At 42.9% G+C, this 72,089-nt stretch overlaps 2 long non-coding RNA genes across 2 annotated transcripts; both read right to left on the minus strand.

The window, feature by feature from the left end:
• Positions 1 to 4,184: 4,184 nt before the first annotated feature.
• On the minus strand, positions 4,185 to 4,917 carry LOC141125723 (uncharacterized). Its single transcript, XR_012241385.1, has 2 exons — positions 4,661 to 4,917; positions 4,185 to 4,222 (listed from the first exon to the last, which is right to left on the minus strand). It is a non-coding gene; the product is annotated as an uncharacterized lncRNA (long non-coding RNA).
• Positions 4,918 to 37,551: 32,634 nt separating this feature from the next.
• On the minus strand, positions 37,552 to 57,419 carry LOC141125778 (uncharacterized). The gene is made up of 3 exons (XR_012241391.1): positions 57,401 to 57,419; positions 39,056 to 39,186; positions 37,552 to 37,890 (listed from the first exon to the last, which is right to left on the minus strand). It is a non-coding gene; the product is annotated as an uncharacterized lncRNA (long non-coding RNA).
• Between the last annotated feature and the right edge of the window lie 14,670 nt (positions 57,420 to 72,089).

The following is a 72,089-nucleotide window of genomic DNA, read 5'->3' on the forward strand; positions in this document are numbered from 1 at the left end:
CTTGTGGCTGGTTGAAATTGGTCTTGCCTTTGCTGTTTGTTTTAAAATTTCTTTTTTACTTGTATTATATAGCACAGTCCACGATGGTTGGATGTAGATACTTGTGACACCTTTATTACATTTATTTATTTCTTTTGGCATAGACTCCCTTATTTCACCATGCTCTTTAGAGAGACAGTATTGGTCCTTTTACCCACATCAAATCTGACACATTGCTTCTATTAATTTCTCCCCAGGCAGACTATACTGGCACTCCTCTTTGATATCTTATCCATGTCGGTTCTGGGGGTCCCGTGCTGTTTCTCCGGGGGGGACTCTGTGTATCTGGCTCGCCAGCGCGCATGCCGCTGCACCTCAACTCCCGGGAGAGATGCCTGTTGGTTTTGGCTCTGTACTTGTCATGTCCCACCGCATTACTCACTATGTAAGTGTTTTAGGGTGAATCAACCCCTCTTTCGCTGTGAGTATGAGCTACCAGCTAAACTCACTTTTTGTTGCATTACTTTTGTAGAAATCCCTGACCATCTGGCCCCTGATGAGTGTATTCCACACGAAACGCGTCGGACATTTGGGACACCAACATATGTTTACATTGCAACATCTCAGGAACAATCAACATGGTTTTTACATATTTGTTTTTCTTGTTGTGCTGTGGTATTGTTATTTGTATATTTTATGCAATCTTTGTACATGTATTAAATCGCTCAATGAGATCACCATGTGGCGCCAAGTTGATTGTATCCTTGATGCCGATCGCTTATGCACAAATACATGTGCTGTGATTCTGGAATGATATTTATCACAATGTCTTTCTTTACATGATGTGGTCCTGTTTTGAATTGTTTTTATGCATGTTTCTTGACCAATAAAATTGCATTGTTACCCCTGGTACCTGCATTTCTTCCATGACCTCATTTAAAGTCCCAACTCCAATTAATTTTTGCATACAGGGATGGAGGCACCCCCGGTGCCTCATTTAAAGTCACACTTCCCCCTTACCCCTTCTTTCTTGACTCCAATTAGGGATGGAGGTCTTTGGATAGGTTCCAGGAGTGTTCCCCTGCCGCCCACATGTTAGGTATCCTTGCACCTGAATGGTTAATTTCCATATTTAGGTTCTGCTGATCCTTGACACCCTTAGGTGTCCATGAGATCAGGCAGCACAGCCGTTTGACATGTCATCCCTTTCAGGGATGAGACGTGACTATATTACATCCATTACTGACTCTGTATCCAACACTCGGGAGCTGCGATGCGCCCTGTGTGTCCCCCTGCCCCCCCTCCCCCCGCTCCATTTCGTGTGCGGGAGGGAGTGCACTCCGTTGCCTCTAGGGGGATTGGGCGGGCACCCACGGCGCATCGGCGTCAACCCCCCCGCCCCACGTCGGATGCCATACTGGCGTCCCGGCGTGGTGCTTGAGTTCCTCCAGGTAGCCAGTCAGATGGGGAATGCGGACGCTGTTCACTGACGCAGTTTGTTGTCAGGACCAGAGCCCCTCCCCTTTTTCTGCTGTGCTCGGGTGACGCTGGTGTACGTGGCCAGCGTGCACGTGGTGTTCGGCGGGTATATCTGGTCTCCCCCGACACAGCGTGGGCGCCTCTGCTCCGAGATGGTTCATCATTATTACTTCCCATTCACAGTGCCTTCCCTCCTGCCTGGGATACATGTAAGCCCATATATTGTCACTTTTTACCATCCTTGTGGCTGGTTGAAATTGGTCTTGCCTTTGCTGTTTGTTTTAAAATTTCTTTTTTACTTGTATTATATAGCACAGTCCACGATGGTTGGATGTAGATACTTGTGACACCTTTATTACATTTATTTATTTCTTTTGGCATAGACTCCCTTATTTCACCATGCTCTTTAGAGAGACAGTATTGGTCCTTTTACCCACATCAAATCTGACACATTGCTTCTATTAATTTCTCCCCAGGCAGACTATACTGGCACTCCTTTTTGATATCTTATCCATGTCGGTTCTGGGGGTCCCGCGCTGTTTCTCCGGGGGGGGACTCTGTGTATCTGGCTCGCCAGCGCGCATGCCGCTGCACCTCAGCTCCCGGGAGAGATGCCTGTTGGTTTTGGCTCTGTACTTGTCATGTCCCACCGCATTACTCACTATGTAAGTGTTTTAGGGTGAATCAATCCCTCTTTCGCTGTGAGTATGAGCTACCAGCTAAACTCACTTTTTGTTGCATTACTTTTGTAGAAATCCCTGACCATCTGGCCCCTGATGAGTGTATTCCACACGAAACGCGTCGGGCATTTGGGACACCAACATATGTTTACATTGCAACATCTCAGGAACAATCAACATGGTTTTTACATATTTGTTTTTCTTGTTGTGCTGTGGTATTGTTATTTGTATATTTTATGCAATCTTTGTACATGTATTAAATCGCTCAATGAGATCACCATGTGGCGCCAAGTTGATTGTATCCTTGATGCCGATCGCTTATGCACAAATACATGTGCTGTGATTCTGGAATGATATTTATCACAATGTCTTTCTTTACATGATGTGGTCCTGTTTTGAATTGTTTTTATGCATGTTACTTGACCAATAAAATTGCATTGTTACCCCTGGTACCTGCATTTCTTCCATGACCTCATTTAAAGTCCCAACTCCTATTAATTTTCGCATACAGGGATGGAGGCACCCCCGGTGCCTCATTTAAAGTCCCACTTCCCCCTTCCCCCTTCTTTCTTGATTTATAATTTCTTTAGACCCACTAAAACAGGTTTTGGAACAATCAGAGTTGTTAAGATGACACATAGAAACACTAGAACATACCCTACAGAATAACCTCGTATCTGCAATAATTGACAAAGGAAGACTAGTGCATCTTTCCTCACAGATACAACAGGATACTGCACCACATTGGTGGGATATATTTAGTGGAATGTCTTCTACAGCAACCAATACCTTTCACTGGTTGTTAAGTCCAATGGTTATTATTATTTTAATATTAATTTCACTTACAATCACAAATATATGTGTATACAGGAAAATAAATAGGAAAATTAGGAGAATAGACAGGGCATACTGATAAATGTCTATTGACATCACCCTACTCCTACAAAACTCCTCTTCTTGAATTTAAGATGTTGGTAATACCTAGGGGGATGGGTTTTACCCCTCTGACAACTCGCGGTCAGGGAAAGGACTCTGGGGAAAAACTGACTAGAACTTATTCATGAGGACCCAGGGGGAGGGAGAGGATGATGTCAAAGGGGGAAATTGATAGGGTCAGGGATTTGATTTAGAGTTCTCACTTAATCTGAATGTCTACGTGTAAATCTGTTATAAAATATAATGCCTATGTTGCAGTCTCTTATGAAATTAACCTTTGTCTGCTGACACATTATTCTCGATGAAACTGCTTTTATTGTAACCTTTGACTGCTGATACGAAAATTATCTGTCGAAACTGCTTTTATTAGCTGATATCTAAATTGTACTTTGATATTTGCGTCATGTAACCAATCTTATAAACATATTCAATAAACCAAGACAGTTCAGATGAAAACGGGACACCAGGGCTCGTAGATTGATATACAGATACTCTGTTTCTGTGTCTATTTCTTTAATAAGAGCTTAAATTTGACAAAGCAATATAAACTTAAAGCAACTTATTTAAAAGTTGAACCTAACAGAAGGAAGGGGGCGATAGTGTCCAGTATTGAAGTGGTTAATAACTTTTAATCAGCACTGGACTAAAGTAAACTGGATTGAACTTTGTTTTTCAGTTTGCCCTGAGTAGCAGTTGCAAAGTTTTCTTCATAAATCTAGCACACCACTAAGTGACTCTATTCACTGTCTGGGGTTGTTTTTCAGCTCAGACACTCTATATAACAAATATAAGAGAGGAAGTAAGTTTTTGTACAGCCGTATATCACTGTGTGATTGGATACTTTCTGTATTGCATACAGTAATAATCTCCCGCATCCTCCTCTTTTGCTCCATTGATTGTTAGATGATAATTTGTTCCAGATCCCGATCCAACAAACCTCTCTGGGACCCCAGTATATCGTTCTGTTGCTTTCTGGACAAGAAGACTTATAGGTTGTCCTGGCTTTTGTTGATACCAGTATAATGTAATAAATTTAGCATCAGGGTGATAAAGATCCTCACTGGATGTACATGAAATTGTAATTGTGTCTCCCGGTGATTTCACAATGTATTCTTGAGTCTGAGTCATCGTAATCTGACCACAGGAATCTGAACAAACACAATGGAAGCAATTAACATTCCTAATCTGAATGAATCTGACTGTTCAAATGAAGATAAAAAGGGTGTAAATGGCACAAGTAAATTAAAATAGGGTTATCTAATTATATTTGTTTTCAAAAACAGGTATTCCAGTGATATAGTCAGTCATTCATGATTACTGACTCCACTTACTGAATATGCCAAACAGAGGCATTAGATATACTTCCATTCTTCTTTATTTAGCAGAAAAATATATTAGGCAAACATCATTGTAACTCACTTGTCTTAAATAAAACCTGTGCTAAATGTTACCAGTCTTTTAAAACAGATTTAATGCTTTTTAATCTGCCACTAAATCCCGGGGATATTAATGACACCCTAAATTATCACTCCTAAATTATAAATAAGCTGTAAAAATAAATGAAAAGGTATAATAATATACTATACCTTGTATATAAAGGAAAAAGACACAGAGTAGATATGTCACCGGAATCATCTTGAAGTCTCTGGATTGTCACATACACAGATCAATGGTCTGCAACTCTTTATATCACATGAAATCTCGGGGGAAATAACTTCAGAGATTCTCTATGTAAAACATCAGACATGCAAATATAACAGTCATGGGTTTTTTTAGTTAACCACTGTGCTGTATAATAACTGACTGTAGCCAAACACACACAGGATAAGCTGAATGCAATGTACTAAGTAAATGACCCAATTTTTCCAATTTGCACATATTTTAGGAGATGAAGGTCAATGTTTGTGTTTTATTACAGCCAAAATGTTGGTTTAATAAAACAAGCTAACGATTACTCCTATGCTTTTTGGAGGACCTATGAATGCCTACCATGTTAACTGTTACACTGCTAAATTTGTGTGGAGCACCAAAGTATTATATTGGGTCAAGTGTGGATACAGCCATTTTGTATACACCGATCAACCATAACTTTATAACCACCCACCTAATATTGGGTAGGTCCCCCCCTTTTGCCACCAAAACAGCCTTGACATGTCAAGGCATGGACGCCACTAGACCTCTGAAGGTATGCTGTTGTATCTGGCACCAAGCCGTCAATAGCAGATCCTTTAAGTCCTGTAAGTTGTGAGATGGGGCCTCCATAAATCGGACTTGTTTTTCCAGCACACCCCACAGATGCTCTATTGGAGAATTTGGAGGCCAAGTCAACATCTTAAACTCATTGTTGTGATCCTCAAACCATTCTTGAACCATTTTTGCAGTGTGGCAGGGTGCATTATCCTGCTGAAAGAGGCCACTGCCTTCAGGAGATGACGTTTCCATGAAGGGGTGTACTTGGTCAGCAACAATGTTTAGGTAGATGGTACGTGTCAAGTAGCATGAATAAGTAATAAGTGGCCGGCTCAGCGGAGAGGGCCGCATCCATGTCTATCTGGCCGGGGTCCCCAGTCCCCACCGCCCACTCCCAAGGCATCTGGGCTGCTCCGTGGGTCGGGGCAGATCACCCTGCCTCACCACAGCCAGCTCCGTGGCCGTCTGACTATTCAGCTCAGGGGCCGGAAATGAAGGGGTCAGGTGACCATGAAGGGGGAGGAGCTGCCTGGAGGAATCCGCTTCTTGCCTGATGTTGGAAAGGTGTATCTGCAGCTACAGATACCAGGGCCTGGAAAAGACTGCTAAAAAGTAAGTGATGCCAGCCTGCCTCTTTGCAAAAAAATTTGTTTTACAACTGCATATACACACAGCATGATGAGAGCACTCAGGTAGTTCAGCATCACTCTTTACTGTGTAAAAGAGACCACTGACCAGACCAAATCATGCTCTCATCATGCTGTGTGTAAATGCAGGTGTAAAACATTGTGTGAGAGAGGGACCGTTCTTGGGCCCAAAAGGTGTCCTGCATTTAAAGAGTATATATGATTTTTTTTTTCTTTTATCTTTGTAATTGTGGTACATTTAGTACTAGCTGGCTGGGTAAGTTCAGTGTTAGCAAAAAAAATCATACATACACTTTAAATTCAGGACACCTTTTGGATTATATTATATATAATTTGGGGTAATATATTTTTAATGTGCCCTAAAATTCACTGTTATCTCTAGCCTGGGTTCACACTAGATGTGGTGTGAATTCACAGCAAATTTGTTGCGGTTTCAGCACTGCATATAAAATCGCAACCTGTCCATGTGAACCAATTGCAGAGTGTATGTTAAGTTAACGACACCCGGCCATTGGTTTGCAAAATGCAGCGCAGTTCGCCAAATGGGGTCGCATGGGAGTGAACACCCATGAAATCTGATTCTGGTGTGGACAATAAAGGGTTCTGCACCAGTTTGGTGTGAATGCAGTGCGATTTGAGCCATACAAATCCATGGCTCAAATCGCACCCCAGAGACACCACATGTAATTCACACAGGAACGTGCTGTGATTCCTGTGCGAAATGTGGTGTCTCACACCGCAGTAGTGTGAACCTGGACTGAAGCCTTAAAGCCAGCTGCAGCATTCCCCTTGGCAGGGGTGAGTTTAGGTGTGTTTGAATCCTAATCTGAACCAGTGGCGGCTGGTGCTCAAAATTTTTGGGGGGCGCAAACAAACTGAAAAAAAACCCCATCAAATCAACGCAGCTACTGTGCCCATCAATTGCCACCACTGTGCCATCAAACGCAGCCACTGTGCCCATCAAATGCCACCACTGTGCCCATCAATTGCCACCACTGTGCCCATCAATTGCCACCACTGTGCCCATCAATTGCTGCCAGTGTGCCCATCAATTGCTGCCAGTGTGCCCATCAATTGCCGCCAGTGTAACCATCAACTGCTGCCAGTGTGCCCATCAACTGCCCCTTCTGTGCCCATCAACTGCCGCCAGTGTGCCCATCAACTGCCGCTACTGTGCCCACCAATTTCTGCCAGTGTGCATCCCCCGACCTCCACTTACCTGTCTTGGTGGGGCAGTGGGCGGCGATGTCCTCCACGCTCGATGTTTTCTCCCGTCTACTGCTATGATTGGATGCCTTATAGGCGCCGTCCAATCACAACGCCTGTCGTGTCAGCCAATCAGATGACAGACAGGTAACAGACCCAAGCACCTGATTGGCTGAGAGGCGGTTCAGTGTTAGGAAAGCGAATGACACAATGCTGAATGAACAGCAAATGCACAGCATGGCGCCCCGCTATTCATCTTTTTTGGACGCCTATGGCTCTAATCAGGCGCTTTCAAAAAACACCCCCACCACTGTAATTCAGGTGCCAGGTGCCCGAAAAAGGGTTAGGCACCTGTATAGGGGGTGGCAGCGGCGACCATAGATAGATTCATTGTTGGTTAAATAACAAACATGTCATGCTTCCCTGATTTGTATTTAAAAAAAAAAAATGGGCTGCTCAGCCTAAAATGCCCGGGCCTATTTTTTGTCCCAGTCCGGGCCTGATTACAACACTGAAGAAATGACACTTTGCTACAATGTAAAGTAGTGAGTGTACAGCTTGTATAACAGTGTAAATTTGCTGTGGCCACCATTATTTTCCAGTACTGCCTTAACCCTCTTGGGCATGGAGTTCACCAGAGCTTCACAGGTTGCCACTGGAGTCCTTTTCCACTCCTCCATGATGACATCATAGATCTGATGTTAGAGACCTTGTGCTCCTCCACCTTCTGTTGGAGGATGCCCCACAGATGCTCAATAGGGTTTAAAGTCTGGAGACATGCTTGGCTAGTCCATCACCTTTACCGTCAGCTTCTGTAGCAAGGCAGTGGTCATCTTGGAGGTGTGTTTGGGGTCTTTATCATGTTGGAATACTGCCCTGTGGCCCAGTCTCTGAAGGGAGGGGATTATGCTCTGCTTCAGTAAGTCACAGTACATTTTGGCATTCATGGTCCCCTCAATGAACGGTAGTTACCCAGTGCCAGTAGCACTCATGCAGCCCCAGACCATGACACTTCCACCACCATGCTTGACTGTAGGCAAGACACACTTTGTACTTCTCACCTGATTGCCACCCCACACACTTGAAACCATCTGAATCAAATAAGTTTATCTTGGTCACATCTGACCACGGGACATGGTTCCAGTAATCCATGTCCTTGGTCTGCTTGTCTTCAGCAAACTGTTTGCAGGCTTTCTTGTGCATCATCTTTAGAAGAAGCTTCCTTCTGGAACAACAGCCATGCAGACCAATTTGATGCAGTGTGCAGCGTATGGTCTGAGCACTGACAGGCTGACCCCTCACCCCTTCAACCTCTGCAGCAATGCTGACAGCACTCATACATCTATTTCCCAAAGACAACCTCTAGATATGACACTGAGCACGTGCACTCAACTTCTTTGGTCGACCATGGTGAGGCCTGTTCTGAGTGGAACCTGTCTAGTAAACCGCTGTATGGTCTTCGCCACCGTGCTGCAGCTCAGTTTCAGGTTCTTGACAATCTTCTTATAGCCTAGGCCAGTGGTTCTCAACTCCAGTCCTCAGGACCCACCAACAGGCCAGGTTTGCAAGATAGCTGAAATACATCACAGGTGATATCATTTGCTGCTCAGTGATTGCAGTATTCTAGTCTGCAACTCCCCAAGTTAATACTTAAAATCTGGCCTGTTGGTGGGTCCCGAGGACTGGAGTTGAGAACCACTGGCCTAGGCCATCTTTATGTAGAGCAACAATTCTTTTTTTTCAGATCCTTAGAGAGTTCTTTGCCATGAGGTGGCATGTTGAACTTCATGTGACCAGTATGGGAGAGCGTTAACACCAAATTTAACACATCTGCTCGCCATTCACACCTGAGACCTTGTAACACTAATGAGTCACATGATACGGGGGGGAAATGGCTAATTTTGACCAATTTGGACATTTTCATTTAGGGGTGTACTCACTTTTGTTGCCAGCGGTTTAGACATTAACGGCTGTGTGTTGAGTTATTTTGAAGGTACAGCAAATTTACACTGTTATACAAACTGTACACTCACTACTTTACATTGTAGCAAAGTGTCATTTCTTCAGTGTTGTCACATGAAAAGATAGAATAAAATATTTTCAAAAATGTGAGGGGTGTACTCATTTTTGCGAGATACTGTATATATATAATGACAAGTCATCAAAACCTGGTCCGTTAATCCTTTGTATTCTAACAATAAGGCGCATGTCCAATAATTAAACATTTCATCTTAAAAAAAACTGACCTGACCAAGACAGACAGGCTGGCAAGGACACCAATAATCAGAGAAGCAGCCAACAGGCCCATGGTAACTCTGGAGGAGCTGCAGAGATCCACATTTCGGGTGGGAGAATCTTTCCACAGGACAACTATTAGTCGTGTACTCCACAAATCTGGCCTTTATGGAAGAGTGGCAAAAAGAAAGCAATTGCTGAAAGAAAGCCATAAGAAGTCCCCTTTGCAGATTGTGAAAAGCTATTATTATACAGGATTTATATAGTGTTAACAGTTTGCGCAGCGCTTTACAACATGACGGCAGACAGTACAGTTACAATACAATTCAATACAGGAGGAATCAGAAGGCCCTGCTCGATAAAGCTTACAATCCAGGAGGGAGGGTCAAGTGATACAGAAGGTAATAACTGAGGGGAATGATCTGATGGAGAAAATAAAAGTACAGTTGTTAGGTGGAGGCAGGATAGGCTTCTCTGAAGAGGAGGGTTTTCTTTTTTTTTTTTTTTTTTTTTTATCAAAAGGTGTTTATTGAACAAGTTTTGACATTTACCAGCAATGCAGTAGCAAAAGGTTACATTTACATTACGTATTCATCTTAATGGTCTTTACATTTCTGCAGTCTTCACGGCTTTCAGGTCCACCATATACTGAGGTACATATATACATACGTTTCAACTGGTGTTGAGCAGTTGAGCACTTCAAACTTATTGAGGTCCCCCCTGAGGTCCCCCTGCAGAGCCTTGTAAAATTCTAGACATCACCAGTTCCCTGGGGCTTAGTCCAATGGTGTCCAGCCAAGACGCCCATATTCGTTCGAATCTACCTGGGCTTCCCCTGTGTTGGTAAATATATCTCTCCATGATCAAGGTGTTCCCCATATGTGTTATCCATGAGGCGACTGTGGGTGGTGAGATTGATTTCCATCACATCAGAACGAGTTTACGGGCTTGGAACAATGCTCTGGAGCACGGGTCTCAAACTAGCGGCCCTCCAGCTGTTGCGAAACTACAAGTCCCATCATGCCTCTGCCTGTGGGAGTCATGCTTGTAACTGTCAGGCTTGCAATGCCTCATGGGACTTGTAGTTTCGTAACAGCTGGAGGGCTGCGAGTTTGAGACCCCTGCTCTAGAGAATGCTATTCTCACCACTTCCCCTGGGATAACCTCCTCCAGAATTCCTAAGATACAGTAAATTGGGTCCAAGGGGACAGTTGTCTGAAACACTTGATTAAGCATCCCAAGTACCGCCTTCCAATACCGGTGGAGCTTTTGGCATCTCCATAGTAGGTGAATTAGATCTCCCTGGTGTTTCCCACACTTGTCACACAGGGGGTCTGGCCTCCTACCCATCTTATGTACTCTGAGCGGGGTGTAATGCACACGAGCGCTATGTATAATTGGGAGACTTTTTGGCCTACATTAAGAGAGCATGAGGTGATTGATTGCAGGGCTTCCTCCCATTGGTTTCCCATAAGTGGGCCTATGTCTTTTTCCCATAGGGATGGTGCCTTAATGGTGTGATCCCTTAAATGGTGTGTCAATAACATTTGGTAGTAATTTGAAATGATCCCCTTGGTTTCAGTGCTTGTTTGTAGAAGGTGAAAGGTGGGGGTATTGGACATAGTCCAATGGGTAGCATTTCCTTGCATGCCTACAGCGTGCCTGAGCTGGAGATAGGAGTAGTACATGTTAGAGGGTAAATTAAATCTGTTTTGTAGCTCAGGGAAGGAAAACAGCTTGCCGTCTTGGAATACTTGTGACAGCAAAGTTACACCAAAGGATCGCCACTTGAATCCCTGCTGCAACTTCGCCAGTTCGACATAAGAAAGGTTCCCCCATATCGGGCTATATTCAGTGAAGCCCAGCACCTCTTGCATCTGTCTACCCTTATTCCAGATTTTCTGGATTAGAGTAAGGGTGGGTGTCAGTTTAGTAGATTTACGAAACATCTGTGCCTCCAGGCCCAACGGAACGGTTTCCGCTCCAGATCTGATCAGCATCAATCTCGCTGATGAACCCTTCGGGTCATGGGACATAGACCCTATCAGATGCTGCATTTGGGCTGCGATGTAGTACAGCCAAGGGTTGGGCACTGCTAATCCTCTGCCTTCCTTATGGCGCTGCAGTTGTTCTAACTTGATTCTGGGGGACCCGTATTCCACAGCAGGCATCTAAAGAGGGTTTTCACCACCCTAAATATTTTCAAGTGTATCACAACCGGGGAGTTATGAAGACGGTATAATAACTGCGGCATCAGTATCATTTTTTATTAAGTTGGCTCTGCCTGCCAGTGATAGTTTAAGGTTATTTCAGGTGTTGATCTTGTCCTGAAATCGGGACAAAAGAGGATATATATTTAGTTGGCAATAATCTGCAAGTCTAGGTGATATTTGTATTCCTAGGTATTTAAATGAGGTCACAACTGGGATCGGGCACGAGTCAGGAAGATCCACCTCCCATTCACCGTCTAGCAGCATCAGGGCTGATTTAGACCAGTTAATGGTTAGACCTGAGTAGTAACCAAATCTGGAGATCACGGTCGTCACTTCGGCTAAGGAGGCTGCGGTGACTTTGTTGAAGATGTAAATCCAGAGGAGGAGGGTGGTTAGCGACCGCCTCTTTGGTCTGGGACATCATATCTGCTTGTAGAATTAGGAAGTTCTTGGCAGGCAAAATGGTGTCAGGTTCAGAAGGTGGAGCTGATTCGGGGAACATGCGTGAGAGCGCATCAGGTTTACCGTTCTTGGATCTGGGGCGAAAGGTTAAATAGAATACAAAACGTTAAAAGGGCAGTGCCCATCTGTCCTGTGGGGGTCCTGTCGTCTAGCATTATTTAAGTATTCCAAGTTCTTATGGTCTGCGAAAATAAGAATAGGGTGAGCAGCCCTTTCCAACAGATAGCGCCATTCCTCCAGGGCAGCCTTAATAGGTAGCAGTTCTCAATCTTTTTTTGGAATTTTGGAAGAACTTAGTTTACTGGAGCAAAAAGCAATAGGATGGAGTAAGGACTTAGCCCCTTGTCCTTGAGATAGTATAGCCCCAACTGCACTTTCAAAAGTGTCTACTTTGAGCACATAGGCCAGAACAGGGTCAGAATGTTTTAGAATAGGGGCAGAGGTGAACAGTCTTTAGTCTTTAGTTGTTCAAAAGCGATTTGAGCCTCTGGAGTCCATTTGAATGGGACATGTTGCTTGGTCAACTGAGTAACTGGTGCTATGATACCGGAAAAGTCTTTATAAATTTTCCATAAAAGTTGGCAAACCCCACAAAGCATTGTATGACTTTCTTGTCCTCCAGAGTAGGCCATTCTAGTACAGCAGCAACCTTTTGTGGATCCATAGAAATGCCTTCTACAAAAGTCCCAGGAATTGGATAGTCAGCCTTTTGAATTCACATTTTTCAGCTTTTGCATAGAGATAGTGCTGCCGAAGTCTATCCAGTACCTTCTTTACACGACCCCTGTGAAGGTCAGGTAAACTGGAGAACACGAGGATGTCATCCAGATAGACAATGATGAATAAATCAAGATAGTCCAGAAATATGTCATTGACAAGATGTTGAAACGTGGCGGGGGCATTACAGAGACCGAATGGCATAACTAGAAATTCGTAATGTCCAAAGTGTGTTTGGAATGCTGTCTTCCATTCGTCTCCTTCATGAATTCTGACTAGGTTGTATGCACCTCTCAAATCAAGTTTAGAGAATACTTGCACCCCTCACAACCCCTGGAATAGTTCAGGAACCAGAGGAAGTGAGTAGCGATTTTTGACCGTTATCTTGTTAAGGTCTCGGTAGTCTACACAGGGCCTGAGAGTATGATCTTTTTTCTCGACTAAGAAGATGCCGGCTCCTGCAGGGGATGTGGAAGGTCGAATGAATCCTTTCTCGAAGCTTTCATTGATGTAATGATGGAGGGTTTCTAGTTCAAGTTCAGAAAGAGGGTAAATACAGCCAAAAGGTATTTCAGCCACGGGCAGCAACTCAATGGGACAATCATAGGCCCAATGAGGAGGAAGGGCATCTGCATTCTTTTTATTGAAGACGTCAAAGATATTAGTGGTAAACTGCAGGGACTCATTTTGACACTTCAGGATCATGCTGGATAGCCAGGAGAGGGGTAGCAGTGTGTAATTCCTGTGGAACACAATGTACCTGGCAGTATGGAGAAGGGAAGGAGACCTGCCCCGTAAGCCAATTGAAAGACATGCTGGTAGGTTAATTAGATCCTGTCTAAATTGTCCCTAGTATGTATGAATGTGAGTTAGGGACCTTAGATTGTAAGCTCCTTGAGGGTAGGGACTGATGTGAATGTACAATGTATATGTAAAGCGCTGCGTAAATTGACGGCGCTATATAAGTACCTGAAATAAATAAATAAATAAATGATGTTGTTATGTGCCCTCAGCCAGGGCATACCCAGAATGATGGGGAACATGGCTGACGTGATAACATCTAGGCGTAGAAATTCTTGGTGGCCGGAAGAAGAAAGGCAAAGGATTGGAGCCATCTCTTGTGTTACTGGACCAGACTTAATACCGGAACCATCAGCAAGATGAACCACAAACCCTTGTTTCTTGGTACAGAGGGGAAGATTTGCTGGGCTGCGAAATTAGAGTCCAAAAAGCAGCTACAGGCACCAGAGTCTATAATTGCAGGAACAGAGATAGTCCTTTCAGGTGACAAAGGAGGGTGAGGTATACTCGATCAGTCCCAGGTGGATGCATCATGTGTATCCAATTAGTAGGGAACTTGCATGGCCTTACTGGACAGGTTTGTAGATAGTGACCGGCATAGGGACATGACGTCCAGTGGCGAAACGCGTAAGCAGTATTTGGTACACGTCGATGTCAAACGTCATTTCCGGCAGCTTCTGGTTTCTCTGTTTTGGTCTGTGGAACGCACGCTGTCCAGACCCAGGAACTGGTTAACTGTGGCCATCTTTTGTGAGTGGGGCAGACTTTTTTTAGCCCTGTTTTTACCTAATGTAAAGTCCTTTTAATTCGTCATAAAGAAATAAATATATTTTTTACCAGATTTACGCTATGGATGCCCATTTTTGATTACTTTATACATATTCCGTTCCAGAGTACCTACCGTTTCCTGGGAATATGCTGACTGGAGACACAGTTCTCTACACACTTTTTACCCCTGCAGGGGTGGGGGGTTCTGGTGAGTGCACATACGTGAGGGGGAGCACAAGAAGTCACCTTATTTCAATGCACTTGGTCACTTTATATATGTTTTTTGCACAAGAAGTCACTTTATTTTGATACACAGAAGAGGACATTAAGTCGCAATATTTGGAAATCAGCACAAGTCACTTTCATGAAAGTATGAATATGGGACACTGAACATTTTCTTACTCATTGTTTTATGGACTTTTTTAATCGATACACAGTGATACTTATATAATATTTCTTTAGTCTGAATTATTTATAATTTTTCTATTGTCACTTTATCTTGCAATTTAAGATTCACTTTATAATATCAAATATTGGTCATTGCATACCCTATGCAGATGTATCACAAATTGCGGTAAGAGAGTGTTTGCAACTTGTCACCATCAGGTTTTCTTTATAGTGTTTAACATTTGCACTTTTCCATCAGATACTTACTTATCAGAGTTTTATTGTTTTATAATGGTTGCAATTTGCTGAGCATCAGTTCGGTAGTCTGACAATGGAAGGGGTCAGTGTATAGCTGAGACATGGCAGAGAAAAAAGAGTCCATAGCTGCCAGGGCTGGGTCATGTTGCTCACGAAGGTGATAAGCCCAGGATTGGGGCTCATCCAGAAGAAGAGAGATAATGAATCCCACCTTAACATCTTCTGTAGAGAAATTTTGTGGCAGGAGGGAGAAGTATAGTTCAAAAGAATTGCGGAAAGTCCGAAATTTCCTGCGATCTCCAGAGAAGTGTCCAGGGATAGGCACTCTGGGTTCAGGAGGGAGAAAGGTCCCACTGGATGCAATTAAGTTTTCCTTGCAGACTTTGAATGATGTAAGAGATTGATCGACAAATGTCCTCCAGTAGAGAGGCCTCCCTTTCAGACTCAATCATTGGCTGACTGATACTGTCATGTAGCTGATAGAAGACTGAGTTGATGAGGTCAGCCTCTCTTATATTTCCTGTCTTGGCACAACTGATACAGGATACAGAACACAGCTGAAGATCAGTCAGCAAAGGATAGGAGGCTAGACTCCCTTTAAATAGGTCATCTGACGCCAAGAGGAATTATGCCCGCTGACTCTCGAGTGCATGTGTGCGCCTGTTAGCCATTCTATGGGAAATTCCCTGACAAAAATGATCCAGCTGATGTTATTGATCGCATAGACCTGTCACAGCTATTATAACTAGTGGAGGAACAAAGTCGATCTACTAAAATAAATCTAAATAAATCTACACTGAAGAAAAGATCAGATCTTTGCCTAGCCCCCAGCACTAACCTGAATGCAGCCGCATTTCTTAAACTAGTAAAAAAGATCTAGAGGAATTAAAAATATGTACAAAATGTCTCACAAGCCTAAATGATAAAGAAGCCTTAGCGCTGAAACAACTCTCTGACAACAATCTAATCACTATCAAACCTGCAGATAAAGGCGGCAACATTGCCTTTTTAGACAATGAAAAATATATCAACATGTGCAATAAAATTCTTAAAAATCAAGATTGGTACCACCATAATCCGGCAAACATTGTGGAGAAATATAATAAGGAATTCTATGTACTAGTAGATACTGCCTATCTGAACAATACAATAACAAAAAAATATATGGGACTTCATTAGGAACAACTTCCCCCGAGTCCCTACCTTCTATGCACTCCCTAAAAATCACAAAGACGCAATAAAGCCTCCCGGAAAGATCTATTATTTTGGGCATGGGCGCTCTTAGTGAAAATGCCAGCAAGCTGACAGATGATTTTTGAGACCGTATGTTATATCCCTACCTTCTTACGTAAAAGATATGGTGCATTTTTTACAAACTTATGCATTCCTGACTATGCATTGCTAGTCATGATAGACGTTGAAACATTATATAGTTCAGTTCCCCATGAAAAAAGGCTTGGCAGCTATAAAACACATTATACATCAGAGAGGCAACACAGATCAAGCTTATAATCAATTCATTCTCTCTCTGTTAGAATTTATTCTTGGACATAAGGTTTTCACTTTGAATGGCTCCCACTACCTCCAGGTGCAGGGGGTTGCGATGGGGACCTGTTGTGCCCATCGTATGCCAACCTGTATCTGGGAGAGTGGGAGAAAATGTTTCTGGCAGATGAATCGGTATCGATGTATACGGATCACATCCTGGGTTGGTACCAATACATCAATGATGTTTTCATTATCTGGGATGGATCACCAGATATACTTCAGCAGTGTCTATCCAGAATGAACAAAAACGAGTTCAGCCTTGGATTCACAATGTCCTATGATAGGGAATGTATTACATTTTTGGATGTGGAAATATATAGAGGAGAGGGAGGCACCCTTTGTAGCAAACTATATAGAAAACCTACAGCCGGCAACAGGATACTGCATGCCTCAAGCTTCCACCTTAAGGCTCTGATAGACTCAATACCATACAGCCAGTATCTAAGGATAAGACGTAACTGCTCAGATGACAATGTCTATAAAATAGAGGCGGCAAAACTATGAGATAGACTTTTGTTAAGAGGCTACTACCATGCTTCCTTAAAAAGATTGTATAAACAAGCATCTATATAATCCAGAAAAAAACTGCTCTACTCACAAAAACCCAAAAATAATGCTAACCCTTTAAGAATTATTACAAAATACACTAATCAACAAGAAAAAATTAAAACAATTGTAGAGAGATACTGGCATATGCTATCACTTGATCCGTTATTGGGACAATTTGTCACTGCGACACTTCTCTTTATTCTTAAAAGAGCCACATCTGTTAGAGATAAAGTTGTCAACAGCGACATTAAAGGAGAAGCAAATACAAATAGTTGTAAATATAAAGGAACTCACATGTGTGGGACTTGTAACTGCTATAAATATATGTTCACTCCCTACCCTTCCAAATGGTCAAAAAATTTTCACCCAAACCTTTTGCAAACTGCAAAACCATTGGCGTGATATATATGTTGCAATGCGATTGCAGTTGCTTCTACATTGAAAAAACAAAACTCAAATTTTGGAGCAGGGAATACAGGTATATAAAAAGTATGCAGGTATGCAACCCAGATCTCCCTCTTAGTCGACATGCCAATTGCATGGCGGTAAATTTCCAAATATCAAATTCTTGATATTGGATCGCATACATCCCAGCTCCAAGGGAGGGGACTGGAACAAAGACCTCCTCCAAATGGAGCTGCATCCACAACTTAAAAGCCACACAGCCACCAGGGTTAAATGAGGCTATTTGTTTTAAACCACTTCTCAAAGGGTTTTCATCTGGAGGAATGGAAAAATAAACTATACATTGGTGACCTGGATTTTATGCTCATAATCTGTGATTCTTGTGATAACATCTGTGTTCAGATACAGCCTATAGCTGTTCTCTTTTCCTCCCTCTCTATTTGATACCCTGAAATATAATAAGATATAAGATCTCTCTGCTGTAAAAGTTCCAATGCTGTCTAAATAATTGTGTGCCTCTGCTTTTTGCCCAGATCTCTTTAATACTGCTTATTGTAACATAAATTGATAGTTATTCTAATGTACAATTTGATTTTATATATATATGTTATATTTGTCTCTAATATTTAATATTTAATTTGCAATTGCGTTTCCCCTTTGTAGTCCTTCTCTGTCCCACACAAAGGCCAGCGAACCGCCATGCACACAAAGCCGCCCGGGCTAGGTAATCCACGGCGGGTTCTTTGAGGCTACAGACATATTACATCCTCATCTGGCCTCCATCTTGCTACTCGGTGGGTGGTGCGTGCGTGGCATCGTTTCCAACTTGCCGGCATTTCATGCATGCGTTCCGGGGACAGGACGGCGCATGCGTGGCTCAGGAGGCCAACACAGAGAGACCTGTTTCCTCCTCCCCGCTCTCTCTAGGGACGTCACAATTATCGGTGCCAGCTGACTGGAGGAGGAGGAGTATTTAAGACACAACCCGAAGCACGTCCTGTATCCATCACATTTGGTTGCTGGATGTCAGGATGTGCTGTGTCTATTCTAAGAACTTGTTTAAAGGTAAATATGCCAATCTACACCTCTGTTCTCTGTCCCACAGAAAGGCCAGCGGACTGCCCGGCACACAAAGCCGCCCGGGCTAGGTAACCCATGGCGGGTTCTTTGAGGCTACAGATGTATTACATCCTCATCTGGCCTCCATCTTGCTACTCCGGCGGACATGCGCAGTCCGCCAGTGAGGCTAGCTGTGTCAGTGGGTGTCTATTCTAACAACTTGTTTAAAGGTAAATATGCCAATCTACACCTATTTAACTAAATCTCACTGGGATTGCATACACTGGGACTATCACCTCTTTGCAATCAGGCCTAAATTACTTTGATATTTTAGTATCTGTTAGCCTGTATAAAATTAATATAAATGCCAGCATAAGTATAATTTACCTGGCTCTTTTTAAATAATAATATTAAAGTAATACATACTGCTTACAACACATTTATAACTATACGGCTTAGTAAAATAATTTTAAAAAACCATACTGCCTGTCTACGATATATTATCTTTATTATATATCTATTTTACCTTAAAAATTACCCTATAGCCAACTAATTACTTCCTAATTATTATGTTTTTTTTTTCAGTTGAGATTAGCTCTCCTATAACGGAGCCCCTCTCCTGCTTTGGTTCCTTTTTACCTGAAACATTCAGGTATATATAAAAAAGCTGATACGACTTCCGGTTCCGGCGCCACATGAGGAGGAGGTGAAAAGCTTCAGCTCCCGCACCACTCCTCATATACCCGGCATACAAACCTGCTACTGCTTTGGGGGGACCCCCTCTATCCCTGCTCCATTGTAGGCACAGATGGATCGCTTTGTGGAGCGATCCTATGCACGGGAGGTGTCCTCCACGATACCCCCAGCGGGAGATACAACGGCCGACACGGCCAAGATGGCGGCCGCCCCAGGCACAGCAGAACTGCTCCAGATGCAGCCACAGTCTCCCCCTGCTTCTGAGCTGACAGGGACGCATCCTACATCCCCCGCTGGCATTGCGCAGGCTGTGGTAACGCTGCTGGGACCCTCACTGACAGCCACTGTGGATGCAGCTGTACACAGAGGGCTGGAGCAGCTTCACATAGAAATCCAGGCTCAGGCACAGCGCATCACCCACGTGGAGGAGAGGACATCATTGCTTGAAGATGAATGCACAGCTTCATCTGTGGCACTTGCACGCATCACTGCCACAAACAGGGACATATGGGACAAGCTCGATGATCTGGAAAATCGCTCAAGAAGAAACAACTTGCGCATAATCAGCTTACCAGAATTGATCCCAGCTTCCCAGCTCACGAATATATGCGCAAAAACCATCCCAGAGCAACTGGGCCTCCGCATACCCTGCACTATTGAACGTGCGCACCGCATAGGTCAGTACTCAGAAGCCCGCGCAAAACCTCGCCATGTCATAGTGAAATACCTGAATTATGCTAACAAGAATGCTATAATGCAAAAATTTTGTCGCTCACGTTCCCTAGTTGTGGATGGCGCAAAATTGCTGCTCTTTGCGGATTACTCCATGGAGGTGATGAAACAACGTAAAGCGTTTTTGTCGATCTGCTCCACTCTTCATCACAACCAAATTCGGTTCTCCTTAGCATATCCAGCTGTCCTCCGCATCCAAACTCATGAAGGGGAATACCTCACCTTCAACACACCTGATGAGGTGGAAAATTACTTAACCACTAGAAGCACCAAAATGGAACATAGCACCGCTGCAGAGGGCTCACCATCAACATCTCCATCCTACTCAACTGCACCTCCTAAACATCCCCGAAGCCCGACCAAACCCCCATACAAATGCAGCCGCTTCACCAACCAAGAGGACCGTTCTGGGAATCGCTGAAGGACTCCAAACTACCACCCTCATCACCTGTGCTTCCACAGACGGGTAGTATCACCCCCTCTTGTCTCTCTTTTCACCTTTGTGTTATAGGTACTTTTAATGTTCCTCCAAACCGTCATGACTGAACTTTATGACAAAATACTTATATCAGCCTGTTGCTTAAAGTTCTATATTTTATGCTTTATGGTCTTCCACCCCAGTAGCCATGGTGGCCACCTACTATCTGGTTGAAGATCCACTCCAGGGTCACAAGTAATAATCGCAGACACAGCACCTGTGTAGTTTAGACACTGGAGATGGGCCTTCATTATCTTAAGCCTAAAATAATGTTTAAATGTTTAAACTTGAATTGCTCTCTCCCTGAAACTCCCCCCTCTGACTACCCTTCCTTGTTATCCTCTACCCATCTCCCACCCTTCCCCCCCCCTTTTTTTTTCCTTTACCCCTCATCCCCTCCCTCCCCCCACCCCCCGTAGCTCAAATCTCGCCCTTGCATGAGGAGCTAGTGTCCGGCGGGAGCTATGTTAGGTAGATGACCCTCACATGGAAAAAAGAGAAGTCCGTTTTGTTCGTTCTGCTTTTCCTTAACCGATACTCTGCTTTACTAATATTTATATTCTATTGCTGCTTAGAAAAGTTAAAATTCATGTTTGCCAACCTTGTACCTATGTCTTCAGGAGTTTTATGGCGCTTTGATGACTCCCAAATGGTAGATACTATACTTACAGAGGGGTTACCGTGCAAACCCCTAAACCAAAAAACTGTTTATTCCCAGTCATGTCACAATCTGCTGATGGACGTCACCTAAAGTTTGTTTCCTGGAATGTTAAGGGGTTTCATTCCCCAAACAAACGCATGTCCATCCTTAGGTACCTGAGGCGTCTCCGGGCTGATGTGGCTCTGCTCCAGGAGACACACCTGTCCGCAGACGATTTAAGATGCCTTCGCAAAATATGGATGGGTTCTGTCTATGGCAGTAGGCCGAAAAGCGGGTGTTGCTATCCTTTTACACAAAAATTTACGACACACTGTCAGAGATGTTAAGGTGGACACGGTGGGCCGGAAAATAACCCTACATTTGACCTTAGGTGACAAAGCTGTTGCACTCACCAATATTTATGCTCCTAACTCACCTGACGCCTCCTTCTTTCAGGATTTGGTGAAATGGGTGCTAACTACCCCTGAGATGCTACACCTAGTGGGTGGGGATTTTAATTCGGTTATGTCCACGCTGTCAGATCGCACGTGCCCCTCATCGCATAGATCGTGTACACATACCCCCCCTCTATCTAACTCTACTCTCCTGGCACAATCCATCGCCTCCATGCAATTCGTCCATGTTTGGCGACTAATGCACCCGACGGATCAGGAATACACTTTTTTTCGCCCCCACATAACACTTTTTCTCGCATAGACTACTTTTTTGCCTCCCCTGCTCTAATCTCCTCAATAAGTGCCCCAGACATACAAGATGCCAGAATATCGGATCACAGCCCTATTGCTGTACACATAACTCAAGCTACCCGTTCATCCCCCTCCCCTACCTGGTGCTTCCCCTCTTACCTGGCAGATAGTGAAGACTTCCGACATACACTATATGGTGCCTGGGAGGATTACATCTCCACCAACGGAGCTCACATCACTGACCGAAACCTTTTTTGGGAAGCCGGTAAAGCTTTTTTGCGGGGTAAAATAATCTCCTATACCGCCCAATTTAAAAAACAGACCAGACAACAATACAGTCAGCCAAGCGAAGCTCTACGCTTGGCTCATGAGCGGCTAACGCTAAACCGTACCTTAGAGAACATACAAGAATGGAGACAGGCTAAACGTACTTTTGACCTTTGGGCAGAACAACATGAAGCAGCCAAAACGTCATACTCTAAGCTACATTTTCACAGATTCGGTAACAAGGCGGGCAGGCTGCTGGCCAAACTATGCTCAGGACCTAAACATCCTACCCACATCTCTACCCTCAGAGATGCGGCAGGCTCTCTGGTTACCTCGCCTGCCGAGATTAGTAAATTACTTGCAGAGTATTACACTAATTTATATAAAGATGACCCGACTGACCAGCCTACTGCTGACGCTCTGCTGGCCAAAATACGTCTGCCCAAACCCCACAATGCACAATTAGAGGCACTCAATGCCCCTATTACTGTAGAGGACATCCGACTCACGATTAAATCCATGGCCTCGGCCAAAGCCCCAGGACCCGACGGATACACGGCAGAATTTTTCAAACTGACCAGCGACTTTATTCCCGATACCCTAAAACATGTATACGCAGCCATGTGGGACGGAGGGCCTTATCTTCCCACAGGGACGCAGGCCCACATCAAACTAATCTCCAAGAAAGGAAAAGATCCCCTATTACCAGGATCTTACTGACCGATTTCTTTGATTAACGTCGATGTAAAAATCCTGTCTAAAATAATTGCATCGCGCCTAGCTCTCCTACTTCCATCTCTATTCCACCCGGCCCAATCTGGCTTTGTTTCAGGGCGATCAGCTACCCTAAACATCCGCAAGGTTTTAATGGCTTTAGAATATGCTAAAACCCACCCTGACCAAGACGTTGCCATTATGTCCCTCGACGCGGAAAAAGCCTTTGACAACATCAGTTTCTCCTGGCTTTTTAGGGTGATGGAATAATTTGGATTTTCGGGTCAAATTATGCGATTTTTTGATGCAAATGTATGCCTCCCCAACCGCGCGTCTTGTCACCCCTGACTTTGTCTCCGACATGATCCCCCTAGCAAAGGGAACAAGACAGGGGTGCCCCCTATCCCCGTTGTTGTTTAATATAGCGATCGAACCCCTTTCTAGAATAATAAACTCGGATAATGGGATCAGTGGCATCACTTTAGGGGACCACACTCTCCGCTCAGCACTGTTTGCGGATGACATACTCCTATTCTCTACCAATCCCATATCAGACTTTGACAGACTCAAACAACTTTTTACAGACTTTCGACTCTGCTCGGGATTCCGCATTAATTTTGACAAAAGTGAGGTCTTAGCACTACACCCACACCTTTCCACTAAATGGAGACATCTATCTCCGCTAGCCATTGCCACTCAACATATTACGTACTTGGGTATTCAAATAGGACGTGAACCATCTTCTTTATATTTACTTAACTACCCCCCATTAATAACCAAAATTGTAAAGGAGCTGGAGGCTTGGGGGGCCCTTCCTCTCTCGCTTTTTGGGAGATGTCACTTTTTCAAAATGGTGTCTTTTGCACGCCTGCTTTATCCAATGCAGAGCATACCTCTCCTACTGAGACACTCTGATATTCAAAAAGTCCAGAAAGCCCTTACTGCTTTCATATGGTCCTGCAAGAAATCACGCATAGCGCTGCAAAAATTATGTCTCCCGAAGAGCGAGGGCGGGGCGGGACTACCCAATTTGCGTTTTTATAACCTAGCATGTTTACTTAGACAGGGCCTGGATTGGTTAACTGGTGGATCTAAATATTCCAACTACACCCTGGAGGACGCTATGGCGTACCCTTATGACCTTTCAGCCATTCTTCATTCCAATCCCAATGCTTTGCCCCCCCCACCTCAAAACTAGTGTACTTATCAAGGAAACGGTCATTGCCTGGAGAGAAGTAAGAAAGCTACTCAGACTGCCATCCAACATCTCCCGCCACCTGAAAATCCAAGGCAACCCTATGTTCCTCCCATCTACTTTGCATAAAGCTTTTGGCCAATGGAAACTCAGGGGCCTTACCAATGTCACATCCATTTATCATAACAAGCCTGGCGAATTTAAACCCTTTCAAACCTTGATGCAGGAATTCTCGTTACCACCAACTCACGTTTTTTTCTATCATCAACTCATCGATTATCTTAAGTCTTGTTACGGTCCTAAGTCTGATCCTCTTGAAACATCTTGTATTGACACTCTTCTTAAAAGCAATAATTATTCTATCTCCAATATCTATTCATGTCTCATACAACATCAAGCACGGAAGTATTGTCTCAAACCTTTTCAAAAATGGTCTCACTTACTGGGAGACAACGACCTGCCAGAAAAGATGCTTGAGGGCTACAGACTTGTCCGCAATCTTATCACATCCAAAACATGGAGGGAGATGCAATTCAAAATTATTCACAGGGCATATTTCCCATTTCGCTTCAACAAAGCGGACCCAACTCAAGCGCAATGTCCCTGGTGTGCCTTACCTCACCCCACCTTGCTCCACCGTCTCTGGGACTGCAATAAGATCGCTACTTACTGGAATGATGTGATAGCCTACATCAACAAAATTCACAAAACACAGTTGACTAAGGACTGTCTCTTCTGCCTGTTCAGTGTACCTCCATCACCCCCATTGTCAACGATGGACTCACAAAATATTCCACAATGGGCTCATCTGTGCCTCCTAGTTGCTCGCAGAACTATTATGTCTCATTGGATTTCAGCAACACCACCTACTCGATCAGCGTTTAAAAAAGCCTTGGCATCACTCTTCTATCTGGAGAGACTAGATACCATCACCCTTAATTTTCGTTCTATCTCACGCTTTTTTAAGAGATGGAAAAGATACATGGAAGCTACATTCACTCAACAAATAATGATAGATATAATGCACCCATTCCGGTTCACAGATTGGTACCTAAGGAGAAATCTTACCAATACCGTTGGCAACCTCAAAATACCTCCCACCTCGAACCCCTCCACCTTCAAGCCGCCATAGGATACCCACAAGCCCATATTGCTCTTTAACATCCACTATTTCCCTTTAATTATTTTTCGGTATGACCACTCAGTTTAGCTGTTTTACCCAGACCAATGTATCTCATCTCTAGCCAGGTATACCTAGACGCTGCCTCCACTCCTGAAGGTGCTAAGGTGTTAAGTTTCATTATCTCAAGCAATGTTTTGCTCAATAACGTTGATAAGATGGTAAATGTGAATTTTTGACTCCCCCCCTCTACCTTCCCCCCCTACCTGTATCTCAGTATAAGAATTTCTTGCTGTTTGGAGATCTTAATTGTAATTGATTAATAACCGTCTTATACTCTGTTGTATATTACTGTATGCTATAAAGCTCAATAAACATTTTTAAAAAAAAAAAAGCTGATAATATTGATATATATATATATATATATATATATATATATATATATATATATATATATATATATATATATATATATATATATATATATATATATATATATATAAACTCTACAATATTCAGCCAAATATTTAAATTACATTTACTTTATCCTAGAACTACACATGCCTTCTTTTGCAGGATTTTTCCACATTGACTCCAGCGAGTCCCTCTGGCCATCCTCCTTCTGTGGGCTTAGAGAAGGTTGAGAATAGGCTATTTGGGATGGACACACTATGCAGTTCTAAGACTCCATTTGACAGTGAGATATTGAAGCAGAAAGTCAGGAAGCACAGTCCTTTTTATGGTTTCTTTTTAATTGTAAAATGATGGAATGTTAATCTAGCACATCACCAGAATATATGTAAGTGTATCTTCCAATTTTTTGTATAACTGTCATCCATATTATATATGTATATTTTCTTGTTGTTATATACTTACTTTCTTTCAAATTATATTATAGATATATTTTCCTCTTCAATATACATCCCTGAAGAAGGAGATATCTGTACTCCGAAATGCATTGGGTGCAAGAGGATCATATATCATAATATAATATATCATAATATATACTATTAGATGGTGACAATGTCATAGATGCATAATACATTCCTGCTTCATAAGTCTGTTTTACTCAATATGTTTAATAAATAATAATTTCTTACTGAAATACTCTGATACTTTTACTTTAATTAGGTGTGCCTTAAAAGTCCATCCTAGGGGTTTACTCATTTTGAGATTAGAATGTGGCGCATACACAGTGCGCACTTACGTCTGCGTCATCACGCAGGCCGGGTGGTAGGCTTTGAATGGTGGACATTCCAGCATACATGCTGCCGGAGACATGCAGGGATGCCGTTAAACCAAAGGAGACAGGGTAGGTTGCCTTTTGAAGCAATTTAGAGTGGAACTTGTGAATGTTGGTTAGTTAGCATTTATTTAAATGCTCGTTACTTGGGCATTATTTCACAAAAAGACTTTGGGTAACAATTCCTTCTCTTTTTTCCTATTCATTGAACTCAGTGATATTGGCGGTTTGTCCTGTGGACTTTTTGCCACAGGTGTCACTCTAGTATACAGCTGAACCCCTGTAAGTTGTATCTTTCATGTGGAGTGCTGAGTTTGCACTATACATATATGATCTTTAATGGTTCTGTTTATATTCTCTAAAGCCCCATACACACTATTAGATTTTCTGCAGATTTTTATCTTCAGATTTACCAAAACCATATAATATGAGGTCAAACCTTGGGAGTTTTAATTTGTATGCAATCAGGCAGGCCCTTGCACTGCATTGTTTTGGTAAATCTGAAGACAAAAATCTGCAGAAAATCTAATAGTGTGTATGGGGCCTTAGAGTCTGGTCCTTATCTTCCTCCTGTGGCCACCTGTAGTTTTGCGGTGGATTTGACTTTATTTGCTTATTAAACATACCGATGACCATATTCTTTAGCGCGTTTGTGGAAATTTGGGGTAAGCATGAGGAATGGCATGCATCATCACACACGTGTATAATTGTTAAAAAAATATTTTGGAACAATGTTTAAATGTAACATTTGTATAGATGTAATATGATACTAATGTATGCTTTTTTACATATCTTTACCCATTAGAAAGAGGAAGCTCTACAGCGGATAGTAACCCCTGAGGAAGCCCAATTATAGGGCAAAACATGTCAGTATCTCCATCTATACCACTATATGTAGACTAAGGACCATCATTTATGGGTTACAAGCATGCTTTTTAATGATGACATTTTTAAGTGATGTTAATAAATATTTATATTTTAACTTTAATTTCTGGTTTGAACTCTATAATTGCACCGAGATAGTCCCACTCAATCACGCTATTCTCTAATACAAAAATATTGGGATGAGGTGCTGTAATTAAAAGTGATATATCCACATGAGATTATGTTCCATAGTAAATAGTAAAAAAAAAAAGTTTTTTAAAGTTAGCCATATTTTTCTTACTAAGGGACGGTTCACACTGCTACAATTTGTCAGGCGACATTAGTCGGCAATGGAACCATTCTAATTGGTGCAACTTAAGTTGGTCTGACTTAGAAAAAGTTTCCAGCACTACTTGGAGAGGACTTCAGCATGACTTGCATTGAACTTCTGTTAAAGAAGTTGTATGCAGGCTGCGATGAAGTCGCACTGTGTGTCCGTGTGAACTGGCCCTAACACCATAACTTACCACTAAAGAACAACTCAAAACATATTCTCCTACTGCTGACGATCGTAGCGTTACCACATACAGTATGTTATTTGTTTAGTAGGCACCAACGACAATGGTGGGCATTCTGCTTTTTTTATCCTACCTAAAACACACTGACACTAACTGCCACTGATACTAATTTAAAAAAAAAATGCTTTTTTTAATCCAACTTAAATTATTATTATTATTATTAAACAAGATCTATATAGCGCCAACAGTTTACGCAGAGCTTTACAACATGAGGGCAGACAGTACAGTTATAATACAATTTAATACAGGAGGAATCAGAGGTCCCTGCTCATTAGAGCTTACAATCTAAGAGGGAGGGTCACCAAAGGTAATAACTGTGAGGGATAAGCTAATGGAGAATATAAAAGTACAGTTCATTGGTGGGGATAGAGTAGGTCTCTCTAAAAAGAAGAATTTTTTAGGGATCATCTAAATGTAGACTGAGTAAGATATAGTCGGGCCAAGCTGCATATTTGACATCTGTAGAACAGTGGCGGCTGGTGTTTTTTTTTTGGGGGGGTGGGAAACAACAACCACCCCCTGGTTGGTTGGTCAGTCGGTCGGTCAGCGGCACCCCCCCCTCGGGACTTACCCTATTTAGGTTGCGGGCGGTGGGCAGCAGGCGGGTTGCGGGCTGCTATGGGCGGAGGGCAGTGGCTCCTGTGTCCTCTTCCCTTCTTCTGCATTACGGCGGATCCTCCCTCCTCGGCATCCAATAGGATTGCCTGCCCTTTCAGTCATTCAGGTGACCTGCTTCCTGATTGGCCGGGAGGAGGATTAGTGTGGTGAGAGCGAATATTCATTCGCTTATGTCACGCAACTAGGTGGGATCGGGGAGCAGTGCTCTCCCCCCTGAGCCCACCCTTGTTTGAAGCCTATTATAGCCTCTGGCTCTAATCACGTACTTAAAAAAAAAACACACTCTGCCATTGGAATAATGGACAGGTTGCAGCTGCTGTAGAAGCTGTAAATCACAAGAGTAGCCCAAGCTTCTAGAGTGATGGCTCCAATCTTCCAGGTGCCCTTCTGCATTGTAATCACAGTGGGACACTTGCTCGGCACTGCCAAATGGGGCGCTTGCTCAGCTCTGCCATCATTCAGAGACTGCTTTGCATTCTGCTCAATGAATGCAAAGCGTTCTCTGATTGGATGGGGTGGAGACTCTGATGTCTTCCCACTTGCTCCAGTCAGAGAACTCTTTGCATTCACTGAGAAAAATGACAGGCGTTCTCCGATCGGATCACTCCAGCCACCATTTTTGCATGGCACCTAGAAGAACGCAGCCATCACTGTAGCAGTGTCACGAGGGCCACTTACCTGATGTGAGACCAAAGAAGTGGGGAGGCCTCCCTTGCACCTCGGGTCCTTGAAGCCTCTGGCGATGGAGACAGAGATTTGGTGGACACCGAGTGGCAGGGGTGGCAGGGGTGCCAGGGGTGCGGAGCACCGCGCAAGCCTTTGTCCGAGATCCGAGCCGAGGTCTAGTCCAGTTGGGCAATGAAGCATAAAAGGGTTAATCCGAAAGAAGAATGGTCGAGATCCAAGCCGGGGTTGGTTCCAATCCGGCAGCTGAGTACAAAAGGGGCAAAGAAGTAGAATGCTTAACCACTTAAGCCCCGGACCATTTCGCTGGCCAAAGACCAGAGCACTTTTTTGCGATTCGGCACTGCGTCGCTTTAACTGACAATTGCGCGGTCCTGCGACGTGGCTCCCAAACAGAATTTTTTTTATTAGTAATGGTACGATCTGCAATTTTTATCATGACTGCGACATTATGGCGGACACATCGGACAATTTTGACACATTTTTGGGACCATTGTCATTTTTACAGCGATCAGTGCTGTAAAATTGCACGGATTATTGTAAAAATGACACTGGCAGTGAAGGGGTTAACCACTAGGGGGCTAGGGAGGGGTTAAGTGTGTCCTAGGGAGTGATTCTAACTGTGGGGGGAGGGGCTGTGTGTGACACATCACTGATCATAGCTCCCGATCACAGGGAGCTATGATCAGTGACAGTGTCACTAGGCAAGGTTAAGGTACAAATCCAGGGTCAATGGCAAGCAGCAATCAAGAGTAGTCAAATAGGTTTCCAGGTCACAACAGGTTCAGACAGATCACACACTGGCACAGGAACAAGGGGGGACTGAAGATAATCCAGCAATTTGGCAGTGTCTGGGCTGGGCTTATATAGGGAAGGTCACTTATTTGAGGTCACTTCCTGTGCGCCTCCTGGGAATTTTCCCGCCTTTTTCCACCAGGTTGATGTAATTTTCTGTGCGCCTCCTGGGTATTTTCCTGCCTTTTTTTCCATCAAGTTGAGGTCACTTCCTGTGCACGTTCTGGGCATTTTCCTGCCCTTTTCCATCAAGTCTTCTGCCCAAGTGCGGGATGGAGTCCTGGGGGTCTTTGGCGCATGCTCAGTTGTCACGGATTTCCTCTTGCGGAAACGCGCCATTGGTGCATGCGTAGTAAGCCCTGGACTCTTACAAGTAGCTTGGACTACTACAGTGATTTACCGCTTCCACATAGACCAATCAGGTACCACATATGCATGCTTACATTGTGCCAAGCTGTCCATATGCATAGCTCACAACTGTCCCTGATTTCGATTGACTGTCCATGATTTGGATCAAAGTCCCTTTATCCCCCTTTTGTCCTCATTTGTTCCTCATTTTGGTCTTACCTATATAGTTGTATATAAAATGCACTTTTTTTCTTTCAAAATGTGCTTACCAGAGCTAAACCTTTCATCCAATTTCTAAAGTGTTGCATTTGTAAATTTCCAAAGTCCTTATAAAGGAATAGTAGTGGTTAAAAAAATGGGTGTTAACCAATATTTATTTCTATAATTCTCTTAAGGGGGTGTGTCCTACATACTTTTGCTAATAGGAGTCCCTCATTCCCATCTCAAAAAGTTGGGAGATATACAAATGTAACTATACAAAATATTTAATTGTTGAAGTTCAGTAAACAGCCCTTTCAGCAATTAAAGAGAGGAATGAAGTTATTGTACAGTTGTGTATCACTGTGTGTATGGAGACGCTGTATATTGAAAACAGAAATAATTTCCTTCATCTTCTTCTTTCATTTCCTTAATTGTAAGATGATAATTTGTTCCAGATCCCGAACCACTGAACCTCTCTGAAACTGCAGAATTTCTTTCAGTTGCTTTTACAATAAGAGGTTTTGGTGTCTGTCCTGGTCTTTGTTGGTACCAGTCTAAAGGGTTATATTTTGCTCCAGAGTGGTAAAGATCTTGACTGGACGTACATGAAATGGTGAGAGTGTCTCCCGGTGATTTCACAATGTATTATGGTGTCTGAGCCAATACAATTTTACAACAGGTATCTGATAAAATAAAATGTATACATGTTACACAAATGTGAATGGGGAAGATTGCATGTTCATATCTCTATGCAATTTGCAAACTCAAATCAGAAATCTGAGTTTACAAATGTAGGTGTAAATCATTATGTCAATTATATATAACTATTGGTTGTTTAAACCTACATTGCTCCATAGTGTGACAACACCAAAATGTTATCAGTCAGTTGACATTTTCTAAGATTTTCTTTAATCCCTAATGAGATCCTGTATTTTGTATAAATGATATGTCATCTGTAAAATTAAATAAGAGCTAGAATACAATTCAATACCTTGTATATAAAAAAAGAAGCCACACAGCAGGTAGGTCACCAGAATCATCTTGATGTCTCTGGACCATCACATACACAGATCAATAGTCTCCAGCTGTTTATATCACATTAAATCTCCGGGGAAATTACCTCTATGTAAAATAGCAGAAATGCAAATTTCACTCTCATGGGTCTCCTAATTATACACAGTTATAACTGGCTGCAGTCATATAAAGGATCAACACATCACACAATTTAAAGCCAAACTCTGGAACAACTGAAAGTTCTCCCTCTCAGTTTGTCTGCACTCATACTGTATGGATTAACTACTATTCTTGGGGAAAGAGAATGGAGAGAAAAGCTTTTAGGGGAGAGAAAAACGTTTAATTACCTGATTCTCTGCTTCTCTGGTAGACAGCATTCCCCCATGCCCCAGTGATGAACTGTGCCTTGGAATCATCAAGTCCAGTGCAGGGGTATAGAGCCTGCTTTGGTCTTGATGACATCAGGACCTTAGACTGCTGGAGGTGGGGGAGAAGATGGTGTGGGGACCAGTCTCACAGCGCAGAGGATCAAGTAAGCAAATCTTTTCTATGCCCACAGGACCTAAATGAGCAGTTAATTTTCAATACAGCATGTTTGTTCAGCAACAATTGGGTGGAAACTGGTGGCAAGGAGGCGCCTCACGCTTATCAATCACCTCTGAAAAGTGATCTAAACGTGGATAACTTCTCAGAGGAGTGGCGGGTTTGGATGCACATCTAACCTTAGCCTTATTGCAAGAACCTGAACCACCTCACATTATATCACTCACATGCTCTGCATTTCCCATAGATAATTTAAAAGTTAGGCATACACTAGTTAGGCCTGTTATACAGTATATGATTAAAACTTTCCAGTGGCTAACCAGTTTTACACTGCTGTATCCTAACAGTGCCTTGCAGCATCTTAACTCTTGTAGTGAATCCCCAGTCTGTGCTCTTTGTCTCTAATAATGGCGTCTGGTGCTCAATTTTTTTTTGGGGGGGGCGCCCCGAGTCCACCCTTTATGAAGCCGGCTCTAATCACGTGCTTCACAAAAAAACCCCCAAAGAACTCTATGTGTCCGGCACCTGCATGGAGATTAGGAGAGCAGCGCCCCTTATGGACGGGCAGTCGCTGGTCTCTAGTAAATTTGTAAATTTGTGCCCGACCTTGCAATTTAAAGCTGAACTCCAGGGATTCAGTTCTTTTGAATAAACTGCAGGCATACCATGTGTTAAGTCCAACAAGGTTCATGCCACCTCATGGACTTATCCCTTTAATTTACATCTGAGAGGAAAATTGTGCTCCAGGAAGATAACTTCTGTAGCTCCAATGCTGGAAGCTCCGGTTTCAGTTCCTTCAAGAGCAGAGTCGATGGAACTGCTATGCCCATCAATTGCAGAGATACCACATATGTGTGTTATTTGCTTAGCAGGGACCAAAAACAATGGTGTGCATTTTGTTTTGTTTATCTTACCTAAAACACACTGACACTAACTGATACTGATACTTGAATAATGAGTTTTTATTGAGAATAGTACAAAAAAAGAAAAGGAAACAAAGGACAAAAAACAAAACCAAAAAGAAAAAAGAGGGAGGAGAGTGTGGCACTCTCACAGTAATAAAAACATTAACATTTACATGGCACAAATAAGTAATTTGTCTATATACTTTATAACAAACCCTTTTACCCTACAATAACTAAAGAACATAAAACAGAGCCGTTGGATGCTTGTAAAATGTTTACCTCTGAGTCCAGTTTTACCCATGATGGTAAAAGAACCAAGGAAAGAGAAACAAAAAAGAAGGGGAAAAAAAAGAGAAAAGAAGAAAAATTTGAGATTGGAGTGGCGTCCTCTAGGGCGTGTCTACCATGTATGACATTCCAAAAGGCACAAAGAAGTCAAAATCTGTTGTCCCAAGTTGTCTCGTTTTATCTTTCCCAAAGAGATGACCTAACATGGCTTTTTAAGATGGAGATGAAAGTCTATTCAAGGGGTCCACACTTCCCTAAACTTAGTGTGCTTTTCATTTGCTATGGCTATCATCTCTTCCATACACATTATATTATTCATTTCCACTACCCATCCTCGTATTGATGGTGTTGCAGGGAACTGACACTAATTACATTTCTTTTTTAATTCAACTTAAATTATTATTATTATACAGGATTTATATAACGCAACAGTTTGCACAGTGCTTTAGAACATAAGGGTAGACAGTACAATTACAATACAATTTAATACAGGAGGAATCAGAAGGCCCTGCTCATTAGAGCTTACAATCTAAGAGGGAGGGTCAAGGCATACAAAAAGTAGTAATGGTGGGGGGTGAGCTGATAAGCAGAACGTAGAAAATAAAAGGACAGTTGTTAGGTGGGGGCAGGGTAGGCCTCTCTGAAAAGAAAAGTGTAATAAGTAGTGTGACACGATTTATTAAAATAAAAACGTCAGTAAATACACTCACATTGTGCAGTGTGTAAATAGACATGTATCGCCTGGGGTTCCTTCTCCAAATCGCCTCTGTAAGATCTGGCTGGGAGTTGTAGGGTTCCAATGTGCCGCTAGGCAGTTGAAAGACCACAGAGCTGTGATGTCCCAGATCCACTGCCCATGCGCCCGGTCAAGCCAGCACTGCATGCAGTTACACACGGCACAAGGAAAGTCAAAGGATAGAGGATAGAGGCAATGACAGGGTTGCTATGATGATGCATTAAGGAGATGTGGCCTCCTTTATCAAGTCACACCCACTAGCAGACAATGCTGCATTATATAGAGACTGTGAGCGCCTCCCATCTCCCAGTTCTTAAAAGGACCATATCAGGGTAGGCTTTCCCACATTATTAATAGATTACGGGGCAAAAAGCAACCATAATATCAACTCTTAAAAAAAAAAAAAAAAAAAACATATTTGTATGCAACAAATATACCTAGTGATTGTATAAAACAAAAGAAAAAAAACACATTAGCTAAAAAATTCCTCACTCTGCTCCAAACAACAATAAGGCATTACCTTCATGCAAGACAGTGTAGTGCTATGGGCATGAACAACAGCCTTACACTGTACCACAGTTTATTACTGTTACACCCCCATATATGCGTGCAAACTCAAAATGTAATAAACAATTGTATGGGTGTCCTTAGTATAGTGAATGACCCTGGCTGATGGGTCATATCGCTATAAGACATCCATGTCAACTTAAAAGGTTAATCTCCCATTAAATTGAAGTGCTGATCTCCAACCCTTTATTTAACCCATCAGGAAACATAGTATTCAGGTTGAAAATCCAAAAAGTCTCCCTCGGGAGAACCTCTCACCCTCAGGGTGTGTCAAAGGTATAGCCTCAATACCAAACAATTCTAAACCATCCGTACTACCACCATGTGCTTGAACATAGTGGTGAGGGATGCTGTGTTTATCCCGTTTGTGCTCTATGGACCGACGGTGCTCCCCAAATCTAGTGCACTGTCCTGCCTGCATAATAAAACCCACATGGGCACCTCAATCCATACACCACAAACTGGGTACTGCAACAGATGAATTGTTTAATTTCAAAAACTCGTCTATCTTTTCAGGTAAAGGATTTTTTTTTGTGACATAAACCAACAAGCTTTGCACTTCGTCAATTTACATTTTTAGGGTCCAGTCATATTCAGAAACATAGGGATATCTGTAATCCTACTCTTGTTCTTAATCTGGCTAGGGGCAGTTTTACTTTTTAAGTTATTGGCCCACCTGAAGACTAGTTTGGGCCTCTCAGGGAGCACCCTACTAAGGGCATGGTTCTGCCCTAGTTTGGGCCAATGTTTTTTTCACTGTTGGAAATTGAATCTAGTTATGAGTAAAATATCTTTAGGCTCGACTCCTAATGACACTGGCCTACTCATCTCCTGGCCATCTTTAAAGTGATCAACAGCTTTCCGAACGTGGTCTTTATGGTATCCCTTTTCTATAAATATTTTAGTCAGTACCTTAGCTTGTAATAGGCAATCAGCAGTTTTGGTGCAATTCCTTCGTAGCCGAAAAAAACTGGCTATAAGGTATATTTTATATATTGTATATATTAAGCCTATCTGACCCCGACCTGACAACTGTACATTTATTTACTCCATCAGCACATCCCCCACAGTTATTAACTCTTGTATCTCTTGACCTTCCCTCTTAGATTGTAAGCTCTAAGGAGCAGGGCTCTCTAATTCCTACTGTATTAAAGTGTATTGTATTTGTACTGTCTATCCTCAAGTTGTAAAGTGCTGCATAAACTGTTGGTGCTATATAAATCCTGTATAATAATAATAATCATAATCATAATAATAATAATATTTTCTTTCCACTTTGGGTAGTGGCAACTATTTTTTTGCAAACAGGAATTGCCTGCCGTTTCTTTACAATGGGTCCTGGAAATAATCCTACCCTCCTGATCCCAAGACAGCTCCAAGTCCAAGAATACCAGGGAGTGGGTATCCACAACATGGGTAAATGTATTCCCATAGGTGTTAGAATTACAATGGGATACAAAACTGTCTCTAATGGACTATGCCAGATAATGAGCATGTCATCAATATAACGCCCGTAGTATACTTCTTATATACTTCTCCCAGAAGCCCATGAACAGATCGGGATAGCAGGGTGCAAAATGTGCACCTATGGCCGTGCAAGATATTTGTCTGTAAAAGGATCCATTAATTAAAAAATAATTCCGCTCAAGGGTAAACTGGGTACACTGACAGATGAATTCGGACTGGGAGGGGTTCATATAGTCAGCTTCTGATAAAAAATGCTCCACAGCCCAAAGACCACCCTCATGGGGGATAGAAGTGTACAAGAAGCACACGTCTAAGGACAACCACAAGTAACTGGATTCCTACCTGTAATGTTGTAGGTTGTCTAATACATGGGAGGAGTCCCTGATGAAGGTCAGCAAGGACGTGACCAAGGGTTGAAGGAAGATATCCACATACTGTGACAATCTACTAGTAACCCTAGATTATTACAGTATGTGTATATCTTCCTTCAACCCTTGGTCACATACTTTGTACAAGCACATGGTGGTAGTATGGATGGTTTAGAATTTTTTGGTATTGAGGCTATACATATCACTCTGAGGGTGAGAGGTTCTCCCAATCGTGTATGAGGGAGACTTTTTGGACTTTCACCCTGAATACTATGTCTCCCGATGGGTTAGACGAAGAGTTGGAGAACAGCACTTTAATTTAATGGGAGATTAACCTTTTAGGTTGACATGGATGTCTTATAGCGATATGACCCATCAGCCAGGGTCATTCACTATACTAAGGACACCCATACAATTGGCAATTACATTTTGAGTTTGCACGCATATATGGGGTGTAAAAGTAATAAAATGTGGTACATGGTAAGGCTGTTGGTTCATGCCCATAGCACTACACTGTCTTGCATGAAGGTAATGTTGTTTGGAAGCAGGGTGAGGAATTTTTTTAGCTAATGTGTTTTTTTTTTTCTTTTGTTTTATACAATCACTAGTTATACTGTATATTTGTTGCATACAAATATGTTTTTTATATACAGCCTTCCAGGTGCCCTCCTGCATTTTAATCAAAGAGGAGCGCTTGCTCAGCACTGCCACAGGTGGTGCTTGCTTGGCTCTGCCATCATTCAGAGACCGCTTTGCATTCTTCTCAATGAATGCAAAGTGTTCTCTGATTGGATGGGGTGGAGACTGATGTAACCACCCCTTCCCTCCACTTTTTCCAATCGGGGAACCCTTTGCATTTACTGAGAAAAATGCAAGACACTCTCTGATCGGGTCACTCCAGCCACCATTTTTGCATGGCACCTGGAAGATCGCGGCCATCACTGTACTGTAGTAGCTTGGGCTTCTACAGTGATTTACAGCTTCCACAAGGGCCAATCGGGTATAACATATGCATGCTTACATTGTTGGTTATGACTAAGCACAAGATGTGTGAAACATGTTAACCTTCCCTTCATTCCTGTGACTGCATCTGTCTGCATTACAATAAATAAGTATTTATTGGTATCTCATTGTGGTGTGCGGCTGCCTTTTCCAAGTTTCCATGCTTAAAAGCTGGCCATATGTATCTATGCAAAATATATCATTGTTGGAGTACAGCTTCAAACAGCCCTTCCAGTAATTAAGGAGAAGGAATGAAGTTATTGTACAGCTGTGTATCACTGTGTGTATGGTTCTGCTGTATGTTGCATACAGAAAAAATTTCCTTCATCTTCTTCTTTCATTTCCTTAATTGTAAGAAAATAATTTGTTCCAGATCCCGATCCACTGAACCTCTCTGGGACTCCAGAATATCTTTCAGTTGCTTTAATAATAAGAGGTTTTGGTGTCTGTCCTGGTCTTTGTTGGAACCACATTAAAGGGGTCACCTTTACTCCAGAATGGTAAAGATCTTGTCTGGACGTACATGAAATGGTGAGAGTGTCTCCCGGTGATTTCACAATGTATTGTGGTGTCTGAGTCAATACAACTTCACAACAGGTATCTGATAAAATAAAATTTATACACGTTACACAAATGTGGATGGTGAAGATTGCATGTTCATATCTCTATACACTTAGCAAATGCAAGTCAGAGATTTTAGTTTACAAATGCAGGTGTAAAATAATGATGTAAATTGTATATAACTCACGGTTGTTTAACCCCTTTCGTGCCTAAGGGTAAAACAAATATTAATGCCTAAGCCTAATTTTGCAACTTTGATATGTGTTAGTAAAACTATACATATCATCACAACTACTTTGTGTATCCAGGTGGATTATACCTCATTTTGTTCATATTGGGCTTTTATTTGGTGGTAAATGGTAATTGATATCTCCAGATTTATTTTTTTTTATTATTATTTAAGAAAAACTGGCCCAAAATAGTTAAAAAAAAACCTACCACCAAAGAACAACCCAAAATAAATTTTCCTTCTCCTAACAGTATGTGTATGTTGTTGTTTGTACCCGTAGTACAACCCAGAAATAATATTGCACATTTTGCTTTTTTTTATCCTACCTAAAACACACCGACACTGACACTGATACTAATTTTTTTAAAAATCCTGTCCAAAAAACACAGACCCTGACTTTTGACCTTGACCTTTGACCCTGACATTGACCCAAACACTAACCCTGGGACTGTTCTAGATCAAACCTTGATCTAGGCTTTTTTTCCCTTTTAATTATTATTATTTATTTTTTTCTACACATACTTTTTTTTCTATCTCTGCAAGGACAGAGAAAGATACAATGTATCTGTCTCATCCATTCACAGAGACAGAAAGAACAGGGGTAGGCTTCACTGTGGCTGATCACTGTGATAGCCAATCAGAGAATATCACAGCAATCAGGTGACCCGACATCGGGCGTTCCGGGTCCTGATCGTTAGAACAGGGCCAGGGGCTCTCAGTGAGACCCCAATCTCTGTGCTGGGAGCACGCTGTGTGGTGTGCTCCCAGCACAAAGGGAGATATGCAAATATGCTGCCCCATGGAAAAGAAGCCCAGCCAGTGGGGCAGCATATTTGCTATAGTGTGACAACACCAAAATGTTATCAGTCAGTTTACATTTTCAAAGTTTTTCTTTAATCCCTAATGAGATCCTGTATTTTGTATACATGATATGTCACCTGTAAAATGAAATAAGAGCTATAATACAATTCCATACCTTGTATATAAATAAAAAATCCACAGAGCAGGTAGGTCACCAGAATCATCTTGATGTCTCTGGATCGTCACATACACAGATCAATTGTCTCTAGCTGTTTATATCACATGAAATCTCCAGGGAAATAACCTCTATGTAAAATAACAGAAATGCAAATGTTACTGTCATGGTCTCCTATATCTGCCCAGTTATAACCGACTGCTGTCACCCATATACAGAAATAACACATCACACAATTTAAAGCCAAACTCTGCAAAAACTCAAAATTCTCCCTCTCAGTTGGTCTGCACTCATACTGCAAGGATTAACTACTCATTTTTTCTTGGGGAAAGAGAAAGGAGAGAAAAGCTTTTAGGGGAGAGAAAAACTTTTGTTTATCTGATTCTCAGCTACTCTGGTAGACAGTATTCCCCCATGCACCAGTGCTGGACTGTCCCTTGGCATCATCAAGTCCAGTGCAGGGGTATAGAGCCTGCTTTGGTCTTGATGAAATCCAGATCTTAGACTGCTGGAGGTTTGGGGGAAGATGCTGTGGGGACCGGTCTCACAGTGCAGAAGAGCAGAGGATCAAGTAAGCACATTTTTTCTTTGCCCCCTAGACCTAAATGAGCAGTTAACTTTCAATACAGCATGTTTGTTCAGCAACAATTGGGTGAAAACAGGTGGCAAGGAGACGTCTCAATGACTTTTTGAAAAGTAATCTGAACGTGGATTGCTTCTCAGAGGAGTGGTGGGTATAGATGCACAGCCTTATTTTAAGAACCTGAACCACCTCACATTATATCACTCACATTCTCTGCAATCCCCTATCCCCATAGATAAATTAAAAGTTAGGCATACACTAGTTAGGCCTATTATATATAATTAAAATTGGCCAGTGACCGATCAGTTTTATGCCACTTTACCCTAACAGTCCTCTGTAGTACCTTAATGCTTGTAGTGAATCCCCAGTGTGTGCTCTCTGTCTCTAGGAAATTTGTGCCTGACCTTGCAATTTAAAGCTGAACTCCAGGAATTCTGTTATTTTGTAGAAACTGCAGGCATACCATGAGTTAAATCCAACGAGGCGCAAGCCACCTCATGGACTTATCTCTTTAATTTACATCTGAGAGGAATATTGTGCTCCAGGAAGATAACTTCTGGAGCTCCAATGCTGGATGCTCTGGTTTCAGTTTCTTCAAGAGCAGAGTCAATGGAACTACTATGCCCAGCGATACCACATATGTGTGTGTTATTTGTTTAGTAGGGACCGAAGTCAGTGGTGTGCATTCTGCTTTTTTTATTCTACCTAAAACACACTGACACCAACTGACACTGATGCTAATTAAAACATTTTTTTTAAAATTCAACTTAAATTATTATAATTATACAGAATTTATATAGTGCCAACATTTTATTCAGCGCATTACAACATAAGGGAAGACAGTACAATTACAATACAATTTAATACAGGAGGAATCAGAAGTCCCTGCTCATTAGAGCTTACAATCTAAGAAAGAGGGTCAAGGGATACAAAAGGTAATAACTGTAGGTGGTGAGCTGATGTAGAAAATAAAAGTACAGTTGTTAGGTGGGGGCAGAGTAAGCCTCTCTGAAGTGAAGAGTTTTTAGGGATCGTCTAAATGTTGACAGAGTAGGAGATAGTCGGGCCAACATTGTTCCAAGCTGCATATTTAATACCTCTGTAGACCTCTGTAGAAGCTGTAAATAACAGGAGTAGTCGAAGCTACTAGAGAGATGGCTACAATCTTCCAGGTGCCCTTCTGCATTTTAATCAAAGAGAGGCGCTTGCTCAGCACTGCCACAGGGCGTGAATGCAAAGCATTCTCTGATTGGATGAGGTGGAGACTGTGATGTAACTACCCCTTCTCTTCACTTGGTCCAATCAGAGAACCCTTTGCATTCACTCAGAAAAATGCAAGGAGATCACTCCAGCCACCAGCTTGGGCTACTGTAGTAATTTACAGCTTCCGCAGGCCAATCAGGCATGACATACAGTATGCATGCTTACGTTGTGCCAAGCTGGCCATATGTAACTGTTAGTGATGGACCGAACACCCCCCTGGTCCAGTTTGCACCAGAACTCCCGAACAGGAAAAAGGTTTGGCCCTGAGCTACGAACTCTATTAAAGCCTGTGAGACCCAAACATGAATAATCAAAAGTCCCCATTTTGAAGGTTTATATGCAAGTTATTGGCCATAAAAAGGGTATGGGGCCTGGGTACTGCCCTGGGAGACATGTATGAATGCAAAAATATTTTTTAAATCAATCTTTTTTAAAGGAGCATTGATTTTAATGATTCTTAAAGTGAAACAACAAAAGTAAAAAATGCCTCTAAATATAGTGTCTGGGGGGTCCCCTTAGTCTGCCTGTGAAGTGGCACATCTGTACCATGTATAGAACCTGCTGCAGCAAAATTAAATTTAAATTGACTTGCGGTTGCAAGCCATTGCCGGCAATACAAATGAAAGATTAAAAAGACAGCGTGGGGTCCACCCCATGCATACCAGCCCCAAAGGGGGCTGGTATGGATTTTAAGGGGAACCCCACGCCCAAATTTTAAGAAAAAATGGCATAGGTCCCTCCCCTAAAAATCCATACCAGACCTTTAGCTCTGGTATGGATTTTGAAGGGAACCCACATGCCAACATTTCCTAAATGTACATAATATAACTGGGTACTAACATTTATAGGTAAAGTTGATCCAGGGAAAATCCGATTGCCTCTCGGGGGATCAGGAAGGAATTTTTTCCCCTGCTGTAGCAAATTGGATTATGCTTTGCTGAGGTTTTTCGCCTTCCTCTGGAACAACTGTGGGTGAATTATTGTGTATATGGGATTTTTTTATTTTTTTTTGTGGTTGAACTGGATGAACTTGAGTCTTTTTTCAACCTGACTATCTACGTGTAACTATGTAACATTTAAAAAAAATGGCATGGGATCCCCCAAAATCCATACCAGACCCTTATCTGATCATGCGGCCTGGTATGGTTCCCCCTCCTGAACCATACCAGGCCTTATGCCCTCAACATAGGGGGGTGCTTTGGGGCAGGGGGCTCTGCCTGACAACCCTGGGCAGTGGTTGTGGGGCTCTGCGGGCAGGGGCTTATCAGAATCTGGAAGCCACCTTTAACAAGGGAGCCCCCAGATTCTGCCCCCCCATGTGAATGAGTATGGGGTACATTATACCCCTACTTTTCATCAAAAAAGTGTCAAAAATAAATAAAGGTATTAGATATTTTTTGACAATTCCTTTATTTAAAAAAAATAAAAAACAATGTCCCCAGATGTAGATCCATCACCAATCACGACTCCTGCCGCACAGCTGGACCTGAAAAAAAGAGAAAAAATGCTCCGCCCATTGGAAAGACTGACTGCCGAATACCTGCTCCTCCATCTGACAGTTTTTAAATAGGTAAAGGGCGGGGCCCCCTGGTAAAATCACCTGTTGCCCCCCCTCGTGACATCACCGACCAGTGCATGCTGGGTCGGTGAAAATCAATTTAAATGTATTTTTTTTTCTTTATGTCAGTGTTGCTGCAGCAGGTCCTATACACTTTACGGCGGCGGGTGGCGTGATTGACGATGGATCTACATCGGAGAACATTGTTTTTTTATTTTAAATTTTTTTTAATAAAGGAATTTCAAAAAACTGTCTCAGTCTGTATTTATTTTTGAAACTTTTCCTTTTACCTTATACTCATTTACATGGGGGGGGGGCGGGAGCTAAGGGCCCCCTTGTTAAAGAGGGCGGGCCCCCTTGTTAAAGAGGGCTTCCAGATTCTAATAAGCACCCTGCCCTCAGACCCCCACAACCACCGCCAAGGGTTGTCAGGAAGAGGCCTGGAATGCATTGTGAGGGACCCGACACTGTTTTTTCCCCAAAATCTTTCAGCAGGCAATTCTTTTTTACATTCAGCAGTCAGCGGGGAAGACCGCTAACAGTTGATGACTCATGCGTTGTCAACGACGCGGTCGCCAGCTTCCAGGCCCTGCTCTTTAACAGCCTATTGACTGTGCTCTCGGCCGCGCACAAAAAATTTGGTTGTTTGGCGAAGTTATGCTCGGCCCGAACCCCTTGCCCATCCCTAGTAAAAAAGTGTAAAGCTGTAAAAATGGACGTTTTTCACTGTCGGTTATCAGCTGTCAGTTTCCAGTTTTTTAGTAGGAATGGGCGAGCAGTTCGGGCCAAGCATAAGTTCGCCAAACACCCACATTTTTTGTGTGCTCGGCCGGATGTTCACCCGCTGAGCGCACAAAAAATGTGGATGTTTGGTGAACTTATGCTCAGCCCAAACCGCTCGCCCATCCCTAGTAAAAAACTGTAAAGCTGTAAAATAGATGTTTTTCACTGTTGGTTATCAGCAGTCGGTTTCCATATTTTTACTAGGAATGGGTGAGCGGTTCAGGCCAAGCATAAGTTTGCCAAACACCCAAATTTTCTGCGCACTCTGCGTTTTTATAATAATAACCACAGGAGACCCTCCCAAATGCCCACAATGCAGGAAAAACAAGTAAATTATTAACTATTTCTCAGACATTCTGTCAGAGAAGAGAGCGCAGTGTGCTTTAACTATGGATTCTCTCTCTGATTCTGTCTGTCTGTGTCTTTCTCTCTCTCTCTTTCTCTCTCTGTCTCTCTCTGCCTGTCTGTCTCTTTCTGTCTCCCTCTCTCTCTCTCTGTCTCTCTCTCTCTCTCTGTCTGTTTCTTTCTGTCTGTGTCTACTTCTCTCTCTGTATGCCTGTCTGTCTCTCTCTCTCTCTCTGTCTGTCTGTCTGTCTCTCTCTCTCTCTATCTGTGTCTCTCCCTCTCTCTGTCTGTGTCTGTCTCTCTCTGTCTGTGTCTGACTCTCTCTCTGTATATGTGTGTGTCTCTCTCTGTCTCTATCTCTGTCTGTGTCTGTCTCTCTCTCTGTCTGTCCTCTCTCTCTCTCTGTCTGTGTCTCTGTCTGTGTGTGTGTCCCTCTGTCTGTGCCTGTCTCTCTCTCTGTCTGCCTCTCTCTCTGTCTGTCTGCCTGTCTCTCTCTCTCTGCTGGTGTGTCTCTCTCTCTCTCTCTCTGCTGGTGTCTGTCTCTCTCTGTCTCTCTCTGGCTGTTTCTGTCTGTCTGTCTCTGTGTCTGCCTCTCCTTGTCTGTATCTCCCTCTCTCTCTGTGTCTGACTCTCTCTCACTCTCTGTCTCTCTTTCTGTCTGTGTCTGTTTCTCTCTCTCTGTCTGTGTCTGTCTCTCTCTCTGTATGCCTGTCTGTCTCTCTCTCTCTCTGTCTGTGTCTCTCTCTCTGTCTTTGTCTGTCTCTCTCTGTGTCTGTCTCTGTCTCTCTCTATGTCTGTCTCTCTCTGTGTATGTGTGTGTGTGTCTCTCTCTCTCTCTGTCTGTCTGTGTGTCTCTCTCTCTGCCTGTCTCTCTCTGTCTGTGTCTGCCTCTCTGTCTGTCTGTCTCTCTCTGTTGGTATCTGTCTCTCTCTCTCTCTGCTTGTGTCTGTCTGTCTCTGTCTGCCTCTTTCTGTCTGTCTCTCTGTTTATCCGTGTCTGTCTGTCTCTCTCTCTCAAATTCAAATTCAAATAAGCTTTATTGGCAGGACCAAATACATGTTAGCATTGCCAAAGTAGTTGAGTTTCTATAAGAAACTCTCTGTCTCTCTCTCTGTGTCTGTCTCTCTTTCTTAATTTGTCTCTACCTGTCTATATTTCTCTGTCTGTGTCTGTCTCTCTCTCTCTCTATGTCTCTCTCTGCCTGTCTATCTCTCTGTGTGTCTCTCTCTCTCTCTGTCTGTCTCTCTCTATCTGTCTCTCTCTGTCTCTCTCTGTCCATGTCTGTCTCTCTCTGTACGTGTCTATCTCTCTCTCTCTGTCTGTCTGTGTCTGTCTCTCTCTATCTGTGTCTGTCTCTCTCTCTCTCTGTCTATGTCTGTCTATGTGTGTGTGTGTGTCGCTCTCTCTCTGTCTGTCTCTCTCTCTGACTGTGTCTGCCTCTCGGTCTGTCTGTCTGTCTCTGTCTGTCTGTGTATATCTGTCTGTCTGTCTCTGTGTCTGCCTCTTTCTGTCTGTGTCTGTCTGTCTCTGTCTGTCTCTCTCTCTGTCCGTGTCTCCCTCTCCCTCTGTCTGTGTCTGTCTCTCTCTCTGTCTGTGTCTGTCTGTGTGTGTCTCTCTCTCTCAAATTCAAATAAGCTTTATTGGCAGGACCAAATACATGTTAGCATTGCCAAAGCAGTTGAGTTTCCAACTGTTTCCAACTGCTCCTAAACGTCCGTTTTTCAGCAGCAGTGTACTTGAAGGCTTAAAGTGGAGTTCCACCCATTTAAAAGTCAGCAGCTACAAAAAGTGTAGCTGCTGACTTTTAATAATCAGACACTCACCTGTCCCATGGTCCAGTGATGCGGGTGAAAGAAGCCTCGCTCCTCTCCCCCTCCTCTCTGCAGTGCTGGCATTCTTACTGTGAGCACCCGGCTGTGGCTTCACAGCCGGGTGCGCACTGCGCATGTGCAATCTGTGCTGCCTGCTGTGAATTGCTAGGCAATCTTCTGGGACATGTGATGTGTTCCAGAAGATTGCAGGGAGGGAGGGGGGAGAGGTGATCTTCCTTCCAGCGCAGTGGAGCCAGGGGAGGAAGTGGGAGCTGGGTGCCTCTAAAAACAGGGTACCCACTCCCCTCCAAAAAAATTACTGAAGGATTCTGTTCAGGATAGAGCAGATCTGCCTCAGGCTCTTTGCTTTGCTATAGATGACCTTATAGACTCCATGCAGCAGATCTCCCACATGGCTTTTTTGTCTGTGCACATGCACAGTATTTTATGGCAAAAATGCTGGTCAGCAGAGCTCCCTTGTAAGAGGATGCTAGCTGGTTTTTCTTTTCATGGAGAACATTTGTTTGGGGATGATCTTGATAAGTACATCCAAAAGATATCTGGAGGAAAGAGTTCCCTCTTTCCTGGGAAAAAGGTAGAAACACGGCCTCTTTTAAGGTGACATGTGCTAATTACTCAGTTTTTCAGGCCTTAGGCAGTTCCGACGGCACCAGGGATCTGCTGCCAAAGGTAAACAGCAGGGCCAGGGCCAAAAGAGGCCGTGGGTCCAAAAGTCTGCTAATACTGGCACCATACCTTCCTTGTGAAGAGACACCACCACTCCTGCGGGTGGGGGAAAGGTTGCTGCAGTTTGCGGGATTGTGGGGAATGCTAATTTAGGACAGGTGGGTCATCTCCACAGTGTCTCAGGGGTACAGGCTGGAATTACACTCTTACCCTCCTCAAAGATTTGTCAGGTCCAGCGTTCCCACAGACCTTTCAAGAAAGGGCTTATTACTCCAAGCACTAGACCATTTAAGGTGGCAGGGGGTGATCATGGAGGTCCCAGTTCCCGAAAGGGGAACAGGGTTTTATTCAAATCTATTTACGGTTCCAAAGTCAAATGGCAACATAAGACCAATTCTGGATCTAAGAGCACTGAACCATTATCTCTCAGTGCGGCCCTTTCAGATGGAATCAGTATGTTCTGTCGTGACCTCTCTCCAAGAAGGAGATTTTCTGGCATCCATAGATATTAGGGATGCATACATGCATGTGCCAATTTTTTTTTGTGCTTTGTCATAAAGGAACAACATTTCCAGTTTGTTGCTCTGCCCTTTGGGCTCGCAACCACACCCCAGGTCTTCACAAAGATCCTAGCGGCTGTACTGGGTGTTCTAAGATCTCGAGGGATCTTGATTGCAGGCTACTTAGATGATCTCCTACTCAGGGATCAATCGCTGCAGGTTTTGATAAGGAACGTTACCTTTATGGTCCAATTCCTGGAACATCTCAGATGGATCATAAATTCTGAGAAATTGGCCCTAAAACCAGTTGAAAGTCTGGAATAGTTAGGCCTTGTTACGGACACAGTCCAGGCAAGATTGTTCTTGCCTCCAAGAAGGGTCGATGCCCTAAAGGATCAGGTTCAGCAGGTAAGCCGAAAGAGACACTTATCTGTCCGACCCTGTATGAGTCTTCTGGGAAGGATGGTTTCCTCATTCAAGGCAATTCCATATGCCCAGTTCCATTCTAGGGCATTGCAGCAGAGCATTCTGTCTGCATGGAGCAGGAAGATACAGGCTTTGGATTCCTGCATGATCATAACCCCCAAGGCTCGAGGAAGTCTGGCTTGGTGGTTAGTAGACCAGAATCTGGTACAGGGAAGGTCTTTTCTTCCACTGTCGTGGAAGGTGGTGACCACAGATGCCAGTCCTTCTGGCTGGGGCACAATCATGGAAAGTTCCACAGTCCAGGGGAAATGGACTCTGAAGGAACAGGGATTTCCCATCAATGTGCTAGAGCTGCGGGCAATACACCTTGCGCTGAATTATTGGACGTCAAAGTTACAGGGTCACCCGGTAAGGGTGCAAACCGACAATGGCACGGCTGTGGCCTATGTCAACCATCAGGGTGGCACCAAGAGTCGTCTGACCCACATGGAGGTCAGTCATGTGTTATCTTGGGCAGAAAGGCATGTGCCAATGATGTCTTTTGTCCACATTCTAGGGGTAGACAACTGGAAGACTATCTCAGCCACCAACAGATACATCCAGGAGAATGGTCTCTGCACCCACAGGTGTTTATGCAGATTTGCCAGCGGTGGGGTACACCGGATGTAGACCTGCTGGCATCCAGGTTCAGCTGCAATATTCAGCAGTTTGTATCTAGAGCAAGAGATCCACTTGCGATCGGGATAGATGCTCTGGTAGTTCCCTTAACTCAGTTCTCTTTGATTTATGCATTCCCGAGAGGAGATGACATCAGTCATTCTGGTAGCTCCGGCCTGGACCAGGAGGGCCTGGTACCCGGAGGTAGTGGGATTAGCAGTAGGCAAGCCTTGGATGCTTCCGCTCCGGCTCAATCTACTGTCCCAGGGGCCTATATTACACCGGAATTTACGCTCGCTGAATTGGACGGCGTGGCTATTGAAGCCAGGGTGCTAGGAGATCATGGTATCTCAGGACCAGTGGTAACTACATTGGTAAATGCCAGAAAGGCGGTCATCAGGAAGGTTTATCACAGGGTTTGGAAGGCTTACATTGCGTGGTGTGAGGCCAGAAGTTGGCATCCTCGCAGATATTTGGTAGAGAGGATACTCTCTTTTCTTCAGTCAGGCTTAGCTAAAAGATTAGCCTTGACAACAACAGCTTTATCAGTGTACTTCCAGAAGCCTTTGGCTTCACATTCCCTGGTCTGGACATTTCTTCAGGGAGTAACTCACTTACTGCCTCCCATTAAATTACCTATTTGCCCTTGGGATTTGAATTTGGTTTTGTCGGTGCTACAGGAGCAGCCTTATGAACCAGTCAACTAAGTTCCATTAGTTCTTTTGACACGGAAGTTGGCTTTTCTTTTTGCAATTACTTCGGCTGGAAGGATCTCCGAATTGGCGGCCCTTTCCTGTAAGAAACAGTATTTGATTTTGCACCATGATAAAGTGGTGCTACGTCCTGTTCCGTCCTTTTTGCCCAAGGTAGTTTCTGAATTTCATTCAAATAAGGACATTGTTCTACCTTCTTTTTTCTCTCAGGCTGGCTTGCCAGAAGAGAAGCAGTTGCACCTTTTGGATGTGGTGCTGGCAGTCAGAGTCTACCTGGAAAAGTCTGCAAGCATCAGAAGTTTTGCCGGAAGGCCCCAAGAAGGGTCAAGCGGCTTCTAGGGTGTCCATTTCACTTTGGATTTGCCGGTTAATCATTCAGGCCTATGGCCTGAAAAGTAAAGTTCCTCTCTTTGGGGTTAGAGAGCATTCTACCAGGGGTGTTGGAACCTCCTGGGCTTTTCGTCATCAGGCGTCAGTGGCGCAGATTTGCAAGGCTGCTACTTGGTCTCCGGTACATACATTCACAAGATTTTGTCAGGTGGATGTTAAGGCAGCAGAGGACACGGCTTTTGACTGTAGTGTCTTACGGGCTGCTGTATAAATCTTATGGTGTTTTCATACAGTGTGTCTCCCTTCCCTCAAGGCTATTGCTCTAGGATGTCCCAGGTAGTAATGTATATGGCTGCTCTGTGTCCCGTGATGAACGAGAAAGAAAATTGGATTTTTTCTTCATACTTACTTCATACCTGTAAAATACATTTCTTTGAGTACATCACGGGACACAAAGGTCCCTCCCCTCTCTTTTTGGGAGTTCATTGCTTGCTATTAAACTGGAGTACTTCCTGTATGTGAGGGGTTATACAGGGGATCACTTCCTGTTTTTGGTTATTCTACCAATGCCCATTCACCTATAGGTGGCGCATAACCCAGGTAGTAATGTATTTGGCTGCTCTGTGTCCCATGATGTACTCAAATAAATGGATTTTACAGGTAAGTATGAAGAAAAATTAAATTTTTCTATGCCCCTAGACCTAAATGAGCAGTTAACCCTTTCAATGTGGCGTGTTTGTTCAGCAAAAATTTGGTGAAAAGGGTGGCACTAAGGCGATTCACACCTGTCAATCACCTCTGAAATGTGATCTGAACATGGATTGTTTTTCAGGAGAGTGGCGGTTTTAGATGCATATCTAAACTTTTGCCTTATTGCAAGAACCTGAGCCACCTCACATTATATGACTGACATTCTCTGCAACCCCCATAGATAAATTAAAAGTTAGGCATACACCAGTTAGGCCTATTATATATGATGAAATCTATCTGGCGACTGACCAGTTTTACACCTCTGTATTATAACAGTGCTCTGCAGTATTTTAACCCTTGTAGTATATCCCCAGTCTGTGCTCTTTGTCTCTAGTAAATTTGTGCTTAACCTTGCTATTAAAAGCTGAACTCCAAAAATTGTGTTCTTTTGTAAAAACTGAAGGCATATCATAAGTTAAGGCCAATGAGGTGCCTGCCACCTCATGGACTTATCTCTTTAACCACTTACGGACCGCCTGCCATCGTTTTACGTCAGTACTTTGAAGAGGGATATCGTTGTTATGGCAGCAGCTAGCTACCATAACCCTGGTATTCTTTTCAGATAAAAGTGGTCTCTGCGGCGGATTCGCCACAAAATCACTTTTATCAGCAGGGCCCCCCCCTCCCGCCGCGCTCCAGTGCCCTCGGTTGCTTACCAGAGCCGTTTGTAGCGGCGGAGGCAATCGGGTCCTGTGTCCTGTTAGGTATAAAGATGAGTGAGGGGAAGATGGCCCCCACCCGTCACCATGCCATTGCAGGGTGGAAGCGACCTCAAAACGTCACTTCCGCCCATAGCTCTTAAAGAGACATTTTATTTTTTCAAATGACATTTAATTTTTTTTTTTATTATTATTGCATTTTAGTGTAAATATGAGATCTGAGGTCTTTTTGACCCGAGATCTTATATTTAAGAGGTCCTGTAATGCTTTTTTCTATTACAAGGGATGTTTACATTCCTTGTAATAGGAATAAAAGTGACACATTTTTTTTTAAAGAACAGTGTAAAAATAAAACATAAAAGGTAAAATAAATAAGAAAAATAAAAATAAAATTTTAAACGCGCCCCGTCCCGCCGAGCACGCGTGCAGAAACGAACGCATAGGTGAGTAGCGCCCGCATATAAAAACGGTGTTCAAGCCACACATGTGAGGTATCGCCGCGATCGGTAGAGAGAGAGCAATAGTTCAAGCCCTAGAACTCCTCTGTAACTCAAAACATGCAACCTGTAGAATTTTTTAAACGTCGCCTATGGAGATTTTTAAGGGGTAAAAGTTTGTCGCCATTCCACAAGCAGGCGCAATTTTGAAGCGTGACATGTTGGGTATCAATTTACTCAGCGTAACATTATCTTTCACAATATTAAAAAAATTGGGCTAAATTTACTGTTGTCTTATTTTTTAATTTAAAAAAGTGTATTTTTTTCCCCTTGTAAGACCGCTGCGCAAATACGGTTTGACAGAAAGTATTGCAACATTTTATTCTCTAGGGTGTTAGAAAAAAATATATATAATGTTTGGGGGTTCTAAGTAATTTTCTAGCAAAAAAAATGTTTTTAACTTGTAAACACCAAATCTCAGAAAGAGGCTTGGTCCTTAAGTGGTTAATTTACATCTGAGAGGAATATTGTGCTCCAGGAAAATAACTTCTGGAGCTCCAATGCTGTATGCTCCGGTTTCAGTCCCCTCAAGAGCAAAGTCATGGAACTGTTATGCCCGCTCCTCCCCTCCTGCTGCTGCTACTATTAGATCTACTCTAAGTACATTGTCACTACTTATAATTGCTAAATGCTGGGCAAATCCAACTTAAAGTGGTTATAAACCTCAGGCATGAAAAATGAACAAAGCATATTCCTCTGTAGTGTGTGCTTGTTTCAATTAACCACTTCAGATCCGCGCAATAGCCATTGACATTGTCCCCTGCACGAGTGGCCTGCGCGCCCCCTGCAGGCCTATGAGACTCGCCTGATCACAGATCAGAGTAAGGGGTCGATCCGACCCCTTACCACGTGATCAGCTGTTAGCCAATGACAGCTGATCATGTGATGTCAACAGAGCTGGTAATCGGCTATTTTTTCTCCTCGCGCTGACAGCGCTGACGAGCTGCTGCAGATCCTCAGTGCCCACCTGTGCCCCCTGCCAGTGCCACCTAGCAATAGGCAGCAGTGCCGTCCACCAGCATCACCCATCAGTGCCCACAGTGCCATCCATCAGTGCCCACAGTGCCACCCATCAGTTTCCACAATCAGTGCGTCAACAACAGTGCTGCACATCAGTGTCACCTATCAGTGCCCATCAGTGTCACCTACCAGTGCCCATAAGTGCCCATCAGTGCCGCCCATCAGTGCCCATCAGTGCCGCCCATCAGTGCCGCCCATCAGTGCCACCTATCAGTGGTACCTATCAGTGCCCATCAGTGCCAACCATCCGTGCCACCCATCAGGGCCCATCAGTGGTTATCAGTGCCGCCTTATCTGTGCCCATCAGTACCGCCTTATCTGTCCCCATCAGTGCCACCTTAACTGTGCCTATCAGTGCCTATCAGTACCACCTTAACTGTGCCTATTCGTGCCCATCAGTGCAGCCTATCAGTGCCCACCAGTGCCGCCTCATCAGCGCATATCAATGAAGGAGAAAAATTACCTGTTTGCAAAATTTTATAACAAACTATGAAACATGATTTTTTTTTTTTTTCAAAATTTTCCATCTTTTTTTGTTTGTTTAGCAAAAAATAAAAATCCCAGCTGTGATTAAATACCACCAAAAGAAAGCTCTATTTGTGGGAAAAAAATGATAAAAATTTCATTTGGGTACAGTGTTGTATGACCGCGCAATTGTCATTCAAAGTGCGTCAGCGCTGAAAGCTGAAAATTGGTCTGGGCAGGAGGGGGGTTTAAGTGCCCACTAAGCAAGTGGTTAAGAGCACTGCGTGTAATTTCTGTTGGCATCTGTGCTCCTTTGCTATCAGCCTGAGTCACTTCTGACAAGTTTTCATGACACCAAGAGAAAAATGGTGACAGGGGAGTGACCTCTAGCTGACTGAATGTCTCAGTTCTGTTCCTGTATGTTCTGTGAAGGGGGGCATGTCTCTTCCCTCCAATCAGCTCTTAGACCTCTCGTCACTGAGCTCTGCAAAGTATAACTTCAGCTCTCTACCCCCCTTTTTTTCTGACAGCTCAGACAAGCTTTATTATTAAATTCTGGACTTTGAACGGATGTAGAGAAGAGAATACTACAGATATTTTTTAGGAGGATTTGTTTCATCTCTGTGTATCACGTGAGGACAGTCCCCTCACAGGGTATATTTAAAGGGTTTATAACCCCTTTAAGCAAGATACTATATGAGACAGGCTCCCTTTTCTAAATTTTCTGCTGCCTAGAAAATAACAGGGCACTTTATCTAAAACATTAGGGTTGACAAGTACGGTATATCTTTTCACTTCACATTTTTTATTTCAGAAATTATAACTTTTTTTTTTTTTGTCTGCAGTTCCTTTATGCAAAAAACACACATGGCAATACAGAAAAAAGATTCTTCATTTTTAATGCAATACCACCATCTTGTGTATATTATTAATAATGGTCTAACATTAAATTAATGTGTAATGTATTCGTTTTGTCCCACCTATATACATTTCTCCTTTTGTGTAATTGTTTCAAGGGCACATAAAGCCCCCCTTTTTAAATTGCCAATATATTAAATATTGCAGCCTCCTTCCCATATTCTTATCCACAAATTATATCAATTTGTACCTGAAAATAAAGTGAGGTAGACACCTAAAACATCAGCCCCCCCCAATGATATTTTAGTTTAATGCCCTGCACACACGGTCGGACACATTGAACAGACATTCCGACAACAAAATCCATGGATTTTTTCCGACTGATGTTGGCTCAAACTTGTCTTGCATACACATGTTCACACAAAGTTATCAGAAAATCTGATCGTTCTGAACGCGGTGACGTACACGTACATTGGGACTATAAACGGGCAGTAGCCAATAGCTTTCGTCTCTTAATTTATTCTGAGCATGCGTGGCACTTTGTGCGTCGGATTTGTGTACACACAATCGGAAATTCCAACAACGGATTTTGTTGTCGGAAAATTTTATAGCAAGCTCTCAAACTTTCTGTGTCGGAAATTCCGATGGAAAATGTGTGATGGAGCCTACACACGGTTGGAATTTCCGACAACAAGGTCCTATCACACATTTTCCGTCGGAAAATCCGACCGTGTGTATGGGGCATTAGACTGAATCTAGGGGCTTAAGACCCTATTGTATATTTTTTGTATGTTATAACCACTTGACATTCGGAAGAACATGACCAGGCCATTTTTTTGCAATACAGCACTGCGTTATTTTAACTGACAATTGTGCGGTCATGCAACACTACCAAAATAAAATTAATATCCTTTTTTCCCACAAATAGAGCTTTCTTTTGGAGGTATTTGATCACCACTGTGTTTTTTATTTTTTGCGCTATAAACAAAAAAAAAATATTTTTTTTTACTTTTTGCTATAAAACATATCCAATAAAAAAAATTGAAAAAAATCAAATTTCTTCATCAGTTTAGGCCAATATGTATTTTGTTTTATGTTTTGGTAAAAAATGATTTTGGCAAATAAAAACAAACATGTTTTTGGTAAACAAAAATCCCAATAAGCGTATATTGATTGGTTTGAACAAAAGTTATAGCGTTCACAAACTATAGTATATACAGGTGATACTCGAAAAATTAGAATATCGTGCAAAAGTTCATTTATTTCACTAATGCAACTTAAAAGGTGAAACTAATATATGAGATAGACTAATTACGTGCAAAGCAAGATAGTTCAAGCCGTGATTTGTCATAATTGTGATGATTATGGCTTACAGCTCATGAAAACCCCAAATCCACAATCTCAGGAAATTAGAATATTGTGAAAAGGTGCACTATTCTAGGCTCAAAGTGCCCCACTCTAATCAGCTAATTAAGCCATAACACCTGCAAAGGGTTCCTGAGCCTTTAAATATTCTCTCAGTCTGGTTCAGTAGGAATCACAATCATGGGAAAGACTGCTGACCTGACAGTTGTGCAGAAAACCATCATTAACACCCTCCATAAGGAAGGAAAGCCTCAAAAGGTAATTGCAAAAGAAGTTGGATGTTCCCAAAGTGCTGTATCAAAGCACATTAATAGAAAGTTATGTGGAAGGGAAAAGTGTAGAAGAAAAAGGTGCAGAAGCAGCAGGGATGACTGCAGCCTGGAGAGGATTGTCAGAAAAAGGCCATTCAAAAGTGTTGGGGACTTTCACAAGGAGTGGACTGAGGCTGAAGTCAGTGCATCAAGAGCCACCACACACAGACGGATCCTGGACATGGTCTTCAAATGTCGTATTCCTCTTGTCAAGCCACTCCTGAACAACAAACAACGTCAGAAGCATCTTACCTGGGCTAAAGAAAAACAGACCTGGTCTGTTGCTTAGTGGTCCAAAGTCCTCTTTTCTGATGAGAGCAAATTTTGCATCTCATTTGGAAACCAATAACCCAGAGTATGGAGGAAGAATGGAGAGACACACACTGCAAGATGTTTGAAGTCCAGTGTGAAGTTTCCACAGTCTGTGTTGATTTGAGGAGACATGTCATCTGCTGGTGTTGGTCCACTGTGCTTCATTAAGTCCAGGGTCAACGCAGCCATCTACCAGGAGATTTTGGAGCACTTCATGCTTCCTTCCGCAGACAAGCTCTATGGGGATGCTGACAAAAGCACCAAAATCTGGTTCAATGACCGTGGGATTACTGTGCTTGATTGGCCAGAAAATTTGCCTGACCTGAACCCCATAGAGAATCTATGGGGCATTGCCAAGAGAAAGATGAGAGACATGAGACCAAACAATGCAGAAGAGCTGAAGGCTGCTATTAAGCATCCTGGTCTTCCATAACACCTCAGCAGTGCCACAGGCTGATAGCTTCCATGCCACGCCACATTGAGGCAGTAATTGCTGCAAAAGTGGCCCAAACCAAGTACTGAGTACATATGCATGCTTCTACTTTTTAGAGGTCCGATATTGTTCGATGTAGAATCCTTGTTTTATTGATTGCATGTAATATTCTAATTTTCCGAGATTGTGGATTTAGGGTTTTCATGAGTTGTAAGCCATAATCATCACAATTATGACAAATCACAGCTTGAACTATCTTGCTTTGCATGTAATGAGTCTATCTCATATATTAGTTTCACCTTTTAATTTGCATTAGTGAAATAAATGAACTTTTGCACGATATTCAAATTTTCCGAGTATCACCTGTATACTGGAATTTTTATTTATTTATTTTTTTATACTAGTATTGGTGGCGATCAGAAACTTATAGTGGGACTGCAATTTTGTGGTGGACAATCAGACACTATTTGACACTTTTAAAACTTTGTGGGAACCAGTGACACTAATACAGTGATCAGTGCTACAAATAGGCACTGTCACTGTACTAATGACACTGGCTGGGAAGGGGGGCAATCAAAGGATTAACTGTGTGCCTAGCCAGTGTTTTTGTGTACTGTGTTGGGTGCTTTTACTAAGGGAAATTATGGATTTTATTCACTGCTTTACAGGTACTCAAAATCCATCACTACCCCCCTGTCAGTACGGAGCTCTTCCTTGTTTACATAGGCAGAGCCCCTTTCTTTGTCTCTGCCCAATGATCGGCGGGTGCCGGTGGACATCCAGTGCCCGGCACCCACAGATCGGCTTCTGCTGGTGGGTGTGTGGACCCCCTAGGCGGAAGTGCAGAATCACGTATATACTGTACATGCAACCTGGCATTTATTTTGGATGAACCACATCTTTTATGGGTCTTCAGAGCTTTGGACAATTTAAATGATCTGTCTGGTTGTCCTGTTGGCTAGTTTTAATCTTTAGGTGTTGCATTTCTTCTATTTAAACATTAAACACTGTAAATAACTGTGTATTTGTTTTATTATAATAATGTAATTTTGTTCTCCTCTTTATACTTTGGGCTGTAGGGCTGGAACAGATCGTTAGAAAACTGGACATGTTCTGCTACTGCAATGTTTCACAGCAAAGTAAATATAGTATCTTAACCACTTCAGCCCCGGAAGATTTGGCTACTGAATGACCGGGCCATTTTTTGCGATTTGGCACTGCGTCGCTTTAACTGACCATTGCGTGGTCGTGCAACGCTGTACCCTAACAAAATAGACGTCCTTTTTCTTCCACAAATAGAGCTTTTTTTGGTGGTATTTGATCACCTCCGCGCTTTTTGTTTTTTGCGCTATAACGAAAAAAAGAGCGAAAATTGTGAAAAAAATCAATATTTTTTACTTTTTGCTATAATAAATATCCCCCAAAAATACATTAAAAAACTATTTTTTTTCCTCAATTTAGACCGATATATATTCTTCTACATATTTTGGTAAAAAAATCGCAATAAGGGTATACTGATTGGTTTGTGCAAAAGTTATAGTGTCTACAAAATAGGGGATAGTTTTATGGCATTTTTATTATTAATTTATTTTTTTTATTAGTAATGGTGGCGATCTGTGATTTTTATCGTGACTGCGACATTATGGAGGACAGATTGGACACTTTTGACACTATTTTGGGACCATTGTCATTTATTTATTCATTTATTTTTTAATTTTATTTTTACATATTATATATTACATTCCACATAGAGCATTTATCATACTCTTCATAACATCTCTTACACCTTATCACATCCCCATATCTTCAAATTATAACAACATTATACATTACATATTCAATGCTACTCAATCTTGTCTACTCAATACAATAAGCATATATAATTTCCTTTTTTCTTTTCCTAGCCCTACCCCCCTCCCCCACCCTCTAAAGCCAAAAAAAAAAACAAAAAAAAACAAAGGGAGGGGGGATGGGGGGGGATGCCCCCTCCCCATTCCCAATCGATCTCACATGACCTACCTCTCTTGTTCTCCCCTTCTATAAGTTAAGTAGGGGGCCCATATCTTCCAATATTTCTCATCCTGTTCTTTCAACATCAGAGTCAAATTCTCCATTTGTTGTATTTCTGCAATTCTGACCCACCACTGTGCTCTAGTCGGCGGGACTGTACTTTTCCACAGGGCCGGAATACAGGTCCTCGCTGCCGTGAGAAGATGTTTAAGCAGGGAGTTTTTATATTTTTCCACCAACATGGGGACATCATTTAATAGGAATGCTGCTGGATTTTCTCCAAGAGACACACCTGTAATGTCCTTAACCGTTTCCTCAACCATTTTCCAAAATCCCCTAATCTTCTCACATTCCCAGAATATATGCAACATCGTGCCCTCTGACTCCATACAACGCCAACATACACTTGGAACCTGTGGGAATATTTTATGTAGTGCAGATGGTGTTCTGTACCATCTGGTGAGGATTTTATATCCTCCCTCCTGATACCTGCTTGCAACTGATGTTTTATGAGTAGATTTTAAAATCTTATCCTTCTGACTTTGGGAGAACGTTATCCCCAAGTCTCTTTCCCATGCTTGAATAAAATTAAGATCTTGAGGTGCTTCCAGGCTCGTTAGTACCTCATAGAAATATGATAGGGAGTGCCTCTTTCTCCATCTAGACATATCTGTTCAAAGCCCGATCAGTGCTATAAAAATGCACTGATTACTGTGTAAATGACACTGGCAATGAAGGGGTTAAGTGTGTCCTAGGGAGTGATTCTAACTGTGGGGGGGCTGGGCTACAAGTGACACGACAGTGATCACTGCTCCCGATGACAGGGAGCAGTAGATCTCTGTCCTGTCACAAGGCAGAACAGGGAAATGCCTTGTTTACATAGTCATGTCTTCGTTCTGCCTCTCCGTGAGACGATCACGGGCACCCAGCGGACATCGAGTCCGCGGGTGCGCTTAACGGAGCATGCGGCAGGGGCGCGCGCCGGCACGGTGGCAAATTCAAAGGGACGTACAGGTACGCCCATTTGTGCCGCCGTGCCATTCTGCCGACGTAAATGTCCATGCGGCGGTCGGCAAGCGGTTAAAATTTTATCTTTTCAATTAAAAATTTTCTGCACAGGGGGGCGGAGCCGGCAGCCAGAGCGGATGATAGTGTGAGGAGAGAGCTCTGACACAACGGCTTCTATAGAGCGGCTCACAGCGACACTACACGCTTCAAAATACATCCACAGAGAGGGGAGACTCAGAGGAACACAGCGGTTAAGATGAATAAAAGAAAAACGAGAGAAGGACCGAAAAAATTGACAGACTTTTACCCCCTCACGGCCGGGCGAGATTTCCAAGATGGCGCCCGCTATGAGAACAGAAACTCAGCATCCCCTGCACACTCCTGCAGCCATCCGTCGCCATCCTCGGGTGAGTCTAATCTCACACAGTATCCACAAACATCCTCACCCTCTGACAGCCCTGTTAAGCAAAAAAGAAGGATTGGGGTGGAGGAGGAGAATCAGGATGAGGCAGGGTCAGAGGGAGACACAATGGAGGAATCATCCTCTCACAGCCAGCAGTTAGATGCTTTTCCTACTTCAGGGCAGCCCATCCTGGATACCACGATGAAGGAAATGTTACTGACTCTCAGGGGGGCCCTCCAACAGGACATGTCTGCATTTATGCATACTACAAAAAAAGAACTGTCAGCGTTTGGTAGCAGAGTCAAGTATGTGGAAAAAAAAATGGAGGAATTTACATTTGCTCATAATGAGCTGGTGGATGCTCACTTCGATGTATAAGATGAGATCAAAGCTATGCGCCTAAAAATGGCGGACATCGAAGACAGGGCATGCAGGAACAATATAAAGTTCAGAGGGATCTCTGAATCGATCAGACCAGCAGAACTCACTGCGTACCTCCAAAAGCTCATGACCACGGTTCTGCCATCTCTGGGGCCTAACGACATAATCATAGACAGAGCCCACAGACTGCCAAAACCCTCATTCCTGCCTGACCAAATCTCCAGGAATGTCATCGCTAGGATCCACTTTTACCACATAAAAGATCAGCTGATGCGATTTGCCAGACAGCACCCCACGCTACCTGATCCATTCACCGGAATCGCATTGTATGCAGATTTATCGCAAGCTACACTAACGGCGAGGCACAACTTAGTCCCTATTACTAAAATCTTACGCAACCATAAGATTCTTTATAAATGGGGATTCCCTGCCAAACTGCTGTTGGAAATGCACGGCGAATAGCACGCAATCACTTCACTGGAAAAAGGGATGGATCTCCTCAGAAAATGGCGTCTTCTACCGCTGGATGGAGAAGCTGCAGACCCTGATCCACTACCTGACAGACGAAACAGCTACCGTCAAAGCAGAAGGGGCAAGTAAATGCTACTCGGTTACACGTTCGCCTCGGTAGATGGCTCTTATACACGTGTGGCACTTCTCTCAGGATCAATAACCCCTGATGCCTTCCAAATCTTCCATGAACCCAGGTGTAGGTTCAAGGTGGGTTTTGTAAAGGGCAGACAAGCACCGGATGGAACTAGAAGGTTGTTAGATCTACTACGATTCGCAGAAATTAATCAATTACCAAGTATTTTTCTTGCATTAGACGCCGAAAAGGCGTTCGATAGGGTGCATTGGGGTTACCTATCAAAAACTTTACAAAAATTTGGAATGTCAGGAATGATACATTCGGCAATCATGTCCCTATACTCAAATCCATCCGCCCAAGTCTATACCTCTAGTGTCCTATCTGATCCTTTCCTACTATCTAATGGTACGCGACAAGGTTGCCCCTTATCCCCAATAATCTTTTCACTCATTATAGAACCTCTGGCACAAAGCATTAGGTCCAATGCATCCATCAAAGGCATAAATATAGGTAAAGACAGTCATAAGATAGGACTCTTTGCCGACGATATAATATTAACTTTATCCGAGCCAGCAACCTCTATACAAGAACTTAAAAAACTATTGCACAATTTTAGTAAAATCCCCTTTTTACAAAGTCAACACAAACAAGTGTTTCGCTTTAACACTCAATATACCCACAGAAGAACAAAGCACGATTAAACATATGTTTCCCTGTAATTGGGACCCCCCCTCAATTACGTATCTTGGTGTGCAGCTCACCTCCTCTTCCGATAAACTATATTCTAGCAATTACACTCCTCTACTTGCAAGTGTTGAAGAAGAGATGGTCCAAATTGGTAAACTGCATTTATCATGGATGGGGAGAGTAGCTGCATATCAAATGCAAATACTACCTAAACTTCTATACCATTTCAGAACTCTGCCCATACCTCTCCCTCAAACATTCTTCTCACAATTAGCGAAAAATTTAAATAAATTTATTTGGGCAGTAAAAAAACCTAGAATCGCACTGACTCATATGTATAAACCCAAACACTTAGGAGGAGTAGGTCTCCCCAATGCACACATTTACTACCAAGCAGCTATATTGGAACAAACTCGATATTGGTTCGCATGCCAAACTGATAATAAATGGTCTGAATTAGAACAAGAAATCACTCCCGGCCATAACCTACCAGCCCTGGTGTTAGCTGCTGGTATGCACCATAGACCAATCATTCCACTGTACCCTACGGTACAAGCTTCTATAACAGCCTGGTCCTCCTTGCTAAGACAACCATTTAAGGATACTATGCAGGAAATACAAATCCCATTAGCAACATATGAATACTTGATCCCAAAGATCTCGACCCAAACTTTGAAAAAAAGAGGGGAACATTTCCTCACACCTGACCTACAGGGACAGGAAGCAATGGAAAGATATCAACTGTTTCAAATAAAGCACTACCTCAAACACAACAAGTCTAAACTACTTAAAATACCCCAAATACTGTGGCACTATCTAATAAACAAAAGCCCGGGGAAACACAAGGGAATATCCTTATTCTACAAATTCGCTACCCCTCTTTACTTACAGGTTAAACTGCCTAACATGAGAAAGTGGGAACAGGACCTCAAAAAGGAATTCCCATTACACCAATGGCATCTAGCGGTGAAGAGTAATAGTAAATCCTCAGCGTGCATAGACCACTGGGATAATGCACAGAAGATACTGCATAGGTGGTATCTTACTCCCCTACGTATTCACAAAATGAACCTGAGTTCCTCCCCATTATGCTGGCGAAATTGCGACAATACTGGCAATCTCCTACACATATTGTGGAGCTGCAAGGTAATAAAACCTTTCTGGCAGAAAGTAGCTTCCATCATTCACACAATTACAAATACCACAAGCCCACTAAATCCTGAACTTTCCCTCCTTAGCCTGGGCATAGACAACTTTCCTCATTTGACGAGAAAGGTAGATATAAATATACTATTTGCAGCACGCATATCGTTAGCAAGAGAATGGCGCTCTCAATCACCCCCAAAAATCGAAGAAGTAATCTCCAGAGTGAATGCCCACTACACAATGGAAAAAATGCTAGCTTATAAGGAAAGAGGAGTCCCGGCCTTCCAAAAACACTGGGAGGTCTGGAAATCTTCTCATTATGCTCCCTCTCACTTGTGAAACCGAGACTTATGTTTCATGATATTTAGGCTAAGCAACTAGGCATATAGTGGTAAAAGTACTTAATTACTTAGATAAAGCAATAAGAATATCAATAAACAATTGACATCACTAGAAGTAGTCACACCAGAAGACCCAACCCAGACTGTATTATTTTGTGACTATTCTAAACGGTATGTGTTTTCTGTTATTAATGTATTAAGAATGTATCAACGTTTGAAGTTCATAAGATAGCTGTCTACAAAGCTCAAAATGAGCATATACTGTATTTCCTCACTATTGACCCTCACTAAGGTCATTAGAGGGCTGCCTTGCTTAAGACTATTAGAGGTTCCTGCTCACAGTTTGTACCCAGTCGGGGTGACAGGTCCTACCTCCTGTTGAGGTCGTTAGCAACATGGTTATGGGTGGCTCAAGTAGACTTATCTCTTTGTGGAATTCTGTCTGTCAGTCAATACTCACCCTGTTTATGTCATATATTGTAAACAATGCTTTGTACTTTATGTATAAACTGAAATTCTATAATAAAAATCTATGGTTAAAAAAAAAAATATATATATTTTCTGCACAAAGAAAAATAAACATAGGAGGTGCATACAGAAGTCTCCTCAGTACAGTTGAAGAGGAAGGAGGTTTTTGTACGGCTCTGTATCACTGTGTGTATGGGGTGTTATAACCACTTTGACCACAGTAATAATTTGCTGCATCTTCCAGTTGAGCTCCACTGATTGTAAGAGTGAAATCGTCATACGGAGATCCGGATCTACTGCCACTGAACCTCTCCGGGGTACCAGACTGACGATTGATTGCTAGATAGATAAGAAGTGTTGGAGGCTGATCGCCTTTCTTCTGATACCAGTGTATGTAACTGGTTGAGCCAGCAGTGACAGTAGACCGTGACTTACAACGTATCACCACGTTCTCTCCTGGAGACACTGAGATAGATCCCGGAGTCTGATCCAGTACAAACTGTCCATAAGAGACTTGGAAGAAAGAGAAGGCATTTTGTTTCAGTTATAACACATATAAAATTAAATGTCACTACTAGTTTTATTACTATTAATAAATAGTAAACTAATAAAATAATCTTAATAAAAATAATGATGATATATTATTACACAATGGCAATAAAATAATTATGTACCTCCTATACAGAGATAAAAGACACAGAGCAGATATGTCAGTGAAAACATCTTGTATCTGGGCTGTCACACACACTGATCACTGGCTTTTAAAATAAACTTTTTATATTGTGTGAACTCTACAGGGAAATCATCTCAGAATTTGTAAAACAGGAAAACATGCAAATATAAGTTGCATAACTGTTACCTTTCAAGTTTAAATGGATCATCACCTGTCCCACGGTCTAGAGATGCGGGCGAACAAAGCCCCGCTCCTCCCCCCTCCTCTCTGCAGCACCGGCATTCTGACTGTGGGCGCCCGGCTGTGGCTTCACAGCCGGGCATGCACTGTGCATGCGTGAGGCGCATTGTGCGCTGTGATTGGCCGGGCAATCTTCTGAGACCTGTGACGTGTCCCAGAAGATTGCACAGAGGGAGGGGGGAGAGGTGAACTTCCTTCTGGCACCGCGGAGCCCCTGGGGAAGTGGGAGCTGGGTGTCTCTAGAAAGAGGGTATCTGCCCCCCCCCAAAAAAAAATGACATGCCAAATGTGGCATGTCAGGGGGTCACCTTCACTCAAAGCGGAAGTTCCATTTTTGGGTGGAACTCCGCTTTAAAGCTTGAAGCTCAAAGATGCTCAACAAGCAAAGATCCATTCATTTGAATGGACCCTGTCAGTGTTGCCAACCATCAGTAATTTTACTGGCAGCCAGTAAAAAGTGGGCACTTTTTCCCCTGCCAGTAAATGCCAGTGACAGGAAAAAGGTTGCAAGTAAAAAATATAGCTGTGGCGCTTGGCTCGGAACAGTTCCCATTCGGAGCCAGCGGAGACCATCCGAGTGCCTGTTACAGTGTTTTTGGGTGGCACCAGCGGGGGGAGGGGAAGTACTGGCAGAGGCAGTGCCTGAGCGTATCATGTGATGTCATGGTGCAAGAGAGCCGAGCGTAGCGGTCGGAGCCTCATGTGAGCAAGGCAAGCCGGGAGCGGGACTGTCAGTTCTGTTTGGACTGGAGTGGACTGACGGGACCACCTGGCATGAAGAGAGAGGTTCACTGTGACTCAGGAGGGGACGTGTCATGTCAGTGAGGTGTCATCATCATCTGTGCTGTTGCACACTGCTGTCAGTGTCACTGTGAGAGTTAATTTCATGTGTGTGCGCCGGCCAATTCTAATCTCTCTATCCTTAAACCTATTCCTGAGCTACTTACTTAACCTTTTGTCATCCGCGCTATAGCCGAATGACGGCCACAGCGCGGACCTGAATTTCCAGGAGGCCTGCAGGGCGTGCGTTGTGATCACCGAGTCACTGAGATTTGGGTGATCACAGATCCGAGTAAGGGGCCGGTCCCGGCCCCTTACCACGTGATCAGCTGTCAGCCAATGACAGCTGATCACATGATGTAAACAAAAGCTCTGTAATCGTTTTGTTTTTTTTCTCCTCACGCTAACAGCGTGAGGAGAAAAAACAGCGGATCACCAGCTTATCTGCAAGGGACATCGGTCTTGAAGAGGAAGAGGCAATTATGCCTCATCTGTGCTCACCAGTACCCCCTGCCAGTGCCACCTGCCATTGCCACCTGCCAGTGCCCACAGTGCCCACCAGTGCCACCTATCAATGCCCACAAGTGCCACCTATCAATGCCCACCAGTGGTGCCAATCAGTGCCACCAAGCAGTGCTGCCTATCAGTGTAACCGATCAGTGCCCATTATTGCCACCCATCAGTGCCCATCATAGCCACCTATCGGTGCCCATCAGTGCCGCCTCATCAGCGTACATCAATGAAGGAGAAAATTTACCTGTTTGCAAAATTTTATAACAAAATATATTAAAAAAATTCTTTTTTTAAAAATTCACTCTTCTTATATTTTTTTAACAATTAATAAAAACCGCAGAGGTGATCAAATACCACCAAAAGAAAGCTCTATTTGTGGGAAAAAATGATAAAAATTTCTTTTGTGTACAGTGTAGCATGACCGTGCAATTGTCATTCAAAGTGCATCAGCGCTGAATGCTAAAAATTGGTCTGGACAGGAGGGGGGTTTAAGTGCTCCGTAAGCAAGTGGTTAAAGTATTATATCAAAAATAAAATAAGCAATATATTTTTGACTTAGTAGCTACCTTAACCACTTAACAACCGGCCCATAGCTGAATGACGGCTGCAGGGCGGTTGCTTAACTCTGGGAGGGCGTACTATGACGTCCTCCAAGAATTCCCCTCTCGCGCGCCCCCTGGGGAGCGCACCCGAACACATCCGTGACTGCCGGGTCCGGAGGACCCGCCGCATCACAGCTCCCGGTAAATGCCCGCTGATCGCGGGCATTTACCATGTGATCGCTCCGTCAAATGACGGAGCGGTCACATGTAAACAATCCGGCGTCATCTAATGACGCCGGTTCCTCTCCTCCCCTCCTGTGTACCGATCGGTACACTGTGAGCGAAGAGGGGGATGGATGGATGGTAGCAGCGATGTGGGCTGGATGTGTAGTGCCCACAGCGCTGCACAGTGACATCCAGCCATCCATCCATCCATGCTCAGCCATCCCTAATGCCCTGCACTAATCTGCAATGCCCTGCAATACTCTGCAATACCCCCACAATACTCTGCAATGCCCCACAATACTCTGCAATACCTCCACAATACTCTGCAATACCCCCACAATACTCTGCAATGCCCCACAATACTCTGCAATACCTCCACAATACTCTGCAATACCTCCACAATACTCTGCAATACCCCCACAATACTCTGCAATACCCCCACAATGCTCTGCAATACCCCACAATGCTCTGCAATACCCCACAATACTCTGCAATACCCCGCAGTACACTGCAATACCCCACAATACCCTGCAATACTCTACAATACCCCACAATACCCTGCAATACCCCACAATACCCCGCAGTACTCTGCAATTCCCCGCAATACCCTGCAATACCCCGCAATACCCTGCAATACCTTGCAATACCCTGCAATACCCCGCAGTATTCTGAAATACCCAGCAATACTCTGCAAAACCCCGCAATACTCTGCCATACCCAGCCATAGTCTGCAATACTCTGTGATACCCAGCCATACCCAGTCATACTCGGCGATACCCTGCAATACCCTGCCATACTCTGCAATACCCCCCATACTCTGCAATACCCCGCCATACTCTGCAATACCCCACCATACCCTGCAATACTCAGCCATACCCAGCCATACCCAGCCATACCCTGCCATGCTGAGCCATACTCAGCCATACCCAGCCATGCTCAGCCATACTCGGCTGTACTCGGCCTCTATATGTGGCCAGGCTGTGGAAGTCTCACACATGTGGTATCGCCGTACTCAGGAGGAGTAGGAGAATCTATTTTGGGGTGTAATTTTTGGTGTGCGCATGCTATGTGTTAGAAATATTGTATAAATGGACAACTTTGTGTTAAAAAAAAAAAAGTTTTAACCACTTCCCGCCCGCCGGCTGTCATACAACGTCCTTGACTTTGTGCGGGGATATCTGAATGAAGCCTGCAGCTACAGGCATCATTCAGATATCAGCTTTTTCAGACGGCGATTCCCTACACCATAAGAATGCACCATAGCAGCTGTTCCACTACTTGATCATTCTTACGGGAGGCGAGAGGGGACGCCCCCCCTCGCCGCCCTCAGGTGCTTCTACCGACTCGCCGCTACGATCGAAGCCAGGATCTTTTTTTTTTCTTTTTTTTTTCTTATTTCAGGCTTCCCAGCCTAGAGGTGAGATGTGGGGTCTTATTGACCCCATATCTCACTGTAAAGAGGACCTGTCATGCCATATTCCTATTACAAGGGATGTTTACATTTTTTTTTTTGGAAAAAAGCATCAAACTAAAATAAATAAAGTAAAAAAGTAAAATGAACAATAAAAAAAAAAAAAAAAATGTTAAAGCGCCCCTGTCCCTGTGTGCTCGCATGCAGAAGCGAACGCATACGTAAGTCCCGCCCACATATGAAAACGGTGTTCAAACCACACATGTGAGGTATTGCTGCGATCGGTAGAGCGAGTGCAATGATTTTGGCCCTAGACCTCCTCTCTAACTCAAAACATGTAACCAGTAAAAAATTTTAAAGCGTCGCCTATGGGGATTTTTGAGTAGCAAAGTTTGGCGCCATTCCACAAGCGCATGCAATTTTGAAAGGTGACATGTTGGGTATATATTTACTCAGCGTAACTTCATCTTTCACATTATGCAAAAACATTGGGCTAACTTTACCGTTTTGGTTTTTTTTAAAGCACAAAAAAAAAGCGTTAAAAAAATTGCTGCGCAAATACCGTGCGAGATAAAAAGTTGCAATGACCACCATTGTATTCTCTAGGGTCTTTGCTAAAAAACATATATAAAGTTGTGGGGTTCTATGTAATTTTTTAATTAATAAATGATGATTTTTACATGTAGGAGAGAAATGTCAGAATTGGCCTGGGCACTCCAGAACGCCTGAAGGTGCTCCCCTGCATGTTGGGTCTCTGTATGTGGCCACACTGTGTAAAAGTCTCACACATGTGGTATCGCCATACTCGAGAGTAATAGCAGAATGTGTTTTGGGGTGTAATTTGTAGTATGCATATGCTGTGTGTGAGAAATAACCTGCTAATATGACAATTGTGTGGAAAAAAAAAAAAGTAAAAAAAAAAACTTGATTTTGCAAAGAATTGTGGGAAAAAATGACAACTTCAAAAACTTCACCATGCATCTTTCTAAATACCTTGGAATGTCTTCTTTCCAAAAAGGGGTCATTTGGGGGGTATTTGTACTTTTCTAGCATATTAGGGTCTCAAGAAATTAGATAGGCCATCAGTAATTTAGGTGTGATCAATTTTCAGAGATTGTCACCACAGTGTGTGGATTCTATAACTTTCACAAAGACCAAATAATATACACCGATTTGGGTTATTTTTACCAAAGATATGTGGCAGTATAAATTTTGGCCAAAATATATGAAGAAAAATTACTAATTTGCTAAATTGTATAACAGAAATGAAGAAAAATGCATTTTTTTTACAAATTTTTCGGTCTTTTTTCTTTTATAGCGCAAAAAATAAAGAACCCAGCGGTGATTAAATACCACCAAAAGAAAGCTCTATTTGTGTGAAAAAAAGGACAAAAATTTCATATAGATACAGTGTTGACTGAGTAATTGTCATTCAAAATGTGAGAGCACCAAAAGCTGAAAATTGGTCTGGTTAGGAAGGGGGTTTACGTGCCCAGTGGTCAAGTGGTTAAATAACATTGCTAATTGCATATTGTACTCGTTTGTAGCCTAAATACTGAAACTTGCACTTAAAACTGTAATTTTGTAATTTTTGGAAATGCCAGTAAAAAAGGTTGTGCCAGTAAATTTTGGGTGTTGAGTCAGTGAATTTCAATTTGGTAGGATGGCAACAATGGCCCCTTTTCATGTTCAGATGTGAACATAATGTGGGCTATTGGCATGATTATCAGGTGAAAATATAAAAAAAAAACAAAAAACATGCAGCCGGCACATTGGTCGGTAAACTGACATATATCACATTTTTGATCTTGGGTTTAATCTTTTTTAGGGTTTAGATACACTTTGAGGTTGATTAGGGGCACTGCAAGGTTCCCAAAATATTTCTAATGAGTATACCACTAGTGGGGATATGCTACCCTACTGTAAATGTGTATCAATTTGTATCAATTAATACAGTAAATGTCTTGTATTTGCTTACTATTTGACTTACTATTTGTCTCTGGTGCAATTGTATCCTATCCCATCCTTCCATTCCTCTTATAATAGTATTAGAAAACAAAAGAATAGTGGAGCGAACATCTAAAGCCTCGTACACACGGTACGATTGTTGGCAGGGGATTGTCTGTTGACAGACTGTTGTCCTAAAAGCTGACTGTTAGTACGCTCCTTTTCACATTGTTGTCTAACTTTCTGCCAACAAATGTTGGATGACAGGCTAGTAAATTTTTGGCGGACAACGGTTAGTTGTCAGATTTTCGTATGGCCAGTACATAAATTCCATCACACAAAAATCGAAAATACAAACAAGCTCGGAACCAATGCTCACCAAACACGAAATTAGCAGAAGGGGCCCAAAGGGTGGCGCTCAAGAGCTAAAATTCCTCGTAGTACATCACTACATTCTTGTTTGTTGCACGACAATTGTGTACTGTTAGTATGCAAGACAAGATCCTGGCCCTTTTGACAAAAGTCGGTTGGCCAACAATCGTACCATGTATACGAGGCTTTAGAGTATGAGCACATGGGCAAGTAGACTGGAATCAATGTATGCACCTTAGAGAGTGGCCAGAAAACACCTGTATGGTGCTCCAGAACAGTATGATTTTCACATACAGTCTTGGCTACAGTGTACTCTGGTATTTGGTTGAAGAATTGATTTATTTTACAATTAGCTTGGCTTGCATAAAGTAGCAGCACCCCAATCTTTTTCTTTTCTTTTTGGAAAAAAAAAGCTTTTTTTTATGTATATTTAGCAGCAGCACAAATCATCCAATGGTAAAAGGCATGCTTTGACTGGCAGATAGAAATCGGCCATTCATTTTCTGTGGTTGTCCTTGAATTGGTAAAGTAAAACTGTCTACATCAGGACAATTCCTATCTCTAATTAAGAATTAAGAAACCGCACAGGAGACAGCAGTGTACAATTTTCCAGCACCAGGACATTTGTAATGAGGGAGAACTGCCTGAAATGTAGAAAAAGAGTTCAGGCAGGTACATTACTACAAGAATTAAGAGGCCACAGATAACACTGTAAAATTGGGCAGCATCAGGACAATTTTAAATAGCAAGGCTAGGCCCAAATTTACTAAAGACAAAGAGCACAGGCTGGGGCTTTACTACAAGAATTAAGCCCGTAAAAACAGGACACTTTTCTCCTGCCCGTAAATGCCTGTAGCAGAAGAAAAGTGGCAGTAAAAATGGCTGCGACTGGCTCGGGTCAGAACTGCGCATGCGGTGCAGGCGGGCGGTGCTCGGCCGCTAGAGGCGGGTCTGACAAAGGCTGTGCGTGGGGATGTTACGAGGCGAGCCCCACCCACGATGATGATGTCATGTCGCACCTCCCCCGGAGACGGGCGGACGGAGGAGCCTTCAGTGGATAGTGCAGTGGGCTGGCGTGTAGCTATGGAACGGGCAATGGAAAGTGTGGACTTGGACCCCCCGGAGCTTTACCGGTGCAGCAGCGCTGGCGCCGCTTTTTGGGCAGTAGCAGGGTGCTTTTAACCCCAAAGAAGGACTTAACAAGGAGTTAAAAGCACCCTTGTTGCGGCGCTGCCAACGCTCTTTGCAGGAACTTCAGCAATGTTGCCCATTCATTTCAATGAGCAGGGCCGTTTGGGTGCGCTGTGTACAGCGCTCCCGAACCGCCCCAAAGATGCTGCTTGCAGGACTATTCAGAACATCCCACAAGCGCATCGCCCCAGTGTGAAAAATCACACTGAAATGAATAGGCAGGCGGATTTCAGGCGTTATTTAGAGGCTATTTCTAGCGCTAAAACGCCTGAAAACCACCTCAGTGTGAAGGCAGCCTAAAAAATTTTACTCTGTCAGTAAATTTCATGATTTTTGCCAGTAGCCCCCCATTACTGCCATACAGTGCTTTAGGATTTGAAAAAAATCTCCTGGGCAAATCTGCACAAAGATTCTTTGGGATCATGAATCTGGAACCTGCATAATTTGCTTTAAAGCCATGGTAGCAGCAAAACTGAACTTCATCCCTAGTGGTGAGAGGGGTAACCATGAGTTACCATGTCTAATTAAAAATAAAAAATGTGGTTATAGTTTTTTGAGTTATTATCTCATATAAGAAAACTACCAAAAAATATAATGGTCATTTCATCATTTGGGCATAGAATATGAAATCATTTTTTATTAAAAAAAAGTGACCTCTCTGTTAATTTGGATCGGTTGAAAGCTCTAATTTCAGTGATGGTGGCACTGTAACGAGGGAAAGGAATCACAACCCACAGAGTTAATGAGGAAGGAGGTTTTTGTACGGCTCTGTATCACTGTGTGAATGGGTAGCTGTAACCACTTTGACCACAGTAATAATTTCCTGCATCTTCTGTGAGAGCTCCACTGATTGTAAGAGTGAAATCATTGTATGGAGATCCAGATCTACTGCCACTGAACCTGTCCGGGACCCCAGACTGACGATTGATCGCCTGATAGATAAGAAGTGTTGGAGGCTGATCTTCTTTCTTCTGATACCAGTGTAAGTAACTGGTTGAGCCAGAAGTAAGAGTAGAACTTGGCTTGCAATGTATCACCACATTCTCTCCCGGAGACACTGAGATAGATCCTGGAGTCTGATCCAGTACAATCTGTCCATAAGAGTCTTGGAAGACAGAGAAGAAATTGTATTTGTTAGAATTTGTTATATAGAAATGCAAATTAAATATCACACAACTAATATCGCTACTACTATTAATAATAATAATAATAATGATAATAATATTAATAAAAATAATAATAATAATAATAATCATACAAAATAAAATAATTATGTACCTTCTATACAGAGATAAAAGACACAGAGCAGATATGTCAGTGAAAACATTTTGTATCTGGGCTGTCACACACACACTGATCACTGGCTTTAAAAGAAACTTTTTATATTAAATGAACTCTACAGGGAAATCATCTCAGAATTAGTTCTATGTAAAACAGGAAAACATGCAAATATCAGTTGTATGACTGGTAATGTTCAAGTACAAATGGATCATCATGATCTACAATAGAACAAGTTTTGATTAAAACGATTTTATTTAAAAATGTGACATTTTAACTTTAAAGTGTTACTAAACCCACAACAGTAAAATCAGTCTGTATATGCAGCATGCTTGTTATACTCACTGTGGAACCTAAGGGGTTAATCCTCCATGTTGTGCAAAAAGGCAGTGTGATCCTGTCTTCTCTGATCCCCCCCTCCTTTCACTGTCCCCTGATAATTTCCTGATAACACAGAGTCTATGGAGTCAGGCTGCACATGCTCAGTTTGGTGTGTATTGCTA

The sequence above is a fragment of the Aquarana catesbeiana genome, linkage group LG01 (genome assembly GCF_042186555.1).
Source record: "Aquarana catesbeiana isolate 2022-GZ linkage group LG01, ASM4218655v1, whole genome shotgun sequence".
In the NCBI taxonomy this organism is placed as follows: Eukaryota; Metazoa; Chordata; class Amphibia; order Anura; family Ranidae; genus Aquarana; species Aquarana catesbeiana.